The sequence below is a fragment of the Porites lutea genome, chromosome 5 (assembly GCF_958299795.1).
Source record: "Porites lutea chromosome 5, jaPorLute2.1, whole genome shotgun sequence".
In the NCBI taxonomy this organism is placed as follows: Eukaryota; Metazoa; Cnidaria; class Anthozoa; order Scleractinia; family Poritidae; genus Porites; species Porites lutea.
The window spans coordinates 1,796,186-1,867,593 of NC_133205.1; the positions used below are offsets into that span (position 1 = coordinate 1,796,186).

The window sequence follows — 71,408 nt, forward strand, 5'->3', positions numbered from 1 at the left end:
TTATTTACTGGATACTCGCAACAATAGAGCCACCAAATGACAACAACACGGCTCTTGAAAGAGTGAAAATAATTAGAAAGAAAACTTAAAATAAAAAGGTATATATTCAAAATATATGGAGGCTAAAAAGTGTTATCCATCTCTTACACAGTTACGTTCCTTTTTCAGCTTTCTGTTTGTCTATTTTGAAAAGGATGATCGATATAAAGGATTCTAAAAACATTTCGAAAAATTAGACCGTTAAAAACGTTTCGACCGATACAAAACTGATAAGACTATTTTTATCAGTTGCTCGCAAAAACAAAAATAATTGCCCTTTGGTATTAATTTTGGCAACATTAAGAACTTTTACTTCTATGCCATTTAATTAACTGTAGATTAACCTAAACTGGCCAAAAACGCGACACATTCTTCATTTTTTAACTAGCCTTCTCTGAAGTAAGTATTCAGTTTTGGATTTAGATTACAAGAAATATACCCCTCTAAAAGTTTCAGAAGGAGACTAAATTAATGTAACTACTTAAGATGAAAACCATAACGGAGTTACGCAAGCCGTGAACTTACCTCTTAATTAATTTCCCTCTAAGAGATTACAGCCTTTAATTTTGTCTCGCGGACTTCTGACTTCCGCTCCGGCTAAAGGCGGCTATATTTGGCGTTTCAGCGATCTATTTTAACCCCTGTTTTCAAAAGCGCTCTACGTCGTACAACAAACAGCAACTTCAATCGCTTTGAACTTGCCATAAAGCCTGCAGTGTCTCTAGTGAGGCGATTAATTTGCAAGTTAACGGCCGCTTGACAAAACTTGTCCCTTCATGAAGACCCATTCAAGTGAATTATTGTTTGAAGCGACGACCACCAATCAGAACATTGAGTTTCGTGCCAATATTGAGTGGTATCTCGAGCGTTTAATAATGATCTCATCTACCTGGTCGTGCCTCCATTATGAGCTAACGTGCATAGCTAATATCGAACCGTGCCTGGGACATGAGCTAACTTTGGATATTATCAAACACAGCTACTTACAAGATTTGAAAGCTTAACTAAGCCATCTTCGCAGATAACAAGGAACAGCGGCGATCTATTGCACACGTGAGATGTGTCCGTAATATTAAGAGGGATCCAAAAAGTTGCATTTCACGCGGAACACTGAGCAAGACTCTCAGAGTCATAGTTTTTATTGCTCAGTGTTTACTATTCACTAATCTGTCTAGATAGCTTCTCAGTCGGCGCTGTTGGTAAAAACGGAAATTTTTTTCTTACCCACAACCAGTGTTCTTTTATCTTTCAGGAAATTAGAGCAAGATGCAATCTAAGGAATTCTCAGGTATGCAGGAAACTTGATAGAAAAAACCAGTCGTCCATTTCTTCTATGCACAGGTCCATCTCTAGAACAAACGACTATAATAGTTGTTACTCTACAACGCGCCTAACGACTGCAATTTTTTTTTATTCAAGCGTCATGTTTTAAGGCCCTAGATAGAAAAGGAAAATCATGCTGTTTCCACTGATGTAGGTAATCCCGTTTAAAATGGAAGTATTGTTGCTATAATTTTCGCTTTTAGCCTTTTAATGGTAAGTTACATTATCACTTTTATCTACGAACTATATGGCTTGTAATTTTGTCAGGGAAAAGGCTTGGAACAAAAAGGTACAGGAGGATGTATACTCCCTCACAGGTGTTCTACTGTTTCGCTGGTAATAGTAGCAGGATTGGCATTCAGGGCATTCTGTGAGTACTCCTACAAGTTAAGTGGCTTGTTCTTGATCGAGGACCCCAAAAGAAAAGAGAAAGACTCTTAATATGAGTGTAGCGGTCTTTTCTAATTCCCAACGAAATTTGTGTGAGTGTTCCTTCCTCACCGTAGAGAATTTGTGATGTTATGCGTTTACTCGTTAAGAAGTTCACTTGCGTTATAACTGATCTAGTGCTACTAGTTATAGCAGGTAATCCCTAAACCACAGATTGAATGTCTAACGGTATCTAATTTGGAAATACGATCCCGTAGTAGAGATCATCAAATAACCACCCTCTCGGCTGGCCAATGGAGTTCTGCTCTTTTGACCATATCCCATGGTAGGCATTACTAACATCATTAATCAACCTAGAAATCTCATTTTAATTAATGCAAAAACTGAAAAAGGAGGAAGATGAAGAAGGCCGTTTTGGGAATTTATTGCAAAAGTTTTGTTCACTACATATGTCTTAAATTTTTGTTTCTGAAAGTGTATTTTCACCATCTAAAGTAAAGTCATTTAAAATAACTGGTCTCAAGCCGTGGGTTTATTTCAACATTTTTAATTGGTGGCAACACCTGTTGCACTGATTAACTTCTAAATAAACAAACTTAAGACTTGTGAAACAAGCCTTTTCTACTACAGTCAACCTTCTCTAAAACGGACACTGCTGCATGGGAAAGTCACCCCTCGTCTTACAGAGAATCGACGAACTGGAATGGCTAATGAAAGACAGTGGCGTTCGAACTCTAGGAGTCCGTTTAGGTGGGGTGGGGGAGGGGGTTGTCCGTCTTTTCGGATCAAAGAACTTAAATGACTGATCAACGGCAGAGTGAACTAAAGCTGTCTGTTTTCCGGTGTTTTGGATAGGTGGTTGCTTTTGGGAGCAAGGTGCTTGCTTACGACCAGAGAGAATGCTTGCTTACGAGTAGTGGTCGCGCGTGGTTTCCTCTGTATAATCAAAAAGCACTGTCTGCCACCTTTGCGGTATCCCTTGCTAGCATTATTTACTAACGCTAGGAAGGGATGCCGGGAAGGGGGTGGAACAACCATGTAAAGATTTTTAATCATTTGTCACCTAGCTACTACACTAGTTTTTATTTTGATTACCATCGCTTGATCAGAATAATTTGCTGGAATGAATTGCGTCATTTTCCTCGAATCGCAGGCACAACAAAGAAACTGGCAGACGTCAACTTGATGACAATAGAAAACAGTTTAATATGTGTCAAATAAAGAATTTTTCAGTTTGATTAGTCTGGTTATTTACGAGCAATTATTGACTGGGGCTGAGTGTGATCTCGAAGAATTATACAGATGGAGGAGGGTGTTTCCCCGCGAGATCTGAATAATTCTTCAGATCATACGAAAACCGAATCTAAGAATTGTTTTTGCGTTTAGGCGAAATCATTCTTTATTCAAACACGAGATATTTAATGTGAAAACCTTTATTCAGGATGCGTTAGTCATTCATCTGATGCAAATGTATCAAAAATGATATCCTTCTAGCACAATACTAATATACGTTCTATGCTAGAACTCGTACAATGCCAGGTCCAAAAAACTACTGAAAAAACAATCCTTGAGAAGTGGCCAAAAATGTGTGGAAACGTATTCCCCTACTAATGCAGTGGCACGTAAAACCTCGGGGAAAGGGATCATGGGAAAATACATTACAATGTTACATAGACTACGCCAATATTACTGCCTCGTCTCCAGTCGCTCGCGCTCTACGCTCGTTCCCATCATCCCTCTCTCGCGCTTCTAGCTTGTCTCGACTTGGCAAAGCCTATGGAGGAGGCAGCCAAAATTATATTAAAGGAAAAGAGTACGGGTCTGAATACCTTAATTCTTAAACTATATATCGAAATAATATAAGAAACGTTATTTCAAAACATACAGATCTGAAGACGTAACAAAATAAAATATAGAAAAGGAAAACTTGCAAAGCAAACCGAAAACTATCAGAAGGACTGAGCTGACTGGTAGAATGGCACAATCTCGCGCCAAAACCATAAATAGCCCGATACTATCCCAGGAACGCCAGGGTGCCTTTATACCGTGCCCTCAGCATATTAAATTCTGACAAATTCGTTCCCATGTCTGTCAATCGTCAGAAATTACATCTTTCGTCGGCTCCCGTCTTCATTTACCAGTTCCTCGGCAAATTCAAGATGGTTATAAAGAGATGTTTACTACAACAGACAAGCGCGGATCCACACCTGTTTCAACCGTTTTACAGAAATCGGTCAGATTTTTCATAATAAATATATTTTTTTAAATAAGAAAAAACATTTTCCAAGTTTAAACCTGGGCAATTTCCTGCCTGAATGACTCGAAAACCCAGGAAAGGGGACTTTAAGAGTTAAAAACCAAAGCATCCCGCTAGATAGTACTTGCGTCTTCGGCCCTCGTTTAGGAAATCGGTCAGTATTTATCCTAGATCCGCGGCTGACAGACATTCTGCAAATAGCAGTTGGCATCCTTCGAGTTTTATTTTTGGTGAACTTATTTTTAGGTGTACAGTTATTTGGGCCAATCAGAAAAGGAAAATATTTGAATGAATAATAGTAGTCTGATACACAGCCGTTTTTAGTGTCGTCACGCCAAGTTGGAGCGTTGCGTGACGACACTAAAAACGGCTGTGTAGCAGGCTACGGTTCGTGCGGGTAAAACACCTCTCTGCCTGTCAGTGCCATAGACTGTTTTATCTATACCATTTCCTGCGATATGATTGGCTGAGAAGGGATTAGGACTACTTTTTTTTAGCTAGCTTTTTCGTGGGGGCCATGTTGTAATACGAAGAGGACGGCAGAGCAGAATCGACTACCAATCTCAAAAAAGACATCACTGACTTAGTTTTTTTGTTATTTATTGATCTTCGAACGTTTCCAGGTATGCACAAGCATACTGACGTACAGGTAGCAACGCCTCCGCTGAAAGCAAACTCACTACCCCGCCCCCACCCCCTTACATGTTGTTTTTGGACGACATTTACCCCGGAAAAAGTACACTGCACTCAGCCTAGTCCCTAGGCGTTCTCTCTTGATCCGTTGTCCGCGCCGCTGATCCGTTGTTCGAGGGCCTTTCGATCGTCTGTCATGAGACATGTTACTGCTAGAATTAGAACACAGCCTGTACTAATTAAAAGATAGCAATGGTTTAAACAAACTGACTTCGTTCACACGAAAACACCACAACTTCAGCTAGCACAGACAAGTCTATAGCACGACTCTGTACTGTCTAAAGAGTCTAAATCAACATGACTGGGTCATAATACAAGCTTCCTTGTTTAAACAAGTTTTCGTCACCCTTCAAACCATTGTCACTTTTTCAAAAAATTTTAGAGCCTACATGATCTCATACTGAGTAGCAACAGATCCGTCTTACTAATTAAGATACCATGAATGGAAAATTTGTCTGACAATTTCGTCAAAATGCATGGTTAGACAACAAAATATATGACAAAGATTGTATTTGGCTATACCAAGAGGTCTAAAAAGGGCTTTCATCCCGTATCTTGGCTATACTCTATAAAATATGTCATGATTCAATGCTAACAGAAACTGAATCGGACCGTCGATCAGACGGGCGATTTTTCCACTAGAGAATCGGGACAGGTGGAACCAGCCTTTCAGACCTGTAACAGTATTGTGGAAACGGTCGCCAACAACATTTTTAAAAACGTAAGAACAGCACCTTGCAGATAAAGATAAATATCAAAACAGATGGATAATTCCATAGACGCCAATCAAATGGTTATTCATGACATTTGGATTTACATAACTTGATGAAACTGTGACTCGTTCCATCATCTGATCATTGAAATGGGAAGTTTTAAAATTTAGTCTGTTAGAAAGCTAGATGCTGAGTAGCATGTAGCGTTAAATGCGCAAGAAAGGACCTCTGAAATGAGTAGTTTCGAAAAGAAGTAAATACACCATTTCTCTACGCTCTTTACCACTCAAATAACTGAAGACAAAACATTACCCCAGTTTGCGTTTGTCACTTATCAAAGTCGAGACCACGGGTATTGTTAGCACTTGTTCCATAGATTATCTGACAGCGAAGAGTCTGCAAGACTTCAAAATCATCTTCGCGGTCGTTTGCTTTTGCTCGTGTAGAATCAATGAGTCCCAAATCCATCCTCTCGGTTACTAGGGCTTTTCAATAAACTAATAAACCTAGTAAAAGATTGTGCAGTTAAAAACGTTTCCAAATTTAGAGCCCGACGTCAGTAGTATAATCCAACTGAGATTCTTATTTGTTTCTGACACTTTAGAATTGCAGGTGTTAGCAAACAGATGACAATTTCTTGCCGTATTACCTGATGAAAATTGGCAGTTAATTACACAGTCGGTCCGGTTTTTCCAGAACCCTTAGCATTTGCTAGCTCCAGATAAATTGCATGTCAATGACACAGTGCCCTCTCGACAATGATCCTGAATTTAGACTTATTCACATAGCCTAAAGTCCTTTAAAAGAGATGCTACAAAAATCGTATTCAGTAGACAGCTGACATGAGTAGAGACGCTAACCAGAAACTCACACTGATAAATGATCTGATTTCATGGTACTGAATGACGTATTCTTGGAGCAGATTACTTGAACAAGGATATTTGACTACTGTAGTTACTTGTAAATGATATCAGCCAAGTTGTGTGCGCGAAAAGTGAAACTTGAAGAGTACAGGAGGTTTAGAAGTGGGTGGTCTCGAAACGGCGGCTGTAAGCATCACGGTTCTGTCAACAAGACCTTGGTTGTTTATTCTCTTCTTGTGTTTCTGTGCGGGTGCCCGATTGTACCAGCCCAAATGAGTATTGAGGTCATTCTTCAAGTTTAATGAACCTTGGCGTAACAATTAATTTGACGCTAGGGATTTGTCCAGCCCCAAACCAATAAGAATCAGCAATAAAAGACATAACCAGTTTTCTGCAATTCACCAACCCATCTGGGAAAACTCAGGTCGCAGGTAAGTGTTGGACCCTTGTTTGAATTTTATCTTGTCTAGTGAATCGAAGAACACAGAACTCAATTCCGTATTCATAAATTATAGCCTTTTTCTCGTTTACCGATACTTACTGGTTACTATTGCGGTAACTTTGATTTTGCCAGGGGTGTATTACAGCATTTTGGTCGCGTTGAGAAGGGTTAGAACTGAGGAAGAAAAAAAAAAGCATTCTGTTTTTATAGTTTATCCACTGGTAGTCAGCGTGAAAATGGCCTTATTCCATCATTTCCCACCAATTTCTGTTTGTTTTATTAGTATATATTTTAGTCTCCGCGACTTTGAGTTCAGTGGGATCGTCTGGGGGAAGACACGGCCCAGTGAGCCATAAAAATGTCTGTAGAAACAGAAGATGATTTAATCTATATAGTCTTACCCCTATTAAAACTGTCACGATACAGCAAGAATGGTCGATTCAGCGTAGTGAACTGAGTAGCGTAAAATCACAAACAAGAGCCGTCGACTTCAATTGCCTTCTTTCAAAGTATAGACATGCATGCAATAATAACGGATGAATAATTTGTCTATCGGAAAGATCATGGACATGAATTCTTCAATAGATGTACAGAGCACTCTGGAAATGTTGTGCTCTGTGTGAAACTTGTTAACCTTTCCTGGTTAATTTGGTAACTGACTCCTTTTTTCTATCTATTTGTTTGGTACCCGTTATGCACCTTAAACAATCTACCAAGTTCAGTAGCCGAGTCTCACCGAGAAGGTCAGTTGTTCCATACAGTACTTAAAGCAGTTTAAACCACACGTGTTCCCCGATGGGAAGTATTCTTCCAGCTAAATATAATTGCTGAAGAAATTTTCTGTTTCTAAGCAATGTTTTCGTGCGAAAAGGAGATACACTTTGCTCAAAGACAGCTGGAAGACTTATCAATAAAATACGTGTTCACTTTCGATGAATTATTTATCCTTTTCAGTCGTTGTATCTTGGTTGTGCTTTTCTTCTTCACCGAATCCGCACAGAGAACATGGAATGAGTGGGAAAAAAATTGGCTTTCTATAGCTAAATGGGGTTGAAAGAGAGTTATTAGCTAAGATATCTATTTCATTCTCTCCGACAGCAAAAGTTACGGTGGGATCCTTTTGGAATCTGTCATGAAACTATTTGCGGTGGCGACTTGCTTACTTCTTTTATTGTACTGTGTTAACTCCGCACCGAGACCTTGTAGAAGACGGAGAGATGTAAACGAGAAGGCAAGTAATGATAAAACAGGAGATATTCAGAAGAATGATGAAACTGAATCTCAGAGTAGCAGAGATAAAGGACAGCAAAACGCCGACAAAAAACAATATGTTCCTTACGTGCCTGCTTATAACATGGGGGATGTTATCTGTGAGGACAACCAACCAGTACAAGTTGTCCAAATAAGGGATTTAAGTATTACAAATGGCGTCATCAAAAAGAGCAATATCGTACAGTTGTAGGCGCGTTAAAATGTTTCTGGTAAGTGAAGTTCTTTAACTTCTTTTAGCTCTCCATGAACGTGTACCTATTAGTCACCGAAGCACTGTTCAGTAACTTAGTTTTCTTTTGCAATTTTGATTTATTCCCACAAATTTGACAGCTCAGTTCTTGCTGTCGATAGAGACGCCTTCTTAAATTGTTTTCTTTATTATATCGAGGATATCCACGTAGAGACTGTTATAAAGTATGATTATGATATAATTTTAACCACAAACGTGAACAATGGTATTCTATAGCGGCATCCAACAGGTACTGAACAAAAACTCACTCTAGTAACATATATAGATCTATTACGGTGTATATCAGACATATCTTTTATGTTTCATGTTGTAAACCTATTTGCTGGATTGACTGATTCTTAGGAGAGAATAATTTGACAGTGGAGGAGGAACGTGCTATGAAACGAATTCCTTCGCCTGCCGAAAATTGTGTTTTTAATAACATAATTGATACCTGCTCTGGGATCGCCCTTATGTTATCTAATATTTTGTATAAGCCAGAGAGGATAAAGCTTTATCCTCTCTTGGTATAAGTATACAGCCGATTTTTACTGAACATATGTTTGCCTAAGATCAGGCCAACGCATTACTCGGATTTGTATTTTGAAAAGGCGGTTTCATAAATCTGTTTATTGTTAGGTCCACCTCGAGCGGAAAGCATTCAAACGAATTCATTTTTCAGTCTGCAAGGTGTCCCAGAAATGCATTGGGTGTACGAAGAAAAAAATGGTATACGTGTGAAAAATAACTTTTTCTGCAGCGCAGAAAGATTTTTTAGCGTTTCACCCTTTTAGCTCTCACAGTATAACCCAATTAACATGTTAACAATAAATTGTTGTTTGATTGTTTACTTGTCTGTTTTTCATAAACTACACTTCTTATTTACACCTATTCCTGTGGCCGGCAGCTCACTATTTCTCGGGTAGGGAGATGATAGTCTAAACCAGTAAACTGTGAAGTTAGGCCAAGCCGCCTGAGCCGGTTAATATTGGCTCCTGCTTACCCTTCCCCTTCATAGTTTGAAAAGTAAGCCTTAAAGTTTGCTGCACAACGTCCATAATAAGGTCTTATACTGCAAGCGCGGATCCACACCGGTTTCCACCGTTTTACGGAAATCGGTCACATTTTTCATAAAAAACTAAATTTTTACTAATAAAAACACTTTCCAAGTTGCAATCTGGCCAATATCCTGTCTGAATGACTGAGAAAACCAGGAAAGGGGACTTAAGAAGTAAAAATCAAAAAAATACCTTATTATAGGAAATTAACGCGAATCGTTAAAATTCGCGTTCATTTAAGTCGCGTTAATTTTGTTGAGCGTTAATTTTCGCGACGTTAATTAAGTGCAGCGTTAATTTCCGCGCTCTTAATTCCCAGTATTTTAACCCCAAGTTTGGAACCTGTCCAGACATTCTTGACACCTAAAAAACATTAACTACAAGCTTTTCTTCTTTCAATTAACCCTTTATTTTTCATCTTTCTCAAAAGCTAGGGCGAAGGTTTACAATATTTCGAGTTCATCTTCATCGTTGCCGCTGTCAGAAATGATGTCAATATCTTCTCCTTTGATTTCGCGTAATTAATCGCGTTAATTTCCTTTATCATGAAATTCTACCTCCTCTTTCGCGTTAATTTTCTTTATTCGAAAGTCGTTTTCCATTAAATTCGCGTTAATTTAAGTCGCGTTAATTTCCAATACCTTAATTTCATGGAGCGTTAATTTCCTATAATAAGGTATGCTTGGGGAGCCCGCGGCCGGATCCCCCTGGGAGGCTTACCCCTTCGGTGCTCGTTTAGGAAATTAGTTAGTATATATCCTAGCTCCGCGCCTGAACTGCGTGATTTATATGGCATGCATTAAATGGGAGAAAGTGAAATTGAATCTAACGCAATTGAGCTCGGCGCCAGGGAAGATCGTATTAGAGGGCTTTGATGCCATAAATTAGTCAGAAAACAAACCTTTATATACCGAAGTTTACCAACGATACAGTGGTAAGTTTGTTTGACGTCACTGGGGTAAACGCATCCCTAGTCCTCAGTCGTCAAGAACTATTGCGCTTATTTTTGGCCATGCTCTGTAAAAAAGGCCGCAAACAAAATGCTTTTCCAAGGAAAATTTCTCTTGATATTTCAGTGTAAGGTCAAAATTAGGTTTAAAAGAAGGAAGTAATCTTTTAGACATTTCTTACCATACTTTTTTTTGCAGGAATTTTGAGGGAGAGGACTTTTACAGCGACGCGTGTAATACTGACTTACAAAGGTTATTTTTTACCGAAGAAGCGTCGTTGTGGATTGAAATTCATCCTGGGATTTGACACACGCAGGAAAAAGATTTCGAGAGATTTTAAGCACCATGAATGAGATTCTGTGAATCCCATTCTTTAATGAATATTTGAACCTCATTTAGAGCCAGACAATATGACGTCGTGTGGTATCTTGCTGGAACAAATCATTTTCATTATTAAAAATGTAGGCGTTTTTGCTTTTTTCTTTTCTCTACGAGTGGATTAAGATATTAAACGTTATTCCTTCCGCGGTTCGACGCTTCATCAGCCAAGCCCGAAGTACGTCCTTTTTTCTAGTGAGGCACACTAAAACGCCTTAAACTGTAAAGTAGTTGGAAATTTTTTCTGTTCATACACAATAAAAATTCAGCAGTGATTTTCAATTAGTAGTTGGGCTCCTGCCCATATAGAGTGTTTTCACTCACGTGGCCAGTATCTATGCAAATTTATTGGAACAAAAGAAATCGTTTGCACAAGAAAAGAGTTCAACTCCCAGAGGTCTGGTTTGGGACAGGAGCCGATTCCGCCGTGACGTCATGTGAAAAACACTCAATAAGGCGTGAATCCAAGACAGTCTTGGATTCTGGATTCCACGCTGAGGATTCCGGATTCCAGTCGCTATTGGGATTCCGGATCATCCACAAGTAAAAATATCCCGGATTCCGAATCTCACAAGGAAAAATATCCTGGATTCCCTTGCATGAGGGGAGTTGAAATACACTCCGTTACCAATGAACCGCAAGCACTTCATAGTTAACTGCAGAAGGAACAAATTTCCATTTTACTATTACGCGTACACACCAAAACGTATACTAGCGGGATTCTATTTAGCAGTTTGTTTTTGTGCAGCGTGAGGGAGGCAGAGTTCTCTAAGGTTTTTATACCAAACCTTGCAGATTAGTCTTAGTTTGCAGAGATACGTTTTCATATTCTGCGATTAGAGAGGGGTACATTTTTGTTGCTCTTACTACTTACTTAAAAACTGCTCCTCCGCGTTGCTAGAATTAATGCACAGAGCTCCTTATTTTCCATTTTCCCTTCCGGCTCCCCTCTGAACGCCTACCAAGCAGTTCAAATAGACTAGGGAAAACCGTAGCTGCCACATTTAGGACAATTGGCAAAGCTAAATTAGCAAACTGTCAAGAGATATTTCTTTACGAGCATTTGTTTCTATAATCTTGGACAAAATAGACGGAAAAGACAAAAAGCGACAAGCGAGATTTTAAAAGAGATATAGCGGCAAAGTTTGCAGGATTTAATGGTCTAACCGTAAAAAGTACGCTAGCATAGACATTCAATGTCCCATAGTGTATAAAACAGAAACTGGAAACTGATAAAGACAATTACAAGATCTTACAACAGTAAGCCATTTTGACGTTTTCCTCTTTTCTTCTACGTATATGACTTTTGGCGCCTTGTTTACAACGTAATCTGCACACATCGCCGTGAAACATTACTGATATCAAGTTGAGTAAATATAATGACTGTGGTAAATATACCTCTTTTTGCGGCTTATTTTGTGGTCAGTGTTTGAACAGACCGTGGGAATATTTTCAGAGTAGATTGCCGCTTCATGTTTTCAACCTCGACAAAGAACACCGCCTGAGGGTCGGCCCTTTTTCCTCTGTTGTGCTTCTTGTAATTATGGAAACTTCACTTGGACAAGGTTAAGTAGGTTAACTAATAAGGACTCCAGCTCGCTTTGCTAAATGTATACAGGACTGTTTTTATTCAAAGCTCAGTACGCAAGTTAATATAATGAACTTAACTTAAAGCAAGGGGCAATAATTGAGAATCACAACATTTTCGTGCATTTATTGGATGGATGTTGCTATTAGAGATATTTTACTCTACGCACTGTTATGCGCTACTTCCATTGTGTGCTTTTGTTACTTGTAGCTATTCGGCTAGTTAGTTTCTCTTTCGCGGGTAAAGTACATCTACAGTCGTTCTAACTGGCAATCATTTGGTATTAAATGACAGTAGATCACTATTTCTATATACATGATAAACAAAAACTAATTGATTTCTTGAAATGGATGGGTACATTGTGGAACCGTTGAGGGCTCTATTGCCAACGAGTGGACGTACAAGGGAACCAAAGGAATGACCAATACTGTCTCCAAGTGTTTGTAAAGTATCGTGGCCCAAAACACGTGGGCTGAGGAGAAAATTACAATAGCGTGAACCGTTAGGAATTAATGGTTCAGACACGCCTTTTTACAGATTTCTAATTTAAAAAGGAACTCATTAAATTGCCGGCCATGAAGAACCGAAGGCCGTTGCGCGACTCTATGGCGAGAAAGAAATGACCAAGGGGTCAAGAACACGTGGAGTACAGGAACTCTAAGCTCATTCATCTATTAAAAGTTGTTGTTCAATTTAAGCGTGGCGTCATACACGTGCTAAAGAGGCCCTTTCATCAATATCGAGCTGAAAAGCAATATGGACGGTTATGTTCCGTGAGGAAGTGAAATGAAATAAAATAGAGAAATGACCCGCCTTGAATGGCTAATTATACATCTAAAAATGCGCTGAATCTTCATGGGATTGTGTGATTTAATTGTCCTCCGCTGCCACCCATAGCTTCATAAGGAGTGAGAACGTTAATTTGGCTAAAACTCTTCACATCTTAAATAATCCTTGGGTTTGAGTTGTATTTGCTAAGAAAATTGGGGCTTAAACCTCAGCCTTGTTGACTTTCTTTTGAATAATACCTTCATAAATAGTTAATGAGTTTTCTCGAATTGTTAAATAAAAAGGCATTCGATAGAATCCTACAAAGCATGTGATATGGATAATGTAAACTTGCGATCACAAACTTAGACTACGACATAAGTTTTCTTTAAAGTAAAGTGATAAAAAAGGTGAAAAATATATATATACAATTTATATATTCTTTTTCTCATAACATAGAGACAGGGGTCCTTGAAATGAACATAATGTTACTGGACTGAAAGTTATATTGCTGGGAAACTTAAAAAGAGAATCGGCTTCTTTGTTGTGACCTACACGTTTTCTTGAAGCTGTGCTTCGAATCAAGTTCAAGTTTAAGTTTATTGTTTAGCCACATTTCAAAACAACCCAAATATAAAAACCTAAAGCGGAAACGAAACGCAAGGAATTACAGGCGCTTCAGGCTCCCACAATGATAGTTTTACACTAAAAAATATTATTTAGAGAGGCAGTTTTTTAATAAGCCAAGTAGTAGCTTGTGGTTTCCTTGGGTTACCTCGCCAAGAGGTTTATGACTTTATGTTGTATTGTGCCAAAACAATAAACTTGAACTTTATTCAAAGTAGTTTATTTCATGGAAACGTGCAGACCGCAACAAAGTATTCACGTAGATCAGTTTTTTGTTTCAAGGCTAAGCATTGTTTGACTAAAAAAAGTAAAGCGAGACGAAAAAAAAAGGCTGGTGTGAAAAAAACAACAACAAAAAAATGAAAATGCAAAGAAAAAATGTCTACAAGAGGAACGCTTTCAGTTCAATAGAAAAAGAGGAGACAATTGTATGCTTTCAGATGCTAAGAACGGGGAACTAATTAAAAATAATGTTTAAAAAACTCCAGTCAGACGTCAAGATAAATTTGAAAGTTGTACAGATCAGTTACAACTGAGTTCCTTTGCCCTACATACGATAGTCGTTTTCACATATATATAACGAATTAAAGAATTAAAGAATAAAAAAGACTAACGTTTGATTTTTTTTGTGAAAAAGAGAGCTTCTTGGGCCTCATGTAATTCACTATATGGTTCAAAACCATCCGGATATATTAGCTCAGAAACGAGTGGAAAATTATCTTGTACCTTATTTTTGAAAGGCGTTTGAACATAATTAACACACGTCTATCCAACTATGTTGAGCTGGATATATATTTTTTGTTTTAAATACCTTACGAGCATGAGAAATTTCAAGTCTCTTTTGTGTCACGGGATTTCTCAAGAAAGAATATTGTTGCCCGACTTTACGAGGCGACAAACACAAAAAAAATATTTCTAACTTATTAGTAGCGATTAACAGTTACAGAGAACGAATATTTCAGCTGTTAGTACTTAAAAGAAGTTGTTAACACCAAAAATGTTATAGCTTGTGCAAAGTTATAGATTGTTTACGACGTCTTTCACATGCTCGAGATTAAGAAACGAACTTTCCAATTTAGGTGGCCGCCCAAGGGCTTTCTCGTAGATTACGATCTGTCAAGATCAACTTGCCACGTGTTGTCTCCTCCGGCATAAAAATAACAAGTTTACTATGGAATACTGCCCTAGAGGACTCAAAGAAACCGATAACGCGTGTTTATCTTCTTCGTCTTTGTTAGATTGCTCAAGTGACTGCCCGCTTTATGGCTGATCAGACGCACGCATGGTAACCACGCGGCTCTAGACACCAGTAAAACTCCGTTGTCTTTCTCGTAATAAAGAAAAAAATTAAAAATACTATAATTTGAAAGCACTTGAGACATAAAGGGAAACATTACATCCGTGGCACTCCCTTTAGACTACCACTGAAACGAAAGGCCCTATATATCATGATAAAACAGTTGACTCACATTCTTCGTCACGTTTAATCGTCCTGACTCGCGCTACTGAAGACTTAAAACACTGTGTAGTTCCAGAAAAAAAAACCATATTTCCCCCGAAGGAGGGCACTTTTGCTACAAAAACAAAAATAGACTGTAACATTTTAATAATATGAATAACTAAATTTCATGTGAACATTACGAAATTGTTAGTGGTGTTTATGAGCCATATATATCTCACTTTTACTTTTAAATTTCATATCAAATTTAGAAAAAAAACTAAGGTTATGGGCTTCAACAGAGGATCGTCAATCATTCCCGAACAATGTCACTTTTTCCGAAGAAATGCGGTTACTTGCTCGGTGGCGTAAAGGCAGGGGTTCAATTAAAGAATGCTAGAATCATAGGAAAGAAGACTCTTTATTTTCGCAGTTCAAAGTCAAGTAGGCTGATGTTAGTTGGTGTATAATACAGTGACAACAGCGAATAAATGGTAATGCTTAACTACATAATCTGAAAGGTTACACTTTCAGTTTAGTTACTTTGTAGCTTTTCCTCAGGCGAAAAAAAAGGGAGCTTTAGCAACGACGACGGCGACGGCAACATAGACGTCAAAAAAGCAAAACGTTTGATAACCAAAACAACAATTTTGCACGTGTGGCACACTTTTTGGTACATTTCTTTGCCGCACCTGGCCGACCACGACGTGAAATTTGTTCGTGGGTCGTTGGAGGAGGTGAGCTTTTCTATCTCTTGCTGAAGTTTGGTGCGTTTCGCAAAAATTCAACTCTAGGGAAATTTACCTACATCTGACATTTTAAGTGAGTTAGAATAAACATGACAAAGTTTGAAAAAGAGGCGAATTCATTTCAGTAGTGACGTTTTCGCTGCCATCGTAGCTAAAGCTAAAGCTCGCTAGTAAACTTAAAGTACGGCGTCTTAGAAACAAAGTATTGTAGAATTCTCCAGCGTTAGTTTATCCAGACGCAGGATGCAGTAAATATGGATATTTAAAGGAAAAAAAAAACTTTTTAAATTTTTACTGAGTTAGCAGCTAACTTACTGACGCCTTATTCATCACTTCGTTTAGCAAGTAAAGAGATAACAAAAAGTTTGTAGTAAGAGTTTAGAGAATCCCAGGCCGCCATGGAAATCGAGGGATCTGTGGGTGCTGCGTTCCTTGCCGTTGAAACTGCCGTAACAAACATGGCGATGGGAAAACAAAGCCAGCTGATTGGCAAAAGTAGCAACGAGTACCCTGGTTCACATCGGCGTTAGCTAAATGCGGATTCATCGCATACCTTCTTTCCAAAGACGAAGCTGCTGTATCAAGTTGTGAGAACTTATGCCTTGAGAAGTCTCCGCGGCGGAAATCGGCGATGAAGGATGGGTGGATCCTCCAGTTGCACCCTTTCTTGTCAACAGACACTTCGCCACGCAAAAAACAGTCGTGCAGGGACAAATTGTGGCGAACAGTGTTTTTCCATCTAGCTCTGTTCTCAGTGAATTCAGGGAAGCGCTGCTCGATAAACTTGTAGATCTCACTCAAGGGCAGTCTCTGGAGGGGTGAACTCAGTATGGCCCGTGCAATCACGGTTACGTAAGTCAACGAAGACGAAGTCTGTTTTCGCCTTTGCTTTGCGTTTGGCAGTTGAAGCGCACCTCCATGGTATCTTTTTATCAAGCTTGATTCTCCTGTTTTTTCCATTTTCGCGTAGGGTGTTAACACACCAAAAAGGCTTCACAACACCCCACCCGATTCAGCGTACTGACAGCACGAGTAAAAGCTCTGTTATTTTATATGCCATTTTATTGTCTTCCTTCTGTCTTGTTTTAACTTATTAATATAACTGTCAAACCCATCAAATAGCTGTCTGAGCACGTTTACTGTGCTAAAGACATAAACAACTGCAGATGCTTGAGGACAAAATATTTGCAGCTCGAAAGGTGAAATGTGTACCCGCTATTAGTCTTTTCCGTGTTCAATGCAAATTTCAAAATAAAGCATTGTCTATTTTCCCGCAGACGGCAGACTAATATCAATGTCTCTTAATCTAGTGTCCTATTCTTGTCCTTTCTCACTGAACCAGACACAAGTCTACATCAGAGGAGCGATCGACACCGTGACAATGGTGATGAAAAAGAGAGAACAATTATTCTGTCTTGTGATGGCATTATATAGACTGAGTCTATGACTACACTAGTCAGACAACAGAACTCACCTTCCATAAGACAACAAGGCCATCGCTTCCGCACGAGGCAAAGCCCTCTCTACCAAGATTAACGGCCATCTTTAAGAACCAAAACAATAACATGTCATCACTTTGATGCCACGCCCACGTTTATGCGTGAACTGAACAACGAAAAACTGTCCTATTCTTGTCCTTTCTCACTGAACCAGACACAAGTCTACATTACCTTGGGATGAAATTGTGATCTGATTGAGCCTAAGCGCAGCGAAAACTTTAAATTTGTTTTTGTTTTTCAGCGTCATTGATCGAAAAGTAGCGGAAAAGTACGGAACCATAATGTAGTGTTGGGGTCATGTGCTTGCTTTTTTTTTGAAAAACGTAGACATATCAGTTACCGTATTCCTTTTGTGTTTTTTCCCAAACTAATTGCAGTAGAGTTAACAAAGGGGCCCTATGAAACTGTCCAATTAAGGCTGAAATCAGGGCAGTTGAGAGCCAATCAGATTTGACAATTTTGTTATAGTTATGATTATACATGTAATATGCTATGATTTTTGGTACCTTATAAAATCGCGCGTGTAACTATTGAAACTACCACCACGCATCGCATTTCTCGTCCCCAGAGCCTCCTGGAGGCCTGAGCACGAGGACCAGGAGGCTCTGGTGACACAGGATTTGAAGTCCCAGATTTTAGGACTTCCGGTCATTTCTGATTTTCTACGAGGTTTCTAATAGCGTTCACTTCAGAAGTGTCAATGACTACGTAAATTTAGGTGATTCAAAGCTTTTAAAAGAGAATCCCCCAACTTACTTTTGAATCAGAAATAACCGGAAGTCCTAAAATCCTGTGTCCCCAGGAGGCTCTGAGGACGAGAATTAACGCATCGGTACTGAGACAAAGTCCAATCCCGGCCTTTAGTGCGTGCAGCTAGACTGAGTTTATCCACAGATAACGCCCAGATTCGTGAACTTACTCACGGTCAAACGCACCATGCTAAAAACGGCGAAAAAACGAAAATCCGTTCATATGCAAATTTTTAATATAAAATTTTATTGTGGTCGAATATTAAATCTCTGTCAAATATATTTATCATATTTTCTTAATAACCAACTATAGCTTTGAGAATAAAAAGACAAAAGAACCATTTACAAAAAAATAATTTAAGCATTCCACAAGCCTAATTCGCATCGAAACGACGGTTGCGTAGGAAACTAAACCTATTCTAAACATCAGAACTTTACTTGTCTCCAAGTCAACAGTACACAGACTCTTCTTTTTCGGCAGAAGGAGCTTCCTTAACCGTCACGAAAAAAGTGACTGATTCTACCGCCAAGTCTTCATAGCCTGTTCCACGCTCCGAGATAGTGGTGAAAAGTCGTTCAGTAAAAAGAAATGCGAAAAACGCGTGGGGCCACACCGCCCCCTTTCCCAAGTCGCACGTGTCTCATTTTTCGCTCTGTTCGTTTTAATACATTCCCACTATACTACCTGAGAGCCTGGCACAGGCTAAGTCTTCACGGCGTGTTATTATCCATGGACAACAGAATTTGACGAACCATTTCGTTTCTTCTTTCCTTTTCCAACACACCATCCTAGAAAGAAAACTTTGCATTAGTTCAATATATAGCACGAAACGACTACTTAAATGGACTCACAATCAGTTAGACGTCAGGAGAATGTATGAGTACAAATGTGGTAAAGGATTGGAGAAACAGAGGAGCGATCGACACCGTGACAATGGTGATGAAAAAGAGAGAACAATTATTCTGTCTTGTGATGGCATTATATAGACTGAGTCTATGACTACACTAGTCAGACAACAGAACTCACCTTCCATAAGACAACAAGGCCATCGCTTCCGCACGAGGCAAAGCCCTCTCTACCAAGATTAACGGCCATCTTTAAGAACCAAAACAATAACATGTCATCACTTTGTTGCCACGCCTACGTTTATGCGTGAACTGAACAACGAAAAACCAGTGCGGTCTGTTTGAAAGCATAATAGATAGCGAGCCGCGAGTGTTTGGAACTCCAAGCCTAAAGGAGTCTACAATCGGCGACAAAATTAGTCGAGACACTTTGCCCTGAAGGGCCTTTCTGACGTTTTGTCGAATTCAGATGTGGAAAATTAAGTATTCCCTTCTTCACCCCTTCATAAAATGGAAGGCAGGGGAAGGTTGTGGATTGTTTTGTTCTCCGAAGTTACCAAACTTGTGTGTAGTGTCTCAAAAATTTTGCCACCGATTGTAGCTTCACGGCTACATTATTTCTTTGACTTACATTAACAGCGCCAGTATGGGCAACACACTCCCCCAAAAGTGCTGGACGAATTGGATTGTTGAGATGCTGTATTTCTGAAATGCTACAATAAAGAGAAAGCATTTTAGAGATGAAAACAACAGGAAGACGTAATTACCAATCAATCTAATGTAGGGGTTCTTACCATTTACATGGGAACACCGGAAATACCGGTTGGAAAATCAAATGGTTCGCGCCATTCCGTTTGGGAAGCTTCAGAAAATATGGGCTGTGACTTGAGGCGATGCAATTTATTCGTCTGCTCTTTTTAGCCTGTTCAGCTGATTTTGATATACTTTGTAGCCATTCGTTCTCCTACCTTGTTGAATTTTACAGTTTTATGTTTGTGCACAGCTTTCCACCCGGGTGGTTTGTGTAAATAGTAAGGACCCCAGGTGTCGAGTGTTTGTGTACTTGCCTTTTTCCGAGGAATCGTTCGATGTGCAACGTAAACGATTTCACGTCTGAGCCATCGCCTATTCAGAGAAAATAGTAAACAAAAAAAATGCAAGTGAAGTGTCAAAAGTTGATCCCCATGGACTAGAGCAACTTCTACTTGGTAAGTGAATTTGTTCGAGTAAATTGGAAAACTTGCCAGGTCTTTCCTTGACAAGGTGAGAGATTTGTCAAGTTTTCTCATTCACACGACCAAAGGAAACTTATTTTATTGGCGTTAGGGTAAAAAAGGAGGTGGGGGAGGAGAAGGGAAGTTTTCTTCTCTCCCTCTCCTCCACCTCCTTACCCGTCTCCTACCCCACCCACTTTGACTCGCTCCAACGCTTCGACTTCTTCGGAATTGAACACGGCGGCTACTCCTGAGCAGAAACATTCGCAGGGCATGTGGGAAAGTGTTCTTATCGAAACTTTTGTCGAGCCGTCTCCCGACCCAACAGACTTCCCCTGCTTCTCCGAGGATGCGACACTCATTTCATCGAGGCAATAAAACTGGTGTCAACTGAGTCAATTAAATAACCACCACAAAGTATGAACACTGACGTTGGCACTTAAAGGAGTGATACACTTTGACAAGCTGATATTACTTACAGACTAAGCGAGGATGGGGAGATCCCCAAATCCTGACAGAACCGTCTTCAGAACAAGTAGCCAGGACGTAACTAAAACAGCAAACACGAGGAATAATTAACACTAAATTATGAAATGATGATTCTCATTTCAAACAACGTTAAAATTCAGAAAATAAGCCCCGGGGCTCATTTTGGAGGGGCTAAATATCGGAATTTAATTGAAAGAACCTTACAAAAAAGCAAGCAAACAAACAATCAAACTGTTATTAGAGAAACAAACCAGTAATAGCCCTCCTCTTAAGTTTGCCAAAGTTGTATTCTTACCGACGTGATAATAGGGACCTTACGAAACTACGACGGCAACAGCATCAGTAGCGGCAAAAAGCAATAGGTTTAGTTAGCAAAACAACATCACCCTTTTTTGTGCATTTCTTTGCCGTCCCTACACAACTACGACGTGAAATGACCAAATTTGAAGTTTTTTGAGAAGGGGAACGGCAAGGCGATAAACTCTACTATCTCTGTCTGAACTGGGGCGCGGCCCACTCTATTCAGTTCCAACATAAATTCCCTTCTTTTAAGTAACAGGCCGACTTGGGAAAATCGCGAAATGGGTTGAAAGGAAGCGGCGTCTATTTTTTTAGTGACGTTTTCATGGACCTTGTCGTTGTCGGATCGTAAGGTCCCTAGTATCGTCCTTCGGCAACTTGTTAATGGCAAAATCAGAAGAACAATACAGCTTTCTTACTCCTTGACTTTGACTCTTATGATGAGAACTGCACAGGGTGCTTTTAAAATGTCAGCAGTCACTAACATTATGGATACTGTCACCTTAAAAACTGTCACCGTAGATACTGTCACCATGGACACTGTCTATACTGTCAACAACAGACCATGCAGGACCACAGTCACATGAACAATCATGTTCAAACTACTTATGGTATTTCATGAAAAACACCGACAGTTCTTACCCATCAAATAACAGAAGAGAGTGAAGTATTTTTCCATGGTGAGCATTTGTGACTTTAGCGAGACATTTTCCTAAAATGGAACAATTTACAAATCACAAACATCTACAGAAAAAGGTAAAAGCGAACGTAGTACGTAATGCCATCTCGGGGATATGGTGTTGAGAATTTTTTTTTCTGAATCGTTAGCATCATAAATAATTGAAAATTCACTGACCAGGGAGCAGGAAAAGCGGAGGAACTAAACCAATCACAACGCGTATCAACTAGCATTGTGATTGGTTTATTCTTCTGTTACTATTTCCAACTCCGACAATCTGGTTTTCGCAAGATCGAAAGCGACGGACTCATAAGAAGACTCCGGAGAAGCTGGAAACGTCCTGAATCCTGGGACTCCAATTCCAGTTGAGCTTAAGCGTCTACGATATTTTATTTCTACTAGGCCATAAGCCATAAGCGCCCTCACGACCTCAATTTATTACGACACCGATTCCGACACTGGTGAAAACCGGCCTTGAAAAGGGACAGTTATTGTCAACAAGAAATAGATTAGGACGTCCCACAGCTTGACTTCTTGCTTATATGTCATTCTTTTTTGGAAAGATCTTTGCCACACTGAATAGGTAGACTGTTCACAGTCCCCTATTTTTTCGTGAGATCGTCGAGATATAGCGCGTCTTACCGTTAATGGCGGCCATCTTGATTTTCAAATGTACCGAGGGGCGGGCGTTGGGGATTATAGCTGTAGGGGGAGTGGGGGGCGAGAAAAATAGCTCGCTTCCTCCCAAACCGCCAGTTTTGACACTCATGCAGGATGGAAGCCCGTAGCGCAAAGCCCTCGATCTTGACCATCTAACGGAAAAATAGAGACTGTGAACAGTCTACTGAAAAGGTGTCACTCTGAAGATTATTTTTTTATAGAGAGGTGCCTCTTATGTCATCGTTAAAGAATCTGTCCAACAAAATTCAAACTAGATCCTGCATATGATTTATTCCTACATATACAGTAAGAGTCCCTACCGCAATTTTGCTAAAATTTACCTGACATTGAATCGAACAAGGAAAATCCTTGACCAATTGACGCAAACATGTATCTCTGAGAAGGTCAAGAAAAGAATATTCAATTACAAATAACATATTACCCCTTTAAGTAATATGGGGCGCGTGAAAGTTAATGAGCGCGGGAAGAGACGGGCGGGCCTATCATGCCATTACCTTTCACTGTCTGCTAAGTCTTTTAAAGCGATTACTTTATTATCTTTTGTAGATAATAGCCAATGCATGGGATTTCTCCACTGACCCAGAAAGCGGAAAAAAAAAGAAGATTTTTCAGGCCTTGAAGTCAAAATTCAAGTGAGTGCGTCTGTTTATCATCCATACCTGATCTACAGTAAACACATGTTGAGTGCTGGAGGGATAAGTGTGACTGGGTCCTTCGTAATTCTTGACAAAGTTAAACTGCCTTGTGTAAGAAAGACTGTGAGTGCTCCAGAGAACGATGGCTCCATCCAGCGATGCAGAGGCAAACATACTATCTAGTATTTAAAACAAAAACTTAGCTCCTCTTACAAGAAAAGTAAAAGTTTCTGAGGGCACTTATACAAGTGTATTTTGTTTTCCTCCTGCTTATGATGATGATGACGGATTGGACATTTGTCTAGAAACGAGGCTGCTTGGATATTATATCATTGAATCCATGGAATATTGCTCCTATCTTCCACATTTGGTCAACACCAGTTGGTTACGAAGAATTGATTTTGATTTCAGAGATGGGGAAATATTTTGAATAAATAATAAATATGATTATTTTGGTAAGACCTTAAGATAATCTCCTGATATACAAAGCACGATTGCTTGGCAATGGAAATATCTTAAAGGCAACGTGAAGTTGTTTTAGTTCTAAGGCCGGAATAACTAATGTTCTACTTGTGGGTGAGTTGAGTTGACTCAATATATTTGGGTGATAATGAAGAAACCATTCATTTTCGTTGAAGTACACGTAAAGGCAAGAGTAAAGAAAAGATCCAACCGAAATGAAAAAAACTAAACCTGCCTGCCACATTGATAAGACATCGAATTGATTCCCTGTGAGGTGAAAGTTTCTTGATTTCCACGATTTTCAGGGCTTCTGAATCATCTGAAGGCCTTATTATAGAATACACCACTGTAAAAACATAATAATTATATATAGATTTAGCCAGGGCTTAAAGCGAAGCTCTCGTTTATGTCAATAAGTTACTCAAACAAAATGTAAAATCCAAGGCTCGAAATCATTTTGTGTGCCCAAGTAACCCGATACGGTTAGCTAAATTTCTGTTAAATTGAGTATCTTTATACATTAAAATTTCATCCCGGCTTACATGAATAGGAGGACGTACGTATGGACTAATTTTACAGTGTAAGATTGATGAAAGGTTGGACTACTAATTAGGCTCTGCACTTTGGAAAGATTTCAACGTTTTAAGGAGAACGTTCATTACAGCTGGGGACAATGAATCTTTCTTTTTCTTTCTAAACTTGGGTGCAGTCCCCTAGAATTCAACTCCAGGAAATTCTCTAACATTTGAGATGTTGAGCATGGGATTATCAAGGTGAGATGGGTTTGGAATGACGAAAATTCATTTCATGAGTGACGTCCTCACTGCCATCCACTGTGACTGCTTATACCCCCTATTTCAATATTACAGCCAACCTTTTTACTAGAAACCAACCTAAAATTGTAGTTTTAGAGAATTTCATGTCATAGTAATGCCTTGACAATAATAAAATGCACTAAAGATGTGTCCTGCACGTGCAGAGTTGTTGTTTGTTTATTGAACCTCTAATGGTTTATAATTCTCGCTGCTGGTGCCGTCATCAATTTTGAAAGCAGAGCAATAGCATTTGTAGCCATAAAAAAGCCTGGGTACATGTACAATCTGAGATCATCGTCAAAAGGCTATATAAAAAGCGAAGTATTCCCTCCACTAAGTTTTTGTCACTAATAAACACACTCACCAAGAGAAGATCTGTTGGAGGCTGCCACTATTCTGTTGTTTTTTATTGGGAGTAATGTGTGAATATCAGCTGCAATGGAGGCAGATAAAATTGCTCTGTACTTGGCATGTTACAGTGTAATAATCTAGCATCTTCAGTCATATAAGGAGGCAAAATTTCAAACATTTTCAAATGAAATGAGCACTCAATTTGAATGGGCAGTCAAATCATTTGATGCAGATAACTCTAAGCTACAAAATAGGCTTTAAGAAACTGCAAGTGCGTTAATCATTCATTTAAGAATTAGATGGCCGAAATGATGATGATGTATATAACTGGACAGAACAGTGACATTGTTCATTCACTAAAAATCTCTAATAAAATTTCAAAATTCAGTATGTACTTACAATGTTCACTGGCCCTGTCGCGTTTGTCTAGCAACTCTCCTTTCTCATTCCACACACAGAGATCCTGACCACCAGAAAAGAAAATTTTTTCCTCTTTCATGTTGACTAAGCACTGAATGAATAAGTAGAATACATGCAGTTAACCTAGTGGCTGCATATAGAATACAGACATTGAGCACTTTTACATTAGCAAAATGCAACAAACCCATCAGCAATTAAAATGTTTATGAGACATAGGAGGCAAGACCCACTGTCTTGAAAAACTTTACTATTATTTCCTAGTCACTGTTTACCATTTGGAATATAAACAATAAAGCAAACTAACATCATGATCACAAGCTCCATATTGGAAAGGAAAGGAAAATGGTGTTTATGCATTAACAGGGGCCTTGGGTGGGGATAGCAGGCAGGGGGTGGGAAGGGTACTAAGCCCACCAGACAGTCCTATAGCTTTAGGCAGGATGGGATTATCAAAAGAAGTTGAGGTGATCCCTCTAATAAACACTGGTTTCCATACTTGTCCCAGATAATTTGTCAAGGTCAGTCAGAGGAAGCTAAGATTTATAAAAAGTGAATATTTAGCAAGTAGCCAGGAAACCATTTGATTCAGGGATAGTCTCCCTTGCACTGTCTGAAGACACTAAAAACAGCTGCATGAAGGGAGACTGAAGGTTGATTTACAGAATACAGTGGAACCCTACCTTATGATCACCTCATTATTACGACCATATTCTTTTGACCCAAACATAAATCAACGAGCCATTTTCCTATTTTTAAGACCCCGTTAATGCATCCACTTTTTTACTATGACCAGGATTTTATGGCTCAACACTGGTCTCATTAACAAGGTTCCACTAAGTGGGTGGTGGAAGCACAGTCTTATTCAAAGACCTGCCCGTAGGTTCCAAGTGCCCTTCATTAAGGAGATGTGGAAATAAACCCCTGTACACTTACTACAAACCTTCACAGTGCCACAGTGATCTTTAATTGTGTGCAAGCACTGACCATCAGCAACATCCCAAACCTTTCACATGGAACCAAAATAGTAAGATAGTCAAGGAACAAAACAGGCTTATTAGATGTGGCCGTAACATTTTCTAAAATCTGGCTATAAAAATATCAAGCTACCGTAAAGCTAGACAGTGCTATTAACAAGGATACCAAAATAGTTCTGTCTGAAGAACCTGTCAACAACAGGGTAGCAGCTATTTCCTCATTTTGAAACTCATGTCTCTGGTGCAACAGAAGCATGCATTTAATGGGTCGTGAGTGACCCCTCAGAACGTTCATCCGTTTGCCAGTCTGTGGACAAGAATACAGCTTGTAAGTAGACAGCTCTAAAATGGTTATTTTTTGACCATTCATTGGGTAGACATGCAACACAAGAGCTGAAATTGATATAAATTGTGCGTCAGTAATTCCATCCCTCCCTTAACCCAAAATTTTGCAAAAAGTGAGAAGTAATAAGCATTAATATATGTTGGATTTAATAGGGCAGGCGTAAGTGGGAGGGGAGTCAGGGGGAGGGGGAACATGTGCAGGCGAGAGCACTCGCCTCCAAATAATGTGGCCTGGGGTTTAAGTCCCAGCTTCAACACCATATGTGGGTAGGATTTGTTGTTGGTTATCTCCCTTACTCTGAAAAGTTTTTTGCCGAGAATTCCAGTTTACCCTTCTCTTGAAAAACCAACACTCCAAATTCCAATTCAGACAGATCATCCATCCTTCAGTTTAAAGGTTAAGCCTAATTTTATTCAGCAATAGAAGTAAAAAACCTTTGCATCCCAAATGACTGCAAGATTATCATCAGATGCTGATGCAAACCTGAAAGAAAATAAAATTTTGTAGTAGCAATATTGAACCTATGCTGATGTGAAGATCAATGTACTGGAAATTCTTCAGACACTTTTTTTTACTGTCTTTGTCATGTAATTGGTTTATATTTTTCTGACTAAAATGCACAACTAATTTTACCTTCTTCATCTTTGATTAAATAGACCTAAAGTTTGTGTATTATTGTCAGTTGTATCAAGTAAAAGCGTCAGTGTTAGATGAAGAACAGATGCGAATGCATGTTGTTCAAATCTGATAACTAAGACATGTCTTCTATTGCAGATAACCACAACAACAAGAACCTACATTCTAAAGAGTGTCAGTTTATTTATCATCTTGATGGGTATACCTTAACAGCCAAAAGTGGTGTCTAATCTTATTATCAATTTTTCTCACAAAGATTTACATGTACCTTCTTTCATCAATGACTGTTAAAAGATGAACAATGTCTTTGTGAGAGGAGAGAAGTCTCAGCTCTGTGAATGGGTTTCTCGGTTGATCATCTTCAATCTCTGGTACAGCATCACTCTGTAGACAGTAATGATGCCAATGATGAAAGATGCAAGCTGAGGAGATTCGCCAGCATTGCAAACTGACTTGAGTTGTCTCAGGGAGTGGAGAAATATAACTTTCAGGGAGAAGGGGGGTAGGGGAGGGCACTTTTGAATCTTAGCTATATATTAGGTAGTACATGTATGTGCTGCTGGGTGGTAAGTGGTAGGGTTTTGAACAGTTTTGTGCAGGATAAAGTACTGCACCTTTGAAAATCAGTGGCTAAGTTCAAATACCAGTATTTGTGGGAAATTAATCTGTGGTATTAAACAATTAGAGATTTTGGTTGGGGATAGAATTGCAAATTTTGGTTCTTTTTGTAGAATAGGGTTGAAAAATTCGGCTGAACATAGTTTGGTAGAGGCAAAGGCTTTCAGTGCCCAGTGGCACACTCTCCCCCGACCGACAAGTATGAAGTATTTTTGCTTGTCCCGTTTCGTTGAAAGAAAAGGAAGGAGACTGTGACAGGTTGGCATTCCGGTGTCTGGCCCCTCCTCGGAAATTCCATCTTCGTACCCAGGACTTGTGGAATATTACATTAATTTTTAAGTACACTGCCTTTAGCAGGGTAAAGAGCAAAGGAAGACTGGGGTTATACACGATTCGTCTCCGCATTCCTCAGATGTAAGTTAAATTATGCTCAATAATACATGCACAGCCAAATAAGTTCACCAAATGATACTCCAAGCATGGCGGATATTAATAAATTTTACGCACGACAAACATGCTAGTACCTTTTGGCTTCCTTTGCTGTCTTGCCTTTTGCGGAACATATCTCTTTACTAAACGATGATTTGCAAGAATCCAGTGAGATCATCCGCCATATTGCCGAGTAGGCATGGAATGGAGCAAGCAAAGATGGGAAGTAGAATAAGAAGTGGGAAGGGAGGGACAGTGAATTGTCGCGTGTTATTTTCTTGACCCTGAACTTTGATCTCACACAAAATAGTTCGCATTTCGTATCAAAAATAACTTCTGATGGGCATGTTATACATATTTAGCCCTTAAGTTAGGAAGCAATAAAAGTGCGTTCAAGCATGTTCGCATACTGAAAAGTTCATTTCCTTTCTCCAGTCCCTACAGTTCGAGATCAGCACGCGGTCCCCTTTGTTTTGGAGTAACAACAACAGAAGCAGAACGCGTCGTGTTGGCCTTTCAATGAGAGCGTTTTACCGCCACAATGGACTCTACATCAGTTGTAATCGTGGAAGAGTCTCTTCCAAGGGATATTATGGAAGTTTTAGATAGCATGCGACGAAGCAAAGAGTTGTCCGATGTTACGCTTGTCGTTGAAGACCGCGAAATCGTCGCTCATCGAGCCGTTTTGGCGGCATGCAGTCCTTACTTTAGAGCCATGTTTTTGTCTGGGTTTTCGGAAGCCAGCGAGCAGAAGATAATCCTTAAAGAAGTCGATGCTAATGCGGTTGAACTAATCGTGGGATACTTCTACACTTCTGAACTTGAAGTGAATGTTTCCAACGTGGAAGAAATACTGCGAATTTGTGTGCTGTTGAGACTGAATTCCCTTGTCGATCACTGCGAAACTTTTCTTCGACGCAACATGACCCCGGCCAACTGTGTCGGTCTTCAGTTTGTCGCAGATCTTTTCTGTCTTGAGGAATTAAGCCAACATGCTAGTCGCTTTGCGCTTTGGCATTTTGCAAGCGTTTACAAAGAAGAGGAGTTCAAGAAAATGCCATACAAACAGCTGAAGGATTTAATTAAGGATGATTCACTGAAAGTTCAGTCGGAGGAAATGGTTTTTGAAGCTGTATTGCAGTGGATTTCGCATGACACGAACGCAAGGAAGGACTTTGTCCCTGACATTATGCAGTATGTAAGATTCCCCCTTATGAATCTTCAGTATTTACATGGAAGTTCTTCCATCCAGAAACTCACACGTGATTTTCGCATGTGCAAGGAATTGATCCGTGAAGCTATTAGCTATCAAACGGCTGTGGAAAGCAAATCAACTACAGCTATCGATAATTTCCGCGTCAGACCTCGCATGGCTTCAGAAGAGATTTTCGTCATAGGTGGCTGGTCCAATGGGCAGAAAATAAGTAGTGTCCAGTGCTTTAATGTGGACACTTTGGAATGGACAGTAGTTGCTGGCATGTCGGTTGCACATGTGTCCAGAGAGGATTACATTAGAGTGGTTGCTGTTGGTGATGAGCTCTACACTGTAAGTCGTTACAAGGTTGGCAAGTACGACCCCATAGCTAATTCGTGGATACAGGTAGCAACAGGCCCTGATGTGCAGTGTAAATGGGCTGGTGTCTGTGAGTATGAAGGTTACATCTATGTTGTTGGGGGACACAGCAGTATGTGTGCCAAGCAATTTGACACAGAAACCATGATGTGGAGGTCTTTGCCATCAATGATGTATGCTCGCTACTATCCAGGTATCTATTACTGCTGACATTGTTCTTTCTAAGGGGTTATTCACATGATACCGAAATGACTTTTGTTCTGGAACAAGTTCATTCCATCTTCTCTACATTTGTTTACATGATACCAAAATGGCATAATTTTATTTCTGTACAAGTCATTCTGGAATGAGTTTATTCCAGTCTTCAATCGCAATGAAATTTTCTTTCTGGTGAGAAATTTCATTCTGGTATAGTATCATGTAAACTGAAAATGAACTTCATTCTGGATTGAAAATTGCAAAATTGTGTAGTCTGGGGCAAGTGGCACATGAGTGATGCACTGATCTGGCGCATAAACCACACATGCGGGAATGCCTTAGAGCTGGTGTGTACTTTGTCATGTGAATGCAGTAAGAACTTGTTGTTATATACAGCTGTAACATAAAACAGTCCCTAAAGTTATTTGAGTTGGGAATTGTTGCACAAAAGGCAATGATACACTCACACACAGCTTATGACCTTGCTTGGGATCAAAAGAGCTGTTTGTAATAGAGAGGTACTACACTGCTGCCATCAATTTTCAATAATTTATTGCTGGCTTCACAAGCAGGTAGATGAAGGAAATCCTGAACAAGCTCTTTGGCTGCATATTAGGCCTCTTCTTTTTTTGTGTGTTCATGAACCCTGACAAAGGCGTTGGCCAATATCTGACCATCTTCATCTTTTGATTGGTCATTGCAGTCCCGGTTTGTGGAAGATAAAACTAAATAATTGCCAGTCACTTAATGTGTCCTCATCTATAATAAGATCCCAGAGACATAAATTTTTTGCAAAACTGTTATTATTCATTATTTTACAGGTGTAGGTGTGATGAAAGGGAAGATTTATGCTGTTGGAGGCTTAGACCATCTGTGGGCTCCACTGAACACTGCTGAGCGATACAACCCCCACACAAACCAGTGGGAAGCCATCTCATCAATGAGCACAGCTCGTTGGAGTCTCGGTGTTGCTGTTCTAAGTGAGAAGCTGTATGCCATTGGAGGATCTGACAACCGAGAATCTTGTAGTAACAGTGTTGAAATGTATGATCCTGGTACTGATACATGGAGCCAGTCTGTAGCAGCCATGAATGCTGGCCGCCGCTGTCTGGGTGTTGCAGTTGTGAATGATACCATCTATGTGGTGGGTGGTCGTGTCACCAACAGTATTGAATACTATGATGAGGAAAGGAACACTTGGGTTGTAGTTGGTGCTGTCAACACAAGGTGTAACTTTGGATGTGTTGCATTAAGAATTTTGTAGACTGTATATTGTATTTTGTGGGTATGTCGTGTTTTATTATTTATTGTAAATAATGCAAAGTGGCATTAGTCCAGGGCCAGAAATTCTGATCAGACTGTCACCAAGTGTGACTTAAAATTGCATGCTGGCAATGAGATTTTCAAAACTGGTTCAGTAAAACTCGATGTGTAATTTTTGGTACATCTTTTTTTTTCATCTACAGCTGCTGTTGTTTAATGTCAAGTGGTGAGTCAACAACAAAGTTGATATTATTGCCTGATTAAGTGGCATACAAAATAAATTGCAGCTCTTTCAGGCAGTCTTACACAACAATGTGTAAGCAGTTTTGTTTATTTTAGGTTAAACATTTTGTTGAAATAATTTAAAAAAGAAATTGCCTTTAGCTAGTCACATCCATACCTGAGACCCCCAGGTGACTTTGCCACTCTTTGCATCTGCTAATGATGTCTGTAGCTAATATAAAATACTGACTGTAGTGTTGATTAACTTATTTTGTTAAGTTATCTTTAGTTGACTCAGTACATTGGCAATCCCTCTTTGACTTAATTGCAACAGGCAGGAGCCTCTTGTATCTCCAGCAATTAGTCATTTGAGGTTATCTGTATTTTCATAGTGGATTTATATAAGCACTTGTATTCATGTTCATTAATAGATAAACGTACAACATGTTTATACTTTTCAGTGCCAAATGTATGGTAAATTAAATTTACATTAATAGTCGTTTTTAGTGTGAAAGGTCACGTTTTATGTTTTTAGCTTGTGAACTTTAGAATATTCTGTTTACTAATCATTCTGAAAGCATGTTGTTCATTATGTGCAGACAGTGATGTATTTAATCTCCTTGTTCTTTCCTGGCCCTTTTTTATGGACACAGCTCAAAAGAATTTTTTAAAAAGTGACGTAGGTAACAGCAATGTGTCATCACAATACAATTGTTTTTACCTCAATTTGAATTTAGCAAAATATATTCTTGCAGAGTTTACAAAAGTCTGAAAGTAGACACACTATTCCCAATCAGGTTTAACACTTGTGTGGGTTCTTATTTATTCGTTTTATTGGTTAAATGCCAGTGCTATATTATAATAATGACTAATTTGCTCAAGACGTTTGGTTTTTTGGAGAAAATCACACTGACCATAAAACAAAGGCTTGACTGTCTCTAACTGAGATCTCAAGTAAACATAAACATGTGCTATTATAAATATTGTAATTTATTATGAATAGAGGTGCACTTTAAAAGTATTAACTTATAGAAAAGTATTATATTATACAACTTTTACTCAGTCAACTGTATTTATTGGTAATATTATTATACGTAGAGTTTAACTTGCTTGTAGGTGAAACCACATATATATTAATGCAGAGCACAAGTAAAGTTGTAAGTATATATGCAGTGATGTTTCCACATTTCATAAGTCCTACAACATTTTTATATCCAGCAACCGTTTCCTTAGACTTGTCCATTGCGCAAACATTGCAATTTCAAAAACTCTCAGTTTTTTTAAAATTCTCTCTAGTTTCGATCACAAATATATCTGGACTGAGCCAAGCACAACAACCACAGAAAACTAAATAATGAATAAATCAACCGCAACTAGTATTCAGTTACACCCCTAAGCGAGACGACGAGCATCCCCAAACCCTTTTATATGCGGAGCCCCCACCCCCGGGAGTCAAGCACGGCTGTGCGAGTGATTCCGGACCTCTTACAACAAAATCAAAATTTCGTCAGCCTAATTTTTTTTGTACGGAGACTCTGCCCTAATCGTGATAGTCTGGGACCAGGCTCTTTGTAAGGGGTCGACCATTTGAATTTTGAGGGAGGATATGGGTGATTTGCTGAGAGGAGAAAACGACTCGAAGTGAGTGTCTGAAGTTCAGGCTATTGGGGATAGAATTTTTTTCACCGATATACAACGGTGTAAGAATTTTTCCAGCATTATACCCTAAAAGAGATATTTTTTTCGGTGCAGGAAGTTTTTTGCCTGGGTAATTCCTTGCCAGATTTTTTTTTTCAAAATCAGTCTGGAATCCCGGCAGTGTCCGGAATCCGCCAAAGTTTTGCTTGTGGAAGTTTGACTTTGAAAAGTGGAAGCCTGGGCTTTGGAACCCGGAATACAACTCAAGGAATCTGGAATTCACTCACGATTGGAATCCAGAATCAAAGTTCCACTATCAAAGAATCCGAAATGCAGTACATGGAATCTGGAAACCATGGCGTGGAATCCAGAAACCAAGACTGTTGCCCTTAATACATGGGGCGACACCTTAATTAGAAGAAAGAAGCGAATCGCCCCACGTGGCATTGGCAGTTCATCCCGTTATTTTCCTACAAGAAAAAACGGGCGCGCGAGAAGGAGACACGTGTGTCTCCCTCGCGCGCGCCCATTCTCTCTTTCGCCCACGACTTCCAAGTGCCTGCTAGGCAGGCTACTATTTTGCTTTTTCCGTAAATCAATCCCTCAATTCTAGGATACATAGATACACATATTTTCTCTCAACTAGCCTTCAGTCGTAATGCCGTTTTGAATTTTCTTTTTAGGTCACTAGATTAGAGAGTGGTGCAAGCCTTTTTAGGCAGTGGCCAACTGAAAAAATAAAACTTAACTGGGGCGCGTGTAAGTTTTGGGGTGGCAGATCAGAGATTTTCACCACTGCAAGTGCAAAGGATAGGTTACGGAATTTTTAAAGATGGTAGATGGTCTAGGTTCGCTGGCCAAAACTTTACTTCCTTAGACCTCGGATCCTCTTAGAATTAAGGTGGTGAAATTCCCATGCATGCAGGCGGGAAAAAGTGCGGAACCTTGGTTAATCGTGCTTTATGGAGACTAACGTCCCGACTGCGATATCGATGTAGTAAAGCAGGGCTCCATGAACGAAAGGGAAATCTTGCGGCGCTCTTAGTGTTACGTACGTAACCGAGCAGCGAAGCGAGAAACGAAGTAGCCCAAGCTATCCTCGTTTATCGCATAAACTGAAGGCTGGTCAGTCCCGTTTGGGAAAAATGGATCAGGACTCTGCGCGGAAGTTTAAGGAAGTGAAAAACTTCTTTCCTTATCTGAACCAGTGTTGATGGCCGGGATCCCTCACAACCGCGATTCCTAAGATAAGAGACTCACTGACTGGGAATATACTAACGGAGATTCTTCTGGAAGAAGCTATTTGCTTTTGTCTTGTTGCTGCGCAGTCGCAGCTTCAACCCACTCTTGGGTCGGTTGCCATTTCGTCCGTCGCATGTTACTCCAAGCCGATTTGCTTTGCTCGGAAATTTTTCGTAAGGACAGTTTGGGCTAGGTTACCCAGTTTTTTTGTTAATATTACAATAATTTTTAGAGATTTAAAAGATTTTCTAAGAGATTTTTAGAGAGTTCTTGGAGAAATTCTAAAAGATTTTTAAGGATATTTTTAGGGATTTTTGTAGCTAAGCCTAGTCGATGACTTAAGGGATTCCCCGATATCTCCCCGCGTGTGATGGTCATGCCCCAGTTTTGTTCGTGATTATTCGCCTTCCCCGCACACCGCAGTGTTATGATGCCACTACAAGAAATTACTTCACCCATTTACCTGTAATTGTAGAATATCCGAGTATTTCCTCTCTCCGGGAATCATTTCATAGTCAAACTCTTGTGTTTCATGTCCACATTGGGGTCCCCAAGTCCCTATCTCTGTCAATTCTTCCCAGTATTCTGAATATCGTGGCACTTCTATCTGAAAGATCTTTTGCGCAAGCATATTCGATATGAAACCCTTCATTTAGTCGAAGTGCTCGCGAAATAACAAAGTAACACTATTGTTAAAAAAAGCCGTCGAAGTAGAGCTTTCACGGTTGTTTTTAGCAAAAAGCTGTCATGAGTTTTTCTTTCTTCACTATAAAACTCATGGGAAACTTGTGACTCTCGTCTGATTGAGCACAGAGATTAGTACTCTTAATTTTTTCGGCTTATTTTGTCGCTGCAAGAAAAACGGCGTTTATCTTTGATAAACAAAACATAACAACATCTGTTATTTATACTATAGTTATTAGAGGAGACTGGTTATGAAAAGCGGCAAACATCAATGATAAAAACAACAGTGCTGCAGTTTATGTTGGAAGCACCCTGAAAGTGCACAATCCTTTGTTTTCTGTTGGCAAATTGTTACGGAATAAATTAATGCAACGTTTTTATTGGTCAATACAATCAAAATGATCGGAATTCTTTTGAACGTTGTGCACTTTCAGGTCCACAAAAACATATAACAAAGGAGTCTGACGGGTTTCATAACCATTCCACTCAATTAACTATGTTTATACTGATTCAGTTAGTGAGATGCAACAGGAAAGTAAATGATTACTTCCTGAAACATTTAAAAACATACTTCTACTCCTGGATTTTACTAGTACTTATTGCCTGAAAAGCAACAGTTATTTTCCCGACTTTCCCTTTTCATGAAATTCTTCTTTCGTCTTAAATCTGGAGAGCATGAGCCAGCAGCTTAATGAAAATCGGGAGGGTTGGAAAGTGGCCTGCACAAAAGGCTTCAAAATTCACATACTTGGCGATAGCAGAGTAATTCTGAGACGGATACAGTCTTTGCGACGGATCAAGGATTTATTGCGAAGTGTGTGAAGACACGTATCTGGAGGTTTAGGGGAACATGACCCCTTCGCCCTGAAAATTTTATTTGCCACGAATTCGGTGACTAAATTATGAATCATTAGCTTTAGTACCGGCTAAGGTTCATTAAATTCGTAATTGAATAGTATCCAAACCAACTGAAATTGAACATGAAACTAGGTTTCACACACTGCCTCATTTATTCACATTTTCTTTGGATAAAATTGAAATTTATAGACAAGATTTAAAAATATATTTTTCTGTTTCCCAAATCCCTGACACGAACATGGGTTTACTTTAGCCTGCGTGACAGGCGCCGCTTAGTCTTTTCGGTTAGTTTTTATGGAACGCGCGAGGGGAACACGCGAAGGGAGTTTTTTCTCCCCTCGTGCGCGTGCGCATACTCGAAATTTCTCCCTTCCTCTATAAAAACTATCGTCTGCTACGCAGGATAGGTTTACTTTAAGCAATGTTTCCCTCCTTTAAAAAACGAGCTGTGTATTTCGTGGCATACTCTTCTACCACAGGGCACAGGAACTGAGAGGTCTCATTCCCTTATTCGGAATGCAAAACTTAGAAGAAGTTTCCCCTTTTAGCTGTGAAAGGATGGTGTGTGTGAAACAGCGCCGAAGTCCTTGCTCTGGGCCCCCACAGGTCTGTGTATCAGGATTTGAGTACACGCCTTGACTGGCCTGTTAAGTGTGCCATTGTCGATTTGCCAACCAGGATGAGGGGAAATTCTAAACGCATTTCCGGTAATCCGTTGACTTCACTGGGACCCAGAACAAGGATATCGACGCTGCTTCGCTGGCGTTACTAACCGGGCTTGGATGACGTCTTCGACGCAGGCGCCTCAATCCCTCGTCAAAAATTGTTCTCACAAAGGTCAAGCGCTGGGGACGTCAGGGTTTTTTGTATTCCCCGCCAGTAAGCGTTTTTAATTCCCCGTCGACGCAACATTAACGGCCGTACTTTCTCGCCATACATAGCTTAATAAAAACCTCATTCATGTTCTTTTTCAGGAAACCATTTGTGATAAATGTTGGGTGGTGGGTATTGGACGAGGCATGACGCGAGAAGAATTCTGAATGTCTTAAACGTTGAATGCGTTTCGTAAGAGAAAGCGCGCGGGATCTGCTGGGGATGTCCCTTTTCAAACTCGTCCCTAAGGTCTTTTCGCTACCACTACAAGTTGTCAAACGTAAAGACTCTGGGGATGAGTTTGGCTTTAAAAAAGGCTCGATGACTAGCATACATTCGTAATGAACCGTTTGAATTTCCACCGTATTGGTCAGAAATACCCAAGATGGACTGTCTCACAGAGATGACCAACTTACACACGGACGGCTTCCCACAAACTAACCGCCGACAAATTTACCGACAGTAGTCTCAGCGACCGGCGAGCTCCCTGTCCTCGCCTAGTAATTGGGAAAATTGGATGGTTGGCTTGTTAAAAGAGTGACGGACGAGGCAATCACCTCACTGATCCCTGCCCGACTGACAAGTGATGTACATGTAGGAGGTGAAAAAAAATCTTGCACTGAAATCCCCTCGCTCCTTCTTCCCCTACGCGAACAACAGTGACTAGCGTCTCACGGCCCAAAAAGGCAGTCTGGCACCCTGCCGACTCTTGTCCTCTTCTCTCTTCTGCGGAGTAACCTGTTTGTGCTCGGGTGAAGTTGACCCTTCCTCGTCTGACGAGTCCTCCTCGCCGTAAGCTACCAATGAAGCTATCGCGGAGGACGTCATGGCTGCGCTGTCCTCCGTTTTTTGTTTCTTTGTTGCAACAGGTGCGGGTTGTGAGAAAGTCGCTGCTTCTCGCTTTCCTGCTGTTATGAGAAACACACAGCACAACACATGGAAACAAATGATAACAGAGCAGAAAAAAGAAGGCAGAAAAGAAGTAATTATAAGTTACCATCATCAGAGTGTCCACAGGGTTCACATGAAACAAGAATAAAACACAAATTAGTATCAAAGAAAAAACAACACCGGTATAGATCCCATCTGCCATTATAGTCAATTCCAACCACTGCAAAAGCGGGCACCCCGCGAGCCGCGACTTGAGTCACCGTAATATCACCGTAATAACGTAAGGTCATCAAGATCGCACCTGAGATTTCTTAAAACATAAATATTGCTCTAAAATAGCAAGGCTTCATGCGACTGGACGTTTTTATGGTTGTTTTTTTGCGACCGCAAAAGTCGGTGAAGTTTACGCCGGGTGAGAATTGACTCAACGTCATGGGATGTAGAAGAAATTTCCTTATGGTTGCTTAAACTAAAGATCTGTAAAACAAAACACGCTTAGTAAGTTTGAAGGTACAGTTTAGGCGTAGAAAACGTTGTGCAAAGACCGCCAGTCTTGGGGTAGATAAATCTAAAGGAAGGTGGGTGGTGGTTGTATTGTTAATATCGAAATTTTACTGGCCTCAATAATCCTTCACTCTTTTCCTAGTGAAACCCTACTTCACTAAGGAACAAGGATCAGCACTCTGTGAGGGAGGTTCAGTTCAATTCTCAGGTGTGCTCTTGTTTCAACTTTATTCCAGTTTCCATGTACCTTTAAGTTGCTTTACATATCCGTAAAACGGAGCATCGTCGGCCTCAGGTTTCTCAGTAGAGTCCTTTTATAATGGAGTTTAAGATATCACGACTGCGACGGCCACGAAAATGTCGCTTAAAAACTGAATTTGCGTTCTTTCAATCTCCATCGCGATCACTCCAACTCATTTACTTTGTCAAATGCAAGCGAACCCTTTTTGAGCCGAATTCCTAAGAACCATATTCAAGTTCAGAAAGAGGAAAAAAAATTAGCCGTCGCTTGTTTACGTCCTCCACAAAACTTGAAATTAGGCATTTTCCTGTCGTAGTCATGTAGTGACGGCAAAGAAATGTACAAAAAAGACGTGATGCACGCGCAGAATTTTTGTTATGCCTATTCAACCTATCGCTTTTTTGATGTTCTCGTTGTCGTCGCCGTTGTGGCATCTTAAAGACCCTATAGATTGGAGGATGAAATTTGAGTTTTTGTTTCGCGTATTCTCAACCACCACACTCCTGAAAGTTTCATTCTCCTTTTTTCACCAGAGAAGTTATCACAGTTATTTTTATTTAAGGAGGTTAATCCCTCTCCGGATAGCAAAATGATAAACTTTTAACGCTTGATAACTTGTTTCCGTCACTACGGCACCTCGCTAATGCCCGTCGCGAAATGACGACCGCTATCACGTTTTCCCGCCAAAATGACGCTGGTTCACCCGCGCGCACTACTTAGTATTGAGAACATGGATCAATTTAGGTTTCTGGGAAACTGCCCACCTACCCCTCCCCTAAGCTAACATTAAGACTTACTTCTCATTTAGGGTAAAATGTTAGCTTAGGGGAGGGGTAGGTAGGCAGTTTTTGATCCGAGAACATCTCCTCCTTGTAGTCGCCGTGGTCTTAGAATCTAAAGCTCTCTGGTGTAATGAGTACTGTTACAAGCTACCAACGTAAACAAAGGACCTTTACCTTCATTTAACTCAAGTGGACCTTACCTGGTGCTCGGCTGCGCACAGGAGCTATCGGGGGAGGCATCGCATCTTTAGGCGGCAGAGGTGCTGAAAACTCACTCTGTTTTGGTCTGGTTTTCAAGGACGGTGCGAGGGCTGGGGGAGGCGGCATGCTCCCTGCTGAAGAACGCCGGTGGCCTTCACCTAGGGAAGGATTTAAGATGGAGGACTCCTAGAAGAAAGTCATCAATCAGCAAAGGAAAGAAAGAACAGACATGTTAGCAAACGCCATTAGTCTTAATTCCTGTTTGGTGGGAGTGAGAAAAGGCATTAGTAAAACACTAGGAGACTTGAGTTATTGCAAGTTTCGTTCTTTGCCGGTGTGTAAATTGTAGGGGGTGGTTAAAATGTTTGATTCTGAGGAAAAAACGGAACTAAATTGCTAATCTAACAATGGATTACGATTGTTCTATGTCACTCAATGCGATTAGTTGGAACGCGACCAATCAGGTAGTTATATTTCGTACTACAAGAGGGAAATCCAGAGTTTGTTATTTACAAGGTTTTCGGAAAATCCAGTCGAAAAATAAACGAAACACGAGTTTCAGAATCGTTTCAATGGAATATTTCAAGGAGCAACAGGAATTCTGAAAAGGTAGTCTTGTTTTCCCTAACGGAATGCTCGAAGCGGAAATTTGTGTTCCACTTCTTCAAAACCATCACTGATACCGATTTCAGGCCTTCTTTGTCGTTTTTCGGTAATTGGACGTATCAGTCCAGATTTGTTTGCTATTTCCCAAAAGGTGAACCGACCAGTTTGTCCATGTAAATAACAAACAATCATAAAGTCAGTGTAAAAGCAAACGAAAGTTCCGAATCTTTCTCATGGCGTTTTTTCACAACGTTTACTACCTCCAGCTCTTTGGAGAAGAATGCCAAAAGCTTGCTACATAAAACTGAACTACAAATATAAAACAAACTCTTGAACTACTGAGTATTCCTGCAAAGGAAACAATAAAATAAGGAGCCCGGTGCACCTGATGTTTTGGGTCGGCTTCTACTGTCTTGTAATCCTGCGTAGAAGCTTTGAATGGAATCTAAATTCGTGTTTGAACAAACATTATCAAGTTACAGGGAAAGAAGAAAAGAAAAAAAATCATGTTAGCACGTGAAAAGACAAAATCAAGAATTAAAAATGCTCCACACAAAAGAGGCCAAAAAAGGAAGCAACTCTTTGTTGTTCTTTAACAATAAGATGCTAATGTCATGGAGGGACATAATGCGAAATAACTTTCTAGAGTTTTTTAAGTTGCAATCACAATATTAAATTACTATTTGTTCACTGAGGCACCATTTATATGGAGAAAAGTTGTCCAGGTAGAAGGGTCACCTGCCTACCCAAACTACCCTGAGCGAGCCGACATTTCCCACATTTCCTTACAAAACTTGGCGAACCGTTTATATGAGAAACAAAAAGTTGACTCGGTTAGAAAGGCGACCCACCTAGCTGGGTCACCCTTTTGTGATGGTAGATTCACCAATCTAGCCAGGACAAATTCTCCCTAATTCTCGCCCAACCAGGTCAACTTCGTCGAGGTGAGACGATCAGAGAATGCGCAAGTGCTGTTTTAGACAATCAGATCCCTTGCAGAGCACGCACAAGCGCTGTTGACTCGGGAAAGGGGACAACTCTATTCTCATATAGACGCTGGCTAAAGTTGACTTGGTTCGGAGGGTCACCCTTCTAAACGGGACAGGTTTTCTCCAGATTAAAAGTGCCTAATATTAATCCTAACTTTTTTTTCAAACAAGGAATCTGATTTTGTTAAAAAGCCTAGTTCTTTGGTGGAACAAAGGGCAGCACCACACTTGCAGTAAATTTATGCCACTGACCCCCAGTGGGGTTTGAACCCACAACCTTTGGACCAAAGGCCCAACGCTCTACCGACTGAGCTATGGGAGTTCTTAAAAAAGCACATTCTTGATAAAGCCAACTACTGCGACACAACAATACATGTACGGTACATGAACATTATTTTAGCCTGAGGAAAAAAAATAAAGACATTTTGCACCAATGATGTTCACTACCCAGATTTGGGTAGTGCTTGTGATGGTTGAAGCAATTCTCAGCACGACCAATCAGACACACTACCCAGATCTTAGTAGTAAACGTCATCAGTATGGAATTTCTACACAGGCGGGAAATCTGTCATCAACACTAAATGACACCCGCTTTTAAAACTCATATTTGAAAGCCACCAGTTGCTACAGTAGTCTTTAGTAAACAACCCGCTGGTCTTAGCCCCACTTACATGTGCAAGACACAGTACCTTTTCTTTGAACTTTCGTCTGGGTGGATCTTGGGATTGTGGTGGTCCATTTCCCCTCTGAGACTGCTCTTGGTGACTACAAAACAATAAAAAAAATTCCTTTTTCATTAAGGGGGCTGAATTACGGTTGTCTGGCTCATTCTGATAGTTTGGTTTCCTTACTCCTAATGGATCTTGAGAAATAACTTGGGAATGGCAAAATATTATTACAGGTTTGCGTGAAACAAGTATGTATGTCTCCCAAGCATTATAACAAACTTTACAAATAACAAAAAATAATGAACTTTGAAAAACTGTTAGGCGAAAAAGCTTTGAATAGCTATAAATGTAATCCATTTTAATCTTCTTCAAGTTTGTCCACCTTTCCCTCCTTTTGTATTTGCTGTGTTATTAATACCTTCATTTAATGTTTTGTGAAGTTATTTTGATGTTTCACTCAGTTTGGTGGCAGTTCCCCCCATTTGAAGTTTGATTACCATATTTATTCGATTAACCGCCCTGGGCGCTCATTAAATTTTTTGACCTTGAGAGTAGGCCCTTATTCAAGGTGGGCGCTTATTCAATGCTGGGCGCTTATTAAATTTTCACCATTTTCAGCAAGTGAAGTATGTTTATTTTGCAACAAAACAATAAATGCTAATAACAAAACGTGAAGAAGTAAAAAAGAAAGGTTTCTGTAAAATACTCTGAAGAAAACTCCATCCTCGGGAAGTTTCTTATTAGAATTTATTCACTCAAGTGGGTGGGGTGGGGGTGAGCGCTTATTTGAGTTTGATTGGGAGGAGGAGGGGATGAGCACTTTTTTCAAGGCTGGGCGCTTATTAACTTTTTCTGCCTTTAGGATGGGTGCTTATTTGAGGTGGGCGCTAATTCGAGGTTGGGCGCTTATTCGAATAGATACGGTACTTTTGTGACATGGTCATTTAAGACACTCACTATGCAGTATTATCTTGTTTTATTATTGAGCATGTTTTAGTACTTTCACATAAATTATTTACAAGTTTATGGAAAGAAAAAATAAACAAATAAACAAATAATTTGAATAAAAGATAAAAATAATGAAATCACAACACATGCAATGTACCTACCTTGCTGCTGGGCCTTGATCTTGAGACTGACATTCAGTTTCCCTTGGTGGTCTCTTCAAGAACAAAGAAGCAAATTTAACATTTGCACTCCTAATTTTTTTTTTGTAATTTTACAGCTTTTATTTATTTCTTTTTTACACTGAATACAAAACAAAAACACTGCAAAAGGTTAACAAATTACTTTAAAAAAACACTACAAAACAAAAAGTTTCCATATAAAATTTCGATGTATGCTATTTAGATTACCGGTACAACCACAAAAACTACCAATTAACATAGAAACATTCACAATGCCATCAACAAGAGCAAAAGGGAAACAAAATTGCATTTGCATTCTGACAGACATTAAAATGAGTTTTTTGGACATGACACAACATGCTACCTACCATATGAGGTGCAAGAGGGGGAGGTTGCTTTAGGCCCTCCTGATGGGGCCTTATTGGTGGTGGGCCAGGTGGAGGTGCTCCTTGGTGATGGGGTCCAGGAGGGTAGCCATGATGTGGTTCTGGTCCTCTTGGGGGTGGAGGACCCATATTGGGTGGCAGTTGGTTAGGATAACCTGCAACTACAACAACAAGTGAAATAACATTACAACAAGGTTAAGATTTACACTGGTGAAACTGCCACCACTAATGTTAGAGTACAGCAGAACTGTTATGTTTAACTCATCATAATTTTATACAAATAATGCTGCTTTTAAATTATGTTTAAAGTGCAACATTGTGACCATTTTTCAGGGAAAAATCAAATTATCAAAGCTAGTTTAGTTTTACCCCCAACCTTCTGTCATGCAATCATACATAGCCATGAGATGGGGTTCAGGGACAATAATTATCTGTTTTCACAGGACACTACATTTAGTTACTTTTCTAAATAGCCAACATTCCACTCATGCGTACCTGGAGGAGGTGGAGGCCCATAGCGAGGAGGAATAGCATGTGGTGGAACAGGCTGTAAATAAAAGAAAATATATTTAAACAATGACAACAGTGATGCACAAAATGACCGTTAATATGCTTGCATGCTAGTACTCTGGGTGCCAGAGACTTTTCTAGTGTGAAAGAACACATGAATGATAATTCACAGGTCACACACAAACCACGGGTCATCCTCGGAGACCCAGGGGCAGATAGTGGGGACGAGGGAAAGTCTAAACGGGCGGAAAAATATACATGGAACGAAGAAAAGTAAAGAACGGCGAGAAGAGCCCCTGGGGACAATGTCTTACCAGACCAGTTCCAAACGGTCGCCACTGTTCTGGCTTCTGATTGGTGCCAGAAAAACACAAGTTTTTTGGCACGTATCAGAAGCCAGACCGGCGGCGACCATCTGGAACTGGACAGGTAAGACATTGTCCCTAGGGGCTCTTCTCACCGTTCTTTACTTTTCTTTGTTCTATATATATTTTTCAGCCCGTTTAGACTTTCCCGCGCCCCCTTTATCTGCCCCTGGGTCTCCGAGGATGACCACGGGTAAGACAACAAAATATTGTGAGGATTTTAAAAAAATGTCCAACAAGTCATAGGGCAGGCATGTTCATCACTTCAAGAAGTGCTTGTGTTCGAGGATCCAAGGACTCAAGTCCGATCTATTAATTCTCATAAACAGAAGTATTAACACATACCTGATGTAGTGGCGCATGAGGAGGATGGTTGTACATGTATCCAGGCACTGGAGGAGGCTGGACAGGCTGGGGAAAGCCATTACCATGTGGGGGTGGGTGTTGATATCCATAGGGTGGAGGCTGGAAATTAAGGAGGGTATTGCATGTAAATTACTCCTACGCTTTGATACTGAAATCATTACAATGTTCCTACTACACAGATATATTATGACTAGGTCAAGAAAGATTAAGGGGAGAGGAAACAAGAGGAAAGAAGACAATGACAATGAACCAAGCGGAAGAGAAATAAAGTTGAGCAAGGTAATGGCACATCATTGTTTCTGAAGAATTGCTAGAAATAGTTATTTGTTTTGCTAACATTAATTCACATAAAGACTTTTCTTTGGTGTTAAAGATGGCGCTTGGCAACAATAAAAAACACTCACTGATCATATTTTGACAAAAATACACCAAGAACTTCATGACAGTGCTACATGTACTTCACTTGAAATAAATTGAGTTGACAAGAAAATACAAGTGAACACAGACTAATACTGTACTACTTCATAGTTCATAGGACTTCAGGAATATCTATTTATAACTTCAAGATTTCATTTTACAGACCTGGTATCCTGAAGGAGGTTGTGCAGGTGGATTTCCAACTGTTACAAAAGTAAAGCAAAGAAAACTGTTAATGATGACAAAAAGCAAAAAGAAAAACAAAAAGTAAAATTATTGATCAGTTTGAAATAGCAGGAAAATGGAATTAACTGAGTTTGAAGTAGAAGGGATCAAGTGGAGTCATAATGTTGGCAAGATTTAGTACATGTTGCAAAGAACTTTACAGCAGCACACGTTCAATTTGACTAGCTTTTTATTGGAGGGCAATATCAGCAGATGGGAAATCTAAACCACCATCTACTTTCTTAACCCTCCTTTCAACATACATTAATAAATTTATTATTACTTTTTATTATATAGACACGAGTGTTTTACTGGAAAATATACCACTCGTAAAATTCATAAAAACTACATCCGGGACCCGAGTGGTTTATTTTCCATAATCTCACACGTGAGTTTATCGATGACATCATTTCGGTCATTTCCCTCTATTATTTTATCAATGTCTTTTTGTCTATATAATAAAAAGAACATTACACGGCTGCTTGAATATATGAATTTTATTTTCTCGTGGCAAAAACAATATTTTACGAATGAGCGCAGCGAGTGAGTAAAATATTGTTTTGCCACTCGAAAATAAAATTCATATCTTCGCGCCACCATGTAATATCCACTATATATGTGCCTTGTTATTATGCATCATTTAAGTACAAGTCAGAGCTGTTTGCTACTAAGAGGGGTCCTCTAGCTGAATCCATAAGTCTGGCAAAGCTTGAGGCTAATCGAACTCCTGGGCCCAGTTCCTCGAAAGATGGTTAAGTTAAACCCAGGATTAAGCCAAATTTTAAGCAGGATTGTCTTGACTAAGAATATGTCACTAGAGCTTACACTTTACGACAAGACTCAATGATGATAACATAGAATGTTACTCTAAGCAATGCATAGGCAGGTAAATACAAAAATGGAACAAAATGTTTAATCCTGGATTTAGTGCTAATCAGCCTTTCAGGGACTTGGGCCTGGAATTTTAACAAGAGCATAGTTACAGTAACGGAACTATGTCACGAGGATTTTGCTGTTTGAGGCCAACAAACCTTTGTCATGTGGCGGCAATTTTATCTCAGAAAATTTAAAAAGCTTTGTTTATGCATGGCTAGCCTTGTGCCATGCATAAACAAAGCTTTTTAAATCTCCTGAGGCAAAATGGCCGCCCCGTAACAAAGGTCTATTCTGTGCTGAAGTCATAACTTCTGTCTTTACCCTTATGCAAAATGCCCCTGTAGAATTATGAAGAAGATGTCAGTTAAATTAATTTCATTAGGGAGCACTTAACCATAACAATGTTTTGGTGATTTTTGCAGGCGTGGCATTAAAAATTGATAAAAATGGCTCAAATTTTTCAAGTTTCAATCCATGTCCAACAGGCGACATAAAAAATTTTCATTACCTAAATATAGTGTTCAATAACAAAACTGGGCTATTATTTTTGCAATGCACATGATGCAAAGACACCTTTTAGCTTTTTATTAAGATAGTAAAGAGCATGATGTAGCCCCTTTGAATGTTTTTTCTTTCCTTTTTGTAACCCACCATTCATGTAAGGTGAATATCCATAATGTGATCTTCTTGTTTGTTCAAATGCTTTGTATTCAGTATGAACCTAAAGGATTACAAGTAACAACAATCATCATTTTGTGTAAATTAATAAAATAATATTATTGGTTTGCCATAAGTGAGAAGTGTTAATGTTGGCTTAGGGGAGGGGTAGGGGGGCAGTTTCCCAGAAACTTATAATGATGCATATATTACCAATGTGTAGTTCCAGAAAATATCCATACTCCCCCACAGAAGGGATTGGAAATTCCTGGCGGGGAGGGGGGATTCTCGAAGGCCCAAAAATTTGAGTAAATGTATGAAGCTTGACTGGAATTTCCAGAGAGGTGGGGGGGGGGGGGGTCTAAGGAAAAATCCCTTATGTGGGGGAGGTATGGATAATTTTTGGAACCACACAATACCAAATAAACAGACCGTCAATTAGTGGTGATTGATCAGAAGGATGATCTGACTATTCTACTGTATCCTTCACTATCTCTCTTTTTCATTAGTCTCAAGATCCTCAAGACAAGCTCATTCAAAAATCATAGTTACATGTAATAATCAACATTCCTTATGCAAGAGTATTGTCTTAAAATAGATCTAATAAATGACGCAAGCTAGAAACTCACTGTTTCTATAAGATTTTCCACTAATTTCTTTGCTGCTGCTAAGCCATCGACCTTACTATGGCTGTGGAAGTGAGAAAAAAAAATAGCATTGGCATTAAACAGAATAAGTGGAGTGCCCATATCACAAACCTCTTCATACTGGAGTCCTTGGTATAACAAATGGTATTCTTCACCACAGTTATAGTAAAAAATGTGGAAAAGAACATCAACACAATGAAACCTTGGCCCTTCGTCATATTGAGATTCCACCATTAAATCCCGTGAGTTTAGGAATGTTAGTTTAACTGAGTAAATACTCAAAAGAGCTGTAAATATTATTAGAACAAGAATATAATAGTAACATTATATCAGTAATATCATGTAGTATAGAATGTACACATTCACAATAATGTGAAACCAATAAAGTGGACCCCCCAAGTACCATTGAGTCTCCAACTATTCTTTGTATTTTTACTGTAAAATGAACCAGAATTTAGCAGACACCACTATCAAGAGGACACTGACAAGAGCCCATGGGAGAGTATTCTCAGTGCTGCTTTTATTATAAAGCTGATGAAAAATTACAAGGTTACAGTAGCTACAAGAGAGAATTTTTACATACCTTATGTAAATATACAGAGCTTCAAAAGCTTCTTTACCAGATGTTGGCTCAATAAATCCAGATCCTCTACCTCTAAGTTGTACCTTTAAAAAAATAATTTGAAATAAGTCTGGGCTGATTGCAAGTTTAACACAACATTGTGAGAGTGGAAACGGATAGGACACCATATTACGAAAATTCTTTTGTCTTGAGTAAGGTAAAAACAAAAAGACACACTTTTAACAACACACACAGTATAACAGAAAAGAAAATGCTGCCTGATAGCCTGAGACCAGTGGAGCAACCCTTTGGGCTAGCATGTTTTAATAACAATCAATTCTGACAGGCAGGCAACATTTGCCAAGGAAAATGGGGCTTGGTAGGCCTGCACAACTGCTTTCGGCTAGTAAAGCCAGGCAACAGCTTCCCAAAATGGCAAGTAATGTAAATTTTTTTCATAGTAATAATAATTATTAATTTTGATAATAACAATTATTTTAATAATAATTATAGAGCAACAAATAATAATAACAATAACTATAACAATAATGACAGCTGAAACAAGAATGATGGCAATAATCACCCTAACATGTCGAGGCCATTCACAACATGTACAGATTATTGTCTGCCATGTTGAACAGATCTACAGTCACTACACCCTGGAACAGTAGTTTTATAATTTAAAATAATTATAGGTGACCTTTATCAATCATGATGCAAGTTATATTATAACAATTTATAATAATCAGTACTTTTGAACCGAGAATCACATGTTTAAATTGGATGATAGCGATTGACAGTTACAATACCTTGGCTCCAGTTTGCGTGCAAATGTGCTGGAAATAGGATCCCTGGTAAAAGAAGAGCGAGAAAAAATATTGTTTTCATTATGCAATGTTGAGCCATCCTCGGAGACCCAGGGGCAGATAGTGGGGGCGAGGGAAAGTCTAAACCAGCAGAAAAATAAGGCATGAAGAAAAGTAAAGAACGGCGAGAAGAGCCCCTGGGGACAATGTCTTACCAGACCAGTTCCAAACGGTCGCCGCCGTTCTGACTTCTGATTGGTGCCAGAAAACGGCGACCGTTTGGAACTGGTCTGGTAAGACATTGTCCCCAGGGGCTCTTCTCGCCGTTCTTTACTTTTCTTCGTGCCATATTTTTCGGTCCATTTAGACTTTCCCTCATCCCCACTATCTGCCCCTGGGTCTCCGAGGATGATGTTGAGCAAAAGATACCATGGATCTACATTGCTGTAAAATTTAATGAATATGAAAAAATAGTCTTAAAATGATTTAGCCTGAAGCTCCTCCACAAACAACAACAGATAGGATGACTACAGACATACCCCTGGTCCTTGAAGTTTGTCCTTTACAATAAATTCTGGCAAGGCATTATCTAGCCCAACAAACACTTTCTCTTGAACATAATGCATCTGCAAAAAAAAGCACATCTACTGGATTACTCAGGAACTATTTTTCTCAGAACAAGGAGATAGTTCTAAGAAATGTCACTAAGAGCCATCTGCCAGCCAACTTCAACAGCAGAAGAAGCGCTTACCACTAGCTCACTCAAATGGCTCTGGAAAACAAAGACATGGGCAAGTTTGAAGGTGCAGTTGATTAAAAAAGTTGGCTTGACTAATAAAAAAGCCTGGTTAGCTTTTCCTTACACCCCCTGAGTTGCTTCCCATAAATGTAGACTGTACTTACCCCTGGTGGCAATGGCTGTCGGTCAAATATTGCTAAAGTTTGGTTCAAAACAGGAGTTGGCATGGGGGCAGGAACAGGCATTCTCGGTGGCTGAGGCATTCCTGGCTGAGATGATTGACTGCTATTTATGTCTACTACTGGTGCCCCATTCATGATCTCCATTATTCGCTTCACAGCCACTGCAAGCAAAGTGATGATTTCAGATCAGAATGGTGTTGGCAAGGGCTACGTCACCACATTGTATTCTTAGAGAAGACACTTTACTCTCACTCCACCGAGGTGTATAAAAGGGTATACATACACAAATTAACACTGATGGTAACCCTGCGATAGACTGGCATCCCATTCAGAAGAAATAGAGATATTCCGATATACATTTCATGCTAGAGAAAATGGGTTAAGCTACCGCCTGATGAGCAAATGGGTTTGGGGCAAATGGAATGCAATTTTGAAAGGGTCTTTTTTATTAATCCCTATTAAAAAAAATTCCCGGGTTAGTTAGGTCAAGCTAATCCATTCTGATTCAGTTTGATTGACATTCTCCACATATAAAATGTGGCCACTGAAACAGCACATTTGTAATTTTAAAAAACACTCGTATTTTTTTCCAAACATTTTCCAGTAAGGTTTAATTTGTCGTTGTCATTTTATTATTAATCAATAAAGTCTATTGTTACTATTCTGCTAATATTCACATTTTACACTTGAGGCTGTTCAATAACTTACAATCAACTTTTTCTTGTGTGAGTCCTTGAATACAGAGGTACAGTGGTTTCACTCTGAAACAAATATATTTAAAGTGGCAATCAGCACATGCAAATTTTCATTAATATAACATAGAACATTTTTTTAACATGAAAATTTGAGGAAGATATAAGCTGTATAAGGCACTCTTAGCTTGTCTTTTAATACCATCACTTTTCCCTCTACTGTACAAAGCATTGTGTTTTGAGCAAATATTAAAGAAGCAATGGTTGACTACAAAAGTCCCAGACGGAGATGTCTGATTATTGTGCCAATCTCCTAAATATGAGTGCATATGATAGAAGACACTCAGAGAAGATAAATTCTCTTAGCAACTCTTACCCAGTTCCTTCAGCTTCCTTTTTTTCTTGATCAGTCATAAATTTCCCCCTGGTGGATACAGCTGCTCCACTGTAACGATTGATCTACCATAAAGAAGGCCAAATTAATTTACTTGAGTTTCCTGATTGCAAATTACAACCTCAAAAGTTTAGGTATGTAGTTCTGCTTGTGCCAGTTGTTAGGCAACTAGCAGGTACCATCATGATACATGTATATGATTTTATTTAAATTATATAAAACATAAGGACAACTCAAAATTCCACCCCGTTTATGATCCACATGTAACACTTTAATATTCCAACAAATTCATACACCAAGCAAAAAATTGAACCACGACATACACATACAGTACACAGTATGTACATATTTTGTGTGGCAAAAATTATAAAATAAAATAATAAAAATAAAACACAAGCACATGTGATGATAATATGGAGCCTTACCTCATCTTGTGTTGTGCCACGGCATAAGAAGTTTCTAACAAAAGAAGGAAAAAGGGAACATAAACAATATTTAATTTTATTAAACACGTATATACATGAAGTTTGATGAAAAACATTTGTTTACATTAAGCAAAGTTAGTAAATCATACTGAGTAATCAAACTTTATTAGAAGGTCATAAAGGTGATAAAAACCAGTTTTTGTGTTACCCACTTCTGATGTGTTAGTTCTAGTACAACTTCTTTTTTGAAACTAACCTCTCCAAACAGTCAGTTGGTGAATAAAACATCCCTGATTAGTACACACAAAGTTTTACAGTCGTGATTGACTAATAGCTTTCTTCCCACGAGAAGGGAGGGCTTATTAGAGGATTTACAGTATTAAATTTTGTAAATACATGACACATACTGTATATAGCATACTGTATAAGGAAAGTGTAAGGACATCTTACCGTGCTGGAGAATCATTAATCTCAACTTCAGCTGTTATTAAATCTTGGTTGAGGTTCTTATTGCCATTATTCAATGCCTGAGAAGGTGTTGCTGTCGGTTTGGCTGCGGGAGATGGTTGGCCCTGTAAATGTACAATCAAAATTTATATATCACGAAAAAACTCCTTGATCATTAGATTGAAGTGCTGTAGAAAAATTAAACCAATTATATCATACCACGAATGGAGGTGGAGTGCCTTTTGCAAGTTTTCCTTGAGCTGCTAACATTGCATTTAGTTTTGCTGCCCTTTCTTTTGCTGCATCTGTAGCTGATAAATTGGTATTGCTTGAACTACTGTCATTTTCTGAGGATGGCACATCCCATTTGCTTTTTCGTCTGAAAGTTGACAAGATAATGATATTTATTATACCATGTTTACCTTTTCCAATATTTAACAAACACATGGCAATAATAATTGTACTCAAACCAAATTTTTCAACCATAAAACTTCTTTAATAGTTCCAAAACAAGATCAGACATTCACACACTTGGATCCAAAAACTAGATTTTGTCTATCTCACAAATCAATAGCACAAGGTCTTACTGTGTGTCAAACTCAAAATCACATGACAACTAGTTTTCCGATTTCTGCAGACTCGTTTGCCTGGTTGTGCATTCCTTGTTACTTTCTAACATTCGAACGAAACCAGTCACGGAATCGCGAGTAAAAGGCTACATGTTACATGTATGAAATCCTTGTGAGCTGCATTTACACGAAAGAGTTTGAAGCTTAACTAAGAGCAAATTTACGTACTCAAATACTCGTGAAAATGCCGCTATTTAAAAGAAAGACAGTTTGTCATATAAATGCATAAATATGTGACTTGCCAAGCCACACCGTTCATCTGCGTTAAAATCTCTGAACACGGTGAGCAAAGGCTATATACATTGGAAATGCAGGATAAATCTTTGAAACCAAAAATATAGATTTATACTTATTTATTGAAAGCTTGCCGAAAGCTGGCAATTCAAACAGTTACAGAACACTGCACCGCAAGCACCGATCATCAGTTCGAATTTTTGAATGGCTTCGTGACTATGCAACATCGTTCTTTCAGAAAACAAAAATAATTTTGCGTGGATACCTTGAAGCCCGAAACTCAAGACTCCATCCTTGCATCTTGAAACCCAATCCTCGTGTCTCAAGGATCGAGCCAAGACTGTTAACTTACTTTTGAGTGGTAGTCAGCATGCCAAGTCATGTCCGATAGCCCAGGGCTAGTGGATTTTGCTATCGGGCTAGTGATTTTTGTACTTAACTTGCCCGACAGGCATGTGCTGTTTTTTTGGGAAATTCAAATTACAGAACGTTTGTAATCAATCCTGCTAATCAAAAAGGGTTTTGGGCTAGCTGAAATGACTTGTGGGCTAGTACATGCTAGCTTCAGCTTGCCCGAATGGTAGGCTGTAAAACTGACTTTCTCCGCACCCTGGCCTGCGTAGTGTACCTTGTTTTTCACTTTGATAATCATTCTTTGTGAAAATGAAATTCTCCAGAGGGGTTGGGAGTCTTTGTCACACATTTGGAAATTCAGGAGGGATGGGGAGTCATCAGTTCTTTATGAAATGTGGCAGGGGGTCCTAAAATAGAATACCCTCCATGGTGATGGAATTGATATTTTCTGGAACCACACAATCTAGATTTGGATATTCCCAAAGATATGCATCCTTCTTGTGTCCTATGATTAACACAATCTCATCACCCTGTTTGATAGGATAGTAAATGGGGCAAGGAGACAACTTCGTTTTTGGCTATATATCTGTAGTATGATGACCTGTAGGTATACCTGTGAAATGTGACATGGGAAAACACTACCAATCTATGATTATGTATGGCAAGACCGTGCTTTTTCAAAGAATTTGCTTAAAAACAAATCAGTAAATCTTTAATGCCAATCATAAAACAAGACGTTCAGTCTTCAATTTGAACACTGATCAATCGCGTAGGAGAGTTCTTTTCTCTTGGGAGGGGTGGGGGATTATTGTTTGGTTGTATTGTTTCTTTTGTTTTACGTAATGTGTGCCTCGGTAACTACAGAACGAACCGATCAATCTAAGAACAGACGAGGCAGTGTTGCATAGCTAGAGATATTTCAATACTCTTCTCTAACTGTGCATCAGCTGTGCTTACATGCACAAAAAAAGGATATTACATCGCAAAAATATTGATAAAAAAGAGTAAGGACGTTTCCAACATTTGATATGTCTAATAAGGTACCGTTTTCTTGGGTTTATAAGCGCGGATTATAGATATAATATAGCCACAAAAGACCGCTTTCGGTTCAGCACTACTTACCGACGAGTCGCCGCCATCTTTGATTCCCACGCGTTACCGATGTGCATGACGGGAAGGAACCGACCCAGACCCCATCTCTCTTAGAGGTTGTGACCTTGAAAATGAAATTTCTGAAATTATGGGATTTGTCAGCCGGGGATATTCTGTTAGAACAATGTCCAAGAAGCCTACTTACCAAAAATGAGCATTTCGGGGCAAATTTTCTCTGAGATGATAGCCGGTTATACTCAGAAGAAAACTCCATACTAACCCTTCTAATTTTTTGGGGGTCGACCCAAAAAAATTTAGAAAGGTTTGTACAGAGTTAACTGGGCTACGATCTCAGAGACAACCTCCCATCGAATGAAATTTCCTCCTCTTTTTTACTATGTTTGAGTTAACACTTGGTTGAAAACATCGGTGAATTTTAAACGCCACATTCCTTTCATTTCAGCACCGCGCGTCAACTGCCTCTCCCTTTCCCTTCTTAATTTCAAACGCCTGCCACGCAGGCTACATGATCTTTAGTTCAAGTTACAGCACAGGTAGCCCAAGCTCGAAATATGAGCGCATTGTTGCGTACCCATTCGAAATATAACCTGGGAGGATTTCCATAGGGAAAAAACCCTATCGTTTCTGTAACCTACGAAAATGAAAGAATTTCAGTGAAAAACAGCTTACCTAACTTAATCAAGCAAACCTAAAAATCGCCTGATGCCGATTTTTTTCACCTGATTTTGCATGTTTTATGCTGAAAAGTGGATTTTTCTCAAAAAGCTTGGTGCTTTGCTTAAAATTTGTGTTACATCTCTCCTGTGATGTCCATGGGCCGATTTATGGCCATTTTTTGGGTTCTACTGTAAACGGTTTCCTCTCTATATGAGGTTTACCAAGGATGGTGACTCACGCTAAGGGTGGGTGACAAAACATAGCCCTCATAGACAGCCCATAGACAGGTTAGCTGAGCTGGCCCTTTTTACCGAGCAGGGTCAGTTTTTAAGTGAATTATTTCCTTGTGAAAATTTTCTTCGCGTCTAAAGTTGTGTATAAAAAGGGCATACTGGCCCGCTTATTCCGTGTGATTTTGGCTGCTCGATCTGAGATCTCGACATGGAACATTTTTTTGTAACCCACCCCTAGCGTGAGTAACTTGAGCTATCTTCATCCGTTTGGGTCACGCGGAGTTCAAACCAAGGTTCTGTAGCTGGCTTCAGACGGGAAGGTTTGCAGAGATTGGCGACCGTTGATTCGCTCTCGATGCAAATGCGCCTGGAAGAAAGATCACGAATAGAAAGCAGAACTACTGTGTGTTACCTAGACGTAATTTGGAGGCAATTGGAGCCGTTGGAGCGAATTTAGGGCCCTTTTCCTTCGGTGGATCCGTCGGGCCGTTTCGCTGGAGTTCCCAACCCCCGGCCAACCTTAGTAAACCTTGTATAGAGAGAGAAAACCGTTTACAGTACAACCCATAAAACGGCCATAAATATGCCCATGGACCACACAGGAGAGATGAAACACACATTTTATGTAAGGTAAGCTGTTTTTTATTGAAATCCTTTCACTTTCGTAGGTTACAGAACAATAGGGTTTTTTCCCCATACAAATCCGCCTTATATTTCGAATGTTACGCAACAATGCTTTGATCATTTCTAGCTTGAGCTACCTTACATATAGAGAGAAAACCGTTTATAGTACAACCCATAAAACGGCCATAAATCGGCCCATGGAGCACACAGGAGAGATGAAACACACATTTTAAGCAAGGTAACCTGTTTTTTATTGAAATCCTTTCATTTTCGTAGGTTACAGAAGCAATAGGGTTTTTCCCCATACAAATCCCTATATTTTGAAAGTTACGCAACAAATGCCGATTGGTCGCCGATGCTCATATTTCGAGTGGTTACAGGAACAGCTTTCAACAAGGAATGAAAACAATATACGATAAACAATTGAGAGATACGGATCAGTTAACGTTTCCGCTAACCCAACATTTTGCAAAAAGTGAGAAGTTATTGTTAACGTTGGGTACATGGGTTTGGGGAGGAGTAGGTGTCATTGCTGGTAAGAGTTTGATATGATTCGATTCATCGAAGCAAAAGCACACTGCCTCTGCTAGAAGGTACAAAGCACAAATAAACACAATGTTATGATTCCAAGTTCCTTTTTAAAAAAGTGTTGTTCATTCATTTTCTCTCTCCCCGCCGTGTGTCGCCTTTTCTCGCGTGGGGTGATTTCCGCGCGCGCTCGCGTTTCGCTCGCTCTACTATCCCTGAGGAAAAATGGGGGACTACTCGTAGTCTAGAGAAAACCGTTTACAGTACAACCCATAAAGCGGCCATAAATCGGCCCATGGACCACACAGGAGAGATATAACACCCATTGTATGTAAGGTAAGCTGTTTTTATTGAAATCCTTTCATTTTCGTAGGTTAGAAAAACGATAGGGCTTTTTCCCCAAACAAATCCCCCTATTTCGAATGTTACGCAACAATGCGGATTGCTCGCCGATGCTCATATTTCGAGCTTCGGCTACCTGTCGTTACAGGAACAGCTTTCAACAGCTTTCAAACAAAACAATTTACAATAAAGAATTGAGAGATTGCAAAATATTGGGTTAGGGGAGGGGTAGGTGGGCAGCTTCCCTTAACTGATCCGCTTAGGTGCTGACAACTGATCCAAAGATAATTCATCAAACCAGAAAAGAAACGTCTTCAATGACAAAGTGACAGTTAATTCCTTTTTAGGATTACTTAAACACTAGTGCCGTTCTCCAGATTCAGTCGCCGAGCCGTCACACTGAGGAAGACTTAAGGTATTATTAGATGTTTTGTCAATCTTTTTTTCCATTTGTTGCATTGTTCTTGTTTTAAGCACTCCATAAAATAAGGGCAACGCTTTTTTTTATCCCGTTTCTTTCGTTTGCAGTTCATATCATTAATTTTCTAGATTTATCTTCATTTTGGATTCTACTAAGACGGAAGTGCCCCGGGGGTACTTTCCTATAAAAGCGACGGGGGTTCTCGTCGTACCTTTTAGGGGTTTAAATTTGGGGATTGGTACCGCTTATGGTACTAAAAGGCTAAAACCTAAAATGACTGATACCTTTTAATTCCTTTCCTGTGATGTGAAAGCGAAAGACCACTGTCTGTTCCGGTTTCTCTTTACAAAATAAAGTATTGACCAGTGTAATAGGGGTGTTACTAAACAGAGTAACGCAATAACGAGTAACGAGTAACGGTGTAGCGAGAAACGAGTAACGGGATAAAAATTCAAGAGGTTAAAAAATATATTAAAAAACAGAAATTATGAAAAAAGAATCATAAAAATGATTATCATTTGTAAATAGAGTCCTTTGCAATCGAAAAAATATGTTGAAATGAGAACTCGAGAAAAAGGAAAAGAATGAACGCGACTTCCGCTGCTCAATTTGCCGTCGTGTAATAGTGCTACGTGTTAGTGTTAGTGTTTTTAATAAAATAAAATTCAATTATTCCACGTGCGCGCGTTGGATATGAGATGATAAATAGCCAACGAGGCGCGCCGGTATCATATCCAACGCGCGCTCGTGTACTAATTGAATTATTATAAACACTAACAGGTAGCACTATTTACACTGTTACTTTGTTTTGTAAACACAGAAACGGGAAGAGACAGTGGCCTTTCGCTTTCCACATCACAGCAAAGGAATTTATCATGATACTAATGTGTTCAAACCAGTAGTGACGCGCGCTCAAAACTATGCTTTTATTCCTTTCTGCTCACATACAAATATTGCTTCCTCAAAGGATAAAAAAGTTCAAAACAAAAAAATGACAAAACCTGATTAATGAACAGTTTATTTAGTGAAGATGATTTTTAACTCGTGGGTACGCGCGAGCGTACCACGAGTTATTGCAGGGACTGAGATATGCAAATGAGTCACTCACTCACTCGTATATATACGTAGTAGACGCACTTCGTAATTAATCGGGTCCGAACTCGAGAGCGCGAAGATCTATCGTTTCCAAAGAAGCACGCGCTCGCCGAAGTTCGGTAGCATCAAATTCCTCGCTGAGAGCGTGCATCGTGCGCTACAGCACGGTTAGGATAGAGGTCTTACCAAATTTAAGACAGGCAGGAATCTTTCAAATTAGTACGATTCAAAAGCCTTTGACCCGTCCAGGCGTTAAACTTGACAAGAAGATGAGCATTTGTTCTTCGACTCCTTCAACTTCGATGCTGGCTTGATCTCCTACCTTGTAGTACTGTTGTAGGTTATGTGTATGAATGAATTTATGGCGGTCAGTATAAAACACGGACTGCGGACTACGGACTGCGGACTGGGTATAAAATACGGACTATAAAATACGGACTGGTGAAATGTATGGTAAATAAAGGCACTTCTTCCTCTTCTTCTTAAGGACTCCCCAAGATCACGGGGGGAAATGGATGTGAGTTTGAGCATTACCTTTTTAAAATAACAGCGGAAATCGAGATACTAACATAAGCTAATGTTTTGCGTCCTACTTCGCGGAGGAGTTGTCAGGAGTACCCAACGAGAAAAATTTCAAAAGTGATTGAATATCGCTCCCAGTAATATTTTAACAGTCACTAATTGTTTTTTGGTTGATTATTAACTTCTCTGGCAAAATTATATCCGCTCCCCAAAGCCAGCTAGAGCTACATTTTAAAGTACAATATCCAGCCAGGATCTTTACCTTAAGGGCTTTTCCCAGCCAGGATTTTTACCAAAAAGGCATGTCCCTAGCCAGGAATGTCTCTTTCTTCCCTTTTTTGCCAGCAAAAAAAATATCCGACATTTAGCCAGCCAGGAAGATAAATTGAGCCATTTTATGCAGGTGATACGAAAAAATCTATCTCAAGGAAAGCTTAGTGGTGTTTGAGGAATTTTCTTTGCTCGTTATGATTTCGGTGCACATTAACGCGGGATAAAAATGTCATTTCTACGCTCTCGCTGGTCTGTGGAGAATGTAAGTCGTCTTCACTTCACTCCAAATGAGAGCAAAGTTGCGAGACCGTAAAGAATAAATTAAGAGTTGGTTCACCTGATTTGAACGCCAACTAATGACTAACACCAAGACTCACTAACAACCACGTTTCCAGGGTTCCAAACACTGGTAATGAGACTGGATTCATTAAGAGAATGTCTAAAGAGCACATTCGCCAAAAGTATAACGCGTACTTACTCTTCTTTTGTCCCCCCCCCCCCCCCCCCCTCTTCCCTACCTCCAACAGCTCATTGGTCTAAACTTTATCGAAAATTACGCGTTCCGCTGTTACCAAGAAAGTAACGAAAATTTCGATTAACATTTTGCACAACTCACTATCCAGTTCAGACAAAATCAAATGACCGCATCGCGCATTCCAGTATCCAAAACAGTTTCATTATTTCAGCCGATACAGAAATGGAATAGAACAAAAGCATTGTCTATCCAGCGCCAATCAGATGCCTCGAACACACCCTCTCAGTAGCAGTAGAAACTCCATGCCAGGAATGCAAAGTCTATGATTACTTATAATATATAAATAATATTTTGTGTATAGGAAATCATATACCAAAAAAGCACGGAACGTCTATCCTTCACTGGTGATGAGCGATTTGCTTGTTTTCGTGAATTTTTCTTTGATAGGCGGAAAAAGAATGTGATGTACTTGTCACTTATCCCAAACTTTGGAACCTTCATTCAGCTATAGTAACTTTACCATAGCAGTTGGTTGCAAAGTGACTCGTGACACATCGTTTAAGCATGTTACTACAAATATATTTACCTTAATATTTGTGAAGTTAATCTCTCTCCCATTATCCTTTCCATCACCACCTACATCATCTCTGTGGGTAAAAGATAACATTTGTCATTGTATCTATTTCTCCGGCTCTGCCCTGTTTTTGCTTGCCTAGTCTTTAGAGACGGCAGAGAGTAACGCTGCGTGTTCCTCCCATTTCTCTACCATATCAAATCTAATTGTTTAAAAGGAGACCCAGTGGTTAGAATATGTCTGACGTTGGGCATTAGGCAAACTAACCTCACATCTTGGGAAGGATCGTAGTTTACTACCCTTATCTTTTATTTGTTTTTTTTTTTTATCTCTCAATGCCAGGTAAAATAGAACAGTCAAACTGCTTGAGATTTTTTTCACAATTTGCTAATACACTGATAGCAATCGGACGGGAAACAAAACAACATGAAAGTAAATACAAATTTATTGTTAGTCGAAAAGTCTTTAAGTACCTTGATAAGAAAGAAAAAAAACAAACACTAAACATTCAAAAATCGGCATACCTTTCACTTTCCTTTTCTGCATAACCACCCCTCTTCATTTTCAGCTTGGGATCCACGTAGTCTTTGTCGTGCTTTCCATATCTAAAAATACAACGGTAAATTACTACGTTATATTATTACTTGCAAACTTGGATTTACTTTCTTAACTCCAACCCCACACTTATATCATACATAAGGGAGGAGCAATCGCTGCGAAAGCTTTACAAGGTAAAAGACAACTGTTCGCAGCAGAAGCCATTACTGGCAATCACCGCAAAAGCTTTGCGAAACCTGTAAAGACAATTTCAGCAAAAGTCCTTTTTTTTAAGTCCAACCCCACACTTAAATCATACATAAGGGAGGAGCAATCGCTGCGAAAGCTTCACAAGGTAAAAGACAACTGTTCGCAGCAGAAGCCATTACTGGCAATCACCGCAAAAGCTTTGCGAAACCTGTAAAGACAATTTCAGCAAAAGTCCTTTTTTTTAAGTCCAACTCCACACTTAAATTTCTAGTACAAACGATTTTTTACCTAATCAAAGTTCAAGGATTCCTTCGAGAATTCAAAAGGCCTAAAAAATTTTTGTCAGGCGACAAAATCCTTTCATGACATTGATCAACGGTCCCGGCCGGGGGGGGCGGGTTTCGGGGGTATTCCCTTATATAAGCTAATATATAGAATAAAAACAAGCAGAATGTCAGCTAACAAAATATTCATGTTTCTAATAAAGCCCCCTAGCGGAAATGCTAAAATGCAAAACATGTATTGTAGTGCTTTGAAAAAAGAAAAGAGGAAGACCGCAAAAAATATAAATGCTCTACTTATTAGCCATATATGGTCAGAAAATTTTGTTGTTTGTAACTTAAGTTATTTGGAACTAGTTGTTAAATTATTTATTGTATAAGACTCCAAACATGTATGTATGTATTTATGTAGGTATGTGCCGCCCCATGGGGTAGGGGTTTTGTGCCGTTTTGGTCTGAAAACGGGTATACCCTTTGCCCATTTTGGTCTGGAATCGGGTATGGTTTTCCCGAGGGAACTACGGAGCGTATGAACGTATTTATCGTTTCAATTCCAAATGAGTGAGAAAGAAAGAGAAATATGCGAATTTGAAATAGATTTGAAGAATTTTTTTGTTTGCACTCTAATCTAAGTAATGATAACGTAATTTCTGCCTAAAGGCCAGGTCTGAAAACGGATGTGGAAAATTACATTTTTGGGTCTGAAATTGGGTCAGGATTTGAAGAACCCGACCCGGGGTTGAGGGTTCAACAACTGTCATTTCCAAGCTCTTGACAATAATATAATTTTCGCATCAGTAATCGTGCTTAGGTGCAATTGACATTTTTGTTTCTTGGCGAAAAATTTCGATCAGAATGAATGTGTTTGCGATTATATGAAAACATCTGTAACAATCGAAGGGCATATTTATGGACGTCCGTGAAAGATTATAATTTCGGCGAGTTGATCAGAAAAACCGGAAATCGCCACCAGGTAACCTGTAAAATATTTATTCTGCGGGCATTTTCTCTAGGGGTTGGCTTAGATCCGCGCAAATAATTCCGCAAAAAAAATCAGTGTTCTTAGTGAAAATAATGGGTAAGTAGGTCTTTACGACGATACCCTCGTGCTAAAATGCCGCTTGTTCTATACCCTTTTTTTATACTCTGGAGGGTTCTATGTTTGACTGAGAAAAATGTGATTTTTGCCGCTTGTATCGCACTGAGAGGTCATGGCACGCATATTAATATTCAGTGGTTTTGTTCCTGGTCGGCAAGATTTGCCCTCGGATGCAAGAACATAAGAGTAAAAGTTTTAATAAATATCAGGGTTTACGTTTCTATAATTTCCTCCAAAGTTTCTTCTGGATCTGAATAACTAAGCGATTTACTTTGGTCCGTGAATTTGATGGTTTAATATAGGCGCATGCCATTATCAAGGTCAAAATGATAAAATTAAAAGGTGTTCTTACCTGCTGGACATACTCTTAATGATCTCTTAACAAGGCTACTGAAACAATGACCTTCCCGCTATTGACTCAAGGATGCACTAAAAATGTAACACAGAAAGCAAAAGGAAGGCAGTTGATATCATAAAGTAACGTACTATAACTTGCCACAAGGCATTTAGATGAAAGCAAGAAACAGTGGAAAGATAACTTACCTAAAAATCAGCAGAATTTGGATGTAGAAAAAGTTGCAACCGTAACATTCAGCTGCATCAAATTGGAGTTACACAACGAACGTGACTATAACCGTTACTCCTCAGATGGCACTCCGCGTACCCCGTGCAATAAGTAATAGGCGTCATAATAGGAATTGCCTGTCTAAGTCCCAAAATTGACACCATAACAAAAGAGAGGGATGGTTTACAAAGAAATTGCATTGTTTGCTGACAGAGTTTTAATGATTGACGTGTTCAGTTTGTACGCGCTCTTTGGTGCTTTATAATTTTAAATACACGTGCTCGACTTCGCACTAGCCTGCGCGCGGTGCACCCTAGTTGTCACTCAAAGCCAGCGCTATCTTTGAACTTTCCTAACTAGCTGTCATTTTCCTTCTCCAGCCCAAAAATAACTGGCAACTAAATTAGCCAGAGCACATTCTTAAAAGCCGCAGGAAGCCAGAGGCGATAGGAATATGTTTTTTTTCCAGCCAGCATCGGCATTCAAAATGAAAAACCACAACCAGAAAAGCGTTTCGGCAAAGTTCCCAGCAAGAGTTTCTTATCCTTTATTTAGTTACCAGCCAGCAAATTCTTAGCCTGAGGAGCGGATAATTTGAGGAGCGGATCCGTTGGGTACTCCTGAGTTGTGTCGGCTTTGTATCGCATATGTTCTTTCATTGCCTTGAAATACGTTTACATTGTTTTTTACTGTCAGTAGCCTGGTTTCAATTAGCCTTAATTTCATCCCATTGACTATTTTCCAATTGCCCATAATACACTCTGTTTGCCCCCCAAATTTTGCATAACTTATTGTCTTAAAATGCTCTTGGGAAAATGCAATACTCCCGGGAGCATTTAAAAACAATGGTTTATGCAGAATTTGGGGGGCAAACAGAGTGTATTATGGGCAATTGGAAAATAGAGAATTGCTTCGAGTCGTTTTTATGGCTCGATCGTTTGCCCCGGTCGTTTGCTGGCGGAAGTTCCATGGAAAAGGCATTAAACTTGAGACTTTTCGCCAAATCATGAGACCATCCTCAATGGCGTAGTGGCTATGTGAGGTCGGGTCAAACCGAAGGTACCGGGTTCAAATCCTGCTAAGGACCTTGTTTCTCCCTTCTTCCTTCTTTTTTTCTTTTTTGTTTTGTCTTGTTTGCTTATTTGTTTTGCTGTTTTTTTGGTTTTGTTTTTAAATATATACTTAAATAACTGTTACTAAAGTGCAATAAACAGCAAGAAAAGTATTGTGTTTCCAGAACAAGGATAGTATATTTATAATATGAATTTCTATCATTTCCTAAAATTCACTGTGGGAAAACCAGAGGTGATAACTAATTGATTATTTTCTAAACAACGTACCCACGAGTTGACGATAGTCTTTCTTTGATTCATATATGTGTCTGTTCACATCTGGGTATAGATGTTTCATCATACAAAAATAGATACTTTTGTATCAATATTAATAGCTTCACTGACGAAGACAAAGTGTGCGGATTTATTATCAATCAATTTAAATAGAAATATAAATCTTATTGCCTTGGGATCCAGTTAGATTTTACCGACTCGCAGCAACTGATGGAACTATTAAAATGTTGCATGTCAGAAATTCTTTTTGTTTCAAAATTCTTTTCTTAAGGAAGAAGTTTATTCCAAAATAGCAGTTTTTTTTTCTTTTTGCCAACAAAAAGATTATACAAAGGTAGGTTACTCATCGAGATTTCAGCTCCCAAAGAGCTTTCAAACCCTATGAAATCCTCATCTAAATTAGCCCCAAATTCAAGATCCGACTGCAACCATCATGGAGGACTCCTAGAAGCCTGGTGACTGCCTTTACTGTTTGTATAATCTATTTGTTGGCGAAAAGGAAAAAAAACCGGCCATTATGGAATGAACTTCTCCTTTAAAAATCTCAACAGCAATAATTAGCAACTATATTGAATGACTTTGTTTACAATTTACAAACATTTCGGGGATTTTGTGAAGTGCATTTTACGATTTTTTTGAAAATTCAGCATGAAAATAATTTTCTACCTACCAGTGAACACCGACAAGCCAAAGTTCGTCGCTTTCTTGGTATTTGTTTGTACGACTGCTTCATTTATCGCACAAATTTCGTCTTGTCTCGAAACGAGACGCCATCTTGGCTCCGGGTGTAAAACAGTGAATTGCCAAGGATATTCCGAGTTACGGGAGCCAATCAAAACGCGCGAAAATTGCTATTCACTGATTTGGTAAAGACTAAAAACGGATGTTTAGTATAGCAGATATTCTTTAAACAGCAGTTGTCATCCGTCGAGTGATATTTTTTCCGTACTTGCTATGTTTTTAGGCCTTAGTTTAGCTATTTCGCTTCAAATAACATGTGCAGTCTCCGCCTTTTTCTCCAGCTCTGCCAAAACAGCTGAGCTACCGCGCCTTCACAGTTCAATAACCTGTCGAGGTTATTGAACGATTTATGTAAATCATTATATCTGAACACGTTCTACACAAAACAGCTAAGGCAACAAATTAGCACAATTTGAGAAGCTTCGATGTTTGTTGCCAACCAGGTTTCAACAGTAGAAAGGAGGAAAAATTCGATTCTTAGGCCTACTTGTAAGGTTCTAAGTTGATGAACTGCAAATATCACACTTCTGATATACGTTGTGGCTCAATTTTATCCTTGGTTTAAATTTTATTTTCCTTTGTTTCAAACTCATAATCATACATTGCCATACCCCAAAACAAAGGAAAATAAAATTTAAACCAAGGATAAAATTGACCACAACAATCACATTTGGTTTGGCATTTGGCAAATGCAGTTGACTGACTTATCGTCGAAAGGTGGTTTCCCATTTAAAAAATCTTAAATTGTATTTGCTACTAGTTTCCTTACATTTATGGTTAAATGTGTGACATTTATGGTGAGTCAGGTTATTACATTTGTGGTTGGGATTTATAGTTGATTCTCGTGCCATTCTTTTTTTGTTTTGTTTTTTGTTTTACTCGCTGCTGCCACAAATTCTTCATATTTTTAGTATGACCCGTCAAAACACCACAAGTTGCGCCTTTATTTAAAGGGTTTATTTGAACCGCAAAAAGTTTTCTGCAACGTTGATCGAGTTCCGTTCTGGACTTTGGATAATAGCCTATGGGGTATTGTAGTAGTTATCATGCGTTTGGCTGCAGAGACAAACCACCGGACACAGGACTCCCAGAAGTAGGTCCTGCAACAATATGCTTCGGGGAGGGTGCTAAATCTGTACCACCCCGAAAGTAAAATCTCCATTTCTTATGGATGTGATTAGAGAGCGTTCTCCTTTCAGTCGCGTTATCTTCGAGTGTTCAAATCGATCTGGGAGTTATTTATTTTATTTTTATTTTATTTGCCACACAATAATCACAAAAAATATAGGAAAAGAAGAAAAAAAGAAGTGGCGAGGAGACCTAACAGAAACTATAGGAGCTCATGAGAGGTTAGGCCTCCTCGAACTATGAGCTAGAGCTGTTTCACATCAATTGAAGAAAAGAAGGCGAAAAGTCGAAGATGGAAAGATTTATGAACTGTTTTCATACTTACTCAATAATTTAATCTTCAGTTTTTTCTTAAAAGAGGAGAGGGATTAAGAGTTGATGACCTTGTTGTCAAGTGAATTAAAAAACTTAGGCCCTCGAAAAAAGGGCGAGAACTTCTTCGTGTTTGTACGACAATACGGAAGACGGTAGGCCTGAGAATCTCTTGTATTGTAAGAGTGGAATTGATTGCTTTGAGATAAATTGTTATTAAACTTTGGAGGTAAGAATGAATTTTTGCAAGAATACATAATTAATAAACATATTTTATTTTCAGGAAGATTATAGAGACATGTCCGCATCGAGCAAAGAACGCCGTGTTCACCATGTCCATGATTCTGCAACAGCGACTGAATTAATGGGGATAAAAGTGGCTCATGTTGAGGCTAGTGCTGGGTTAGCAAAGACGACATCAAGAGCCTATGCGAACCCTCTTCAAGCAAAAGCAGAGGCTTCTTTCTGGTGGTGCACAGGCCTACGTGGGAAAAGCAGCAGCCGAAGCTGGCGTTGGCATCGAGCATTTGGGAGCCTATGCAAAGGCTGAGGCTGTGACTGCAAGGGCTGATGCCGGAATCGCCCACACCCCGCTTCAAGCCCATGTCCAGGGACCCGCAGCAAAAGCAGAGACCGGAGTTTCTTGGGATTACACAGGAGCAAACGTGTCTGCATCACTCGGGGAGGCCAGAGCCGGGCCTTTTGCTGTAAAAGCCGATGTGACATTCGGTGCTGGGATTAGACACGGAGTTCCAGCGTTGAAAGCTGGTCCAATCACTGCAGCCTGCTCTGTCATGTGATTCCCTCCCCCCAACTCTTCAATTACTTCACCAGGGCATTATTATACAACGCGTTTACTCCTTTTCGATTATTGTGCTAGATGCATCTTAAACGATTGGTCAACGAGGCTTTTATATTGTTTTTTGTTTTGTTTGGTCTTTATGTTAACCTTTTAAATATGCGACCGAAAAAGAATTTAAATAACACATCTCAGAATAGCTCACGTTCGATATATTAAAATTCTTACACAACTCCGAGCCTTTAGGGGCAAAATTACAAATTTTTCACGACTCCGTTGTCTCGCAATTTCCAGAAGAGACATGAGCACAAAGACAACCAAACCAAATATAGAAAAATGACCACAAAGCCTCGGAGTCATGTTAGAATTTTAATATACCGAACCTGGGATATTCTCAGACACAATTAATAGTCTATAGCGTTCTGTATGTATAGCTTGCCTAGAGATTCCCATAAGAATAAGTACGTTGCTTGTCCACTAGTTTACATCAGGCCTGTCACTGTTATTATATTTCATGGAAAGATCATTTGAATGCGCAATAAAATAAGGGTAATTTTTGAGGAGATGATTAATACCGTAACTTATGTCCCTGAATTGTATGTTCTTGTTGAGATTTGGGTTACTTGGTAGGAAAATGGCCGTTGCGCCATCATATGTTTGTCTTGGAGCAGTATGTTTTTATATGTTTAATAACATTCGAATTAATTAGTTGGATATTCTGTTTTCCGTGTAATATGACCAACATGAGACAATTACAAAATAACGCTTTAAATTTCCAGTAACTGTAGGGAAAAATTGTACTACCTAGAAGCTGTACTTTACTTTCACACCGCTTATTTTAATAAAGTATTGACTAGAAAAAATGTAGGCTATTACTATTGAATTTTTTAGGAACAAATTTTGAAACAAAAAGATATTCTCACAAGCAACATTTTAATGGTTCCAGTTGTTACAAGTTGGTTAAAGCTAGGTAACCGGATCCAAAAAAAAGTGCTTCCATTTGAGAGTATCGGCGAGCATCGGCATTGTTGCGTAACATTCGAAATATAACCTGGGAGGATTCCTATGGGGAAAAAACCCTATCGTTTGTGTAACCTACGAAAATGATAGAATTTCAGTGAAAAACGGCTTACCTTACTTAATGAAACAAACCTAAAAATCACCTTATGCAGATTTTTTCACCTGATTTTGCATAAATAGCCAGATTTGGTTGTTTTACGCTGAAAAGTGGATTTTTCTCAAAAAGCTTGGTGCTTTGCTTAAAATGTGTGTTACATCTCTCCCTTGTCGTATATGGGCCGATCTATGGCCGTTTTTTGGGTTCTACTGTAAACGGTTTCCTCTCTATATGAGGTTTAACAAGGTTGGGGACTCCAGCGAAACGGCCTGTCGGATCCCCCGAAGAAAAACGGCCCTAAATTCGCTCCAACTTCTCCAATCGCCTCCAAATTCAGCCTAGGTAACACACGATAGCTCTGCTTTCCATTCGGGATCTTTCTTCAAGACGCATTTGCGCCGAGAGCGAATCAACGGTCGCCTAGCCTGCGTAGCAAGCGTTTCTGTTTGGTTTCGGAGCAAAGAAATACCGAGGAAGGGGACTTTCTGTATTGACCGCGCGAGAAATGAAACGAGAGCCACTTTTCTCGCGGTCTTTGACTCACGTTCCTCGCTCCTTTCTCCTAAACTGCACAGAAACGCTTGCTACGCAGGCTAACGGTCGCCAATCTCTGCAAACCTTCCACTCTGAAGCCATCGACATAGGGGCACCCAACGAGAATATAGTTCAAAAGCACTTAAACATAGCATTGTTAAACGTATTTTAGTATTTAAACGGTAGATATAGGCATATTTTTATCCCCTAAAAATTTTTCATCTGTTCGGATTTCCTAGCTGAAAGTCTGGTGATCCGAAAATTGTAGGGATCAAAACTTACCTTTTCGAAAATTTCAGCCAGAAAAAAGGCTTCCGAAAATTCTAGGTGACCTTTTTAGGGTAAAAATCCGTTAAAAATAGGCGAACATACCATTTTTTGGATGTTCAAAAATCCTAGGAGAGGCAGACAAGCAAGAAATTTTACAACAAATGTTTCTAAAATTCTAGATCTCAGATCGTCTTCCGAACAGATATTCTTCCGAAAATTGTCGTTGGGTGCCCCTGATCGACAGAACCTTGGTTTGAACTCCGCGTTACCCAAACGGTTGAGGATAGCTCAAGTTACTCACGCTAGGGGTGGGTGACAAAACATAGCCCGCATAAACAGCCCATACACAGCTTAGCTGAGCTGGCCCACTTTACCGTGCAGGGTCAGTTTATAAGTGAATTATTTCCTTGTGAAAATTTTCTTCGCGTCTAAAGTTGTGTATGAAAAGGCATACTGGCCCGCTTATTCCGTGTGATTTTGGCTGCTCCATCTGAGGTCTCGACATGGAGCATTGTTTTGTCACCTGCCCCTAGCGTGAGTACCTTGAGCTATCTTCATCCGTTTGGGTCACGCGGAGTTCAAAGCAAGGTTCTGTCGCTGGCTTCAGACGGGAAGGTTTGCAGAGATTGGCGACGGTTGATTCGCTCTCGATGCAAATGCGTCTTGAAGAAATATCACGAATGGAAAGCAGAATTATCGTGTGTTACCTAGGCGGAATTTGGAGGCGATTGGAGCCGCCGTTTTCCATCGATGGATCCGTTGAGCCGCTTCGCTGGAGTGCCCAACCTTGGTAAACCTTTATATAGAGAGAAAACCGTTTACAGTACAACCTATAAAACGGCTATAAATCGGCCCATGGACCACACAGGAGACATGAAACACACATTTTATGTAAGGTAACCTGTTTTTTATTGAAATCCTTCCATTTTCGTAGGTTACGGAAACAACAGGGTTTTTTCCCCAAACAAATCCCTATATTTCGAAAGTTACGCAACAAATGCCGATTAGTCGCCGATGCTCATATTTCAAGCTTGGCCTACTTGTGGTTACAGGAACAGCTTTCAACAAGGAATGAAAACAATATACGATGAACAATTGACAGATACGGATCAGTTAAGGTTTCTGAGAAACTGCCCACCTACTCCTCCGTTAACCCAACATTTTGCAAAAAGTGAGAAGTTGTTGTTAACGTTGGGTTTGGGGAGGATTAGGTGGACAGTTTCCCTTAACTGATCCGATTAGGGCTAGCCTGCGATCAGGGAGAGAAGCGACGACCGGAAATGCGTCTGCTGTTCGCAGGCTAATTAGGGGCTGATAACTGATCCAAAGATATTTTATCAAACCGCGTCTTCAATGACAAAGTGACGGTAAATTCCCCTTTTAAGATTTACTTAACCTGATAGTGCAGGCCTCCAGTTTCAGTCACCGAGTCGTCACACCAAGAAGACTAAAGGTAGGATTAGATGTTTTAGCAATCTTTTTTTCCATTTGTTGCATTGTCCTTGTCTTAAGTACTCCATAAAATGAGGGCAACGCATTTCTTTATCCTGTTTCTTTTGTTCGCAGTTCATATCATTAATTTTCTAGATTTATCTTCATTTTGGATTCTATCAAGACGGAAGTGTCCCGGGGGTACTCCCCTATAAAAGTGACGGGGCTGCTCGTTGTACCTTTTAGGGGTTTAAATTTGGGGATTTGTACCACTTAGGGTGCTAAAACCTAAAATGAATGCTGCCAGAGTTGTCTCGATACCTTTTAGGGAAATTCGCCTACACTTGCCATTTTCAGTAAATTAGAATAAACGCGACAAAGATTGAAAAAACGGGAATTCATTTTAAAACTGACGTTTTCGCTGCCGTTGCCGTCGTCGATGCTTTCATATCCAACGCGCGCTCGTAGATTAATTGAATTATTATAAACACTAACAGGTAGCACTATGTATAGTCTCCCTCGCAGCCGTTTTTAGTATCGTCACGCAACGCTCCTTGTGGGGAGGAGCGTTGCGTGACGATACTAAAAACGGCTGCGAGGGAGACTACACTATGTACACTGTTACTTTGTTTTGTAAAGAGAAACAGGAAGAGACAGTGGCCTTCCGCTTTTCACATCACAGCAAAGGAATTTATAATGATACTAATGTGTTCAAACCAGCGGTGACGCCCAAAACTATGCTTGGCAAAACCTGATTAATGAACAGTTCATTTATTGAAGATGATACATGTATGTGTCTGTTCAGATCAAAAATAAAAAGCTTTGTATCAAGATTAATAGCTTCACTGACGAAGACAAAGTGTGCGGCTTTATTATCAATCAATTTAAATAGAAATATAAATCTTATTATCTTTGGATCCTGTTAGAAATTACCAAATCCCAGCAAGTGATCGAACTATTAAAATCTTACATGTCAGAAAATCTTTTTGTTCAAAATTCTTTCTGAGGGGAGAAGTTTATTCCAAAAAGTAGTTTTTTATTTTTCCTTTTTGCAACAAAAAGATTATACAAAGGTAGGTTACACACCGAAATTTCAGCTTCCACAGAGCTTTCAAACCCTATGAAATCCTCATCTAAAGTAGTCCGAAATTCGAGATCATCTGACTGCCGCCATCTTGGAGGACCCCTAGAAGCCTTCTGACTGCCTTTACTGTTCGTGTAATATATTTGTTGGCGAAAAAGAAAAAAAAAACTTGCTATTGTGGAATGAACTTCTCCTTTAAAAATCTCACCAGCATTTAATTAGCGATTATTGAATTTGGCTTTCGTATGATATGAAGAATTAAGCAGATCGGGCCGATGCGGATAATATCTTCCGAGATCTGCATAATTCTTCAGATCATAAGAAAGCCGAATTCAATTATTGTTTTATTATTCATTCAAATATGCTTACCTAGAACGATGAAGGTTCCCGTCTTTATTTGCCTCTTTCACGGCAATTCAGGATATAAACGGATCTTTAATTAGTTCAGCAGATATTCTTCAAATAGTAGTTGTCATCCGTAATATTTTTTCCGTACTTGCTATGTTTTTAGGCCTTAGTTTGGCGATTTCGCTTCAAATAACATGTGCAATCTTCTTCCATTAAATCCAGCTCTGCCAAAACAGCTGAGCTACCGCGCCTTCACAGTTCTATAACCTGTCGAAGTTATTGAACCATTTGCGTAAATCGTTCAATAATCTGCAAACATCTTCCAAATATGGTCAACGCCAGCTGTTCACGAAGAA

The 71,408-nt window shown here is 39.5% G+C and overlaps 4 protein-coding genes, 1 long non-coding RNA gene and 1 other non-coding gene across 8 annotated transcripts in view; 3 read left to right on the forward strand and 3 right to left on the reverse strand.

Moving 5' to 3' along the window:
• The first annotated feature begins 6,349 nt into the window (after positions 1-6,349).
• LOC140938996 (uncharacterized) lies at positions 6,350-11,077 on the forward strand. Of its 2 annotated transcripts, none has more exons than XR_012165585.1 (3): positions 6,350-6,709; positions 7,819-8,201; positions 10,428-11,074. It is a non-coding gene; the product is annotated as an uncharacterized lncRNA (long non-coding RNA). The 2 variants fall into 2 exon arrangements; XR_012165586.1 differs by lacking the exon at positions 6,350-6,709 and adding an exon at positions 7,250-7,463 and having other exon boundaries at positions 10,428-11,077.
• Positions 11,078-18,249: 7,172 nt separating this feature from the next.
• Positions 18,250-28,114, reverse strand: LOC140938986 (WD repeat-containing protein 41-like). Of its 2 annotated transcripts, XM_073388542.1 has the most exons (16): positions 28,016-28,114; positions 27,142-27,257; positions 26,672-26,720; positions 26,058-26,198; positions 25,858-25,920; positions 24,897-25,008; positions 24,511-24,579; positions 23,567-23,677; positions 22,894-23,048; positions 22,555-22,609; positions 21,517-21,586; positions 20,565-20,635; positions 19,939-19,996; positions 19,503-19,584; positions 19,053-19,121; positions 18,250-18,814 (listed from the first exon to the last, which is right to left on the reverse strand). In XM_073388542.1, exons 1-16 carry the CDS (start codon positions 28,052-28,054, stop codon positions 18,737-18,739), a joined length of 1,338 nt encoding a protein of 445 aa, XP_073244643.1. In that variant the 5' UTR covers positions 28,055-28,114; the 3' UTR covers positions 18,250-18,736. The 2 variants fall into 2 exon arrangements, with proteins under 2 accessions (XP_073244643.1, XP_073244644.1); XM_073388543.1 differs by lacking the exon at positions 19,939-19,996.
• A 204-nt stretch (positions 28,115-28,318) lies between these two features.
• On the forward strand, positions 28,319-32,348 carry LOC140938983 (kelch-like protein 20). Its single transcript, XM_073388539.1, has 2 exons — positions 28,319-29,686; positions 30,513-32,348. Exons 1-2 carry the CDS (start codon positions 28,462-28,464, stop codon positions 30,953-30,955), a joined length of 1,668 nt encoding a protein of 555 aa, XP_073244640.1. The 5' UTR covers positions 28,319-28,461; the 3' UTR covers positions 30,956-32,348.
• A 3,541-nt stretch (positions 32,349-35,889) lies between these two features.
• LOC140936787 (uncharacterized) lies at positions 35,890-53,583 on the reverse strand. The gene is made up of 21 exons (XM_073386274.1): positions 53,516-53,583; positions 51,396-51,555; positions 51,180-51,301; positions 50,730-50,763; positions 50,287-50,369; positions 49,927-49,979; positions 49,201-49,379; positions 48,837-48,923; positions 48,301-48,342; positions 47,513-47,595; positions 46,912-46,972; positions 46,277-46,346; positions 44,690-44,727; positions 44,087-44,206; positions 43,362-43,413; positions 42,849-43,054; positions 42,463-42,515; positions 41,375-41,450; positions 40,082-40,141; positions 39,090-39,276; positions 35,890-37,379 (listed from the first exon to the last, which is right to left on the reverse strand). Exons 1-21 carry the CDS (start codon positions 53,560-53,562, stop codon positions 37,135-37,137), a joined length of 2,058 nt encoding a protein of 685 aa, XP_073242375.1. The 5' UTR covers positions 53,563-53,583; the 3' UTR covers positions 35,890-37,134.
• On the reverse strand, positions 40,935-41,007 carry Trnak-uuu (transfer RNA lysine (anticodon UUU)). The gene has a single exon. It is a non-coding gene; the product is annotated as a tRNA-Lys (tRNA).
• Positions 53,584-69,430: 15,847 nt separating the features above from the next.
• LOC140938989 (uncharacterized) overlaps positions 69,431-71,408 on the forward strand; it is a 6,376-nt gene continuing 4,398 nt past the window's right edge. The window contains exon 1 of the mRNA XM_073388547.1: positions 69,431-69,642. The gene's annotated coding sequence lies outside the window, so the exon portion shown is untranslated. The remainder of the gene's footprint in view (positions 69,643-71,408) is intronic.

Excerpts from the sequence above, each read along its gene's own strand:
- LOC140938986 (XM_073388542.1), bottom strand. The coding sequence starts at position 28,054 with ATGTTCCGCAAAAGGCAAGACAGCAAAGGAAGCCAAAAG. Across the intron at positions 25,921-26,057 it reads CTTCAGACAGAACTATTTTG|GTTTGGGATGTTGCTGATGG; the intron begins GTATCCTTGTTA and ends TCCATGTGAAAG. Across the intron at positions 19,585-19,938 it reads GAACGATTCCTCGGAAAAAG|CATTTCAGAAATACAGCATC; the intron begins GCAAGTACACAA and ends TCTTTATTGTAG.
- LOC140938983 (XM_073388539.1), top strand. The coding sequence starts at position 28,462 with ATGGACTCTACATCAGTTGTAATCGTGGAAGAGTCTCTTCCAAGGGAT. Across the intron at positions 29,687-30,512 it reads GTATGCTCGCTACTATCCAG|GTGTAGGTGTGATGAAAGGG; the intron begins GTATCTATTACT and ends ATTATTTTACAG.
- LOC140936787 (XM_073386274.1), bottom strand. The coding sequence starts at position 53,562 with ATGCACATCGGTAACGCGTGGGAATCAAAGATGGCGGCGACTCGTCG. Across the intron at positions 47,596-48,300 it reads GCACGCAAACTGGAGCCAAG|GTACAACTTAGAGGTAGAGG; the intron begins GTATTGTAACTG and ends ATTTTTTTAAAG. Across the intron at positions 40,142-41,374 it reads GACGAAAGTTCAAAGAAAAG|ATTCCATTCAAAGCTTCTAC; the intron begins GTACTGTGTCTT and ends ACACGAATTTAG.